This window comes from Manis javanica, chromosome 13, assembly GCF_040802235.1.
Source record: "Manis javanica isolate MJ-LG chromosome 13, MJ_LKY, whole genome shotgun sequence".
Classification (NCBI taxonomy): domain Eukaryota; kingdom Metazoa; phylum Chordata; class Mammalia; order Pholidota; family Manidae; genus Manis; species Manis javanica.
This window is the reverse complement of record NC_133168.1, coordinates 53,059,317-53,131,405: the sequence shown is the minus strand read 5'-3', so window position 1 is coordinate 53,131,405 and position 72,089 is coordinate 53,059,317. Positions and strand designations below refer to the sequence as shown.

At 37.8% G+C, this 72,089-nt stretch overlaps 1 non-coding gene and 1 pseudogene across 1 annotated transcript; one reads left to right on the top strand and one right to left on the bottom strand.

Annotated features, from left to right (window-relative positions):
- Positions 1-30,654: 30,654 nt before the first annotated feature.
- Positions 30,655-49,135, top strand: LOC108395555 (ferritin heavy chain pseudogene; annotated as a pseudogene).
- A 16,796-nt stretch (positions 49,136-65,931) lies between these two features.
- On the bottom strand, positions 65,932-66,072 carry LOC118967807 (U4 spliceosomal RNA). Its single transcript, XR_005055041.2, has one exon. It is a non-coding gene; the product is annotated as a U4 spliceosomal RNA (small nuclear RNA).
- Positions 66,073-72,089: the final 6,017 nt, after the last annotated feature.

Genomic DNA, 72,089 nt, shown 5'->3' with positions numbered 1-72,089 from the left:
ATGGTTGAACTAATTTACATTCCCACCAGCAGTGTAGGAGGGTTCCCCTTTCTCCACAGCCTCGCCAACATTTGTTGTTGTTTGTCTTTTGGATGGCAGCTATCCTTACTGGTGTGAGGTGATACCTCATTGTAGTTTTAATTTGCATTTCTCTGATAATTAGCGATGTGGAGCATCTTTTCATGTGTCTCTTGGCCATCTGTATTTCTTTTTTGGAGAACTGTCTGTTCAGTTCCTCTGCCCATTTTTTAATTGGGTTATTTGTTTTTTGTTTGTTGAGGCGTGTGAGCTCTTTATATATTCTGGACGTCAAGCCTTTATCAGATCTGTCATTTTCAAATATATTCTCCCATACTGTAGGGTTCCTTTTTGTTCTATTGATGGTGTCTTTCGCTGTACAGAAGCTTTTCAGCTTAATGTAGTCCCACTTGCTCATTTTTGCTGTTGTTTTCCTTGCCCGGGGAGATATGTTCAAGAAGAGATCACTCATGTTTATGTCTAAGAGGTTTTTGCCTATGTTTTTTTCCAAGAGTTTAATGGTTTCGTGACTTACATTCAGGTCTTTGATCCATTTTGAGTTTACCTTTGTATATGGGGTTAGACAATGGTCCAGTTTCATTCTCCTACATGTAGCTGTCCAGTTTTGCCAGCACCATCTGTTGAAGAGACTGTCATTTTGCCATTGTATGTCCATGGCTCCTTTATCAAATATTAATTGACCATATATGTTTGGGTTAATTTCTGGGGTCTCTAATCTGTTCCACTGGTCTGTGGCTCTGTTCTTGTGCCAGTACCAAATTGTCTTGATTACTATGGCTTTGTAGTAGAGCTTGAAGTTGGGGAGTGAGATCCCCCCTACTTTATTCTTCTTTTTCAGGATTGCTTTGGCTATTCGGGGTCTTTGGTGTTTCCATATGAATTTTTGAATTATTTGTTCGAATTCATTGAAGAATGTTGCTGGTAATTTGAGAGGGATTGTATCAAATTTGTATATTGCTTTCGGCAGGATGGCCATTTTGACGATATTAATTCTTCCTAGCCATGAGCATGGGATGAGTTTCCATTTATTAGTGTCCCCTTTAATTTCTCTTAAGAGTGACTTGTAGTTTTCAGAGTATAAGTCTTTCACTTCCTTGGTTAGGTTTATTCCTAGGTATTTTATTCTTTTTGATGCAATGGTGAATGGAATTGTTTTCCTGATTTCTCTTTCTATTGATTCGTTGTTAGTGTATAGGAAAGCTACAGATTTCTGTGTGTTGATTTTGTATCCTGCAACTTTGCTGTATTCCGATATCAGTTCTAGTAGTTTTGGAGTGGAGTCTTTAGGGTTTTTTATGTACAGTATCATATCATCTGCAAATAGTGACAGTTTAACTTCTTCTTTACCAATCTGGATTCCTTGTATTTCTTTGTTTTGTCTGATTGCCGTGGCTAGGACCTCCAGTACTATGTTAAATAACAGTGGGGAGAGTGGGCATCCCTGTCTGGTTCCCGATCTCAGTGGAAATGCTTTCAGCTTCTCGCTGTTCAGTATAATGCTGGCTGTGGGTTTATCATATATGGCCTTTATTATGTTGAGGTACTTGCCCTCTATTCCCATTTTGCTGAGAGTTTTTATCATGAATGGATGTTGAATTTTGTCAAATGCTTTTTCAGCATCTATGGAGATGATCATGTGGTTTTTGTCTTTCTTTTTGTTGATGTGGTGGATGATGTTGATGGATTTTCGAATGTTGTACCATCCTTGCATCCCTGGGATGAACCCCACTTGGTCATGGTGTATGATCCTTTTGATATACTGTTGAATTCTGTTTGCTAATATTTTATTGAGTATTTTTGCATCTACATTCATCAGGGATATTGGTCTGTAATTTTCTTTTTTGGTGGGGTCTTTTCCTGGTTTTGGTATTAGGGTGATGTTGGCTTCATAGAATGAGTTTGGGAGTATTCCCTCTTCTTCTATTTTGTGGAACACTTTAAGGAGAATGGGTATTATGTCTTCTCTGTGTGTCTGATAAAATTCCAAGGTAAATCCGTCCGGCCCCGGGGTTTTGTTCTTGGGTAGTTTTTTGATTACTGTTTCAATTTCTTTGCTTGTAATTGGTTTGTTTAACTTTTGTGTTTCTTCCTTGGTCAGTCTTGGGAGGTTGTATTTTTCTAGGAAGTTGTCCATTTCTTCTAGGTTTTCCAGCTTGTTGGCATATAGGTTTTCATAGTAGTCTTTAATAATTCTTTGTATTTCTGTGGAGTCTGTCGTGATTTTTCCATTCTGATTTCTGATTATGTTGATCTGTGTTGACTCTCTTTTTCTCTTAATACGTTTGGCTAGAGGCTTATCTATTTTGTTTATTTTCTCAAAGAACCAGCTCTTGGTTTCGTTGATTTTTGCTATTGTTTTATTCTTCTCAATTTTGTTTATTTCTTCTCTGATCTTTATTATGTCCCTCCTTCTGCTGACTTTAGGCCTCATTTGTTCTTCTTTTTCCAGTTTTAATAATTGTGATGTTAGACTATTCATTTGGGATTGTTCTTCCTTCTTCAAGTGTGCCTGGATTGCTATATACTTTCCTCTTAAGACTGCTTTCGCTGCATCCCACAGAAGTTGGGGCTTAGTGTTGTTGTTGTCATTTGTTTCTATATATTCCTTGATCTCTATTTTGATTTGTTCATTGATCCATTGATTATTTAGTAGCATGTTGTTAAGCCTCCATGTGTTTGTGAGCCTTTTTGTTTTCTTTGTAGAATTTATTTCTACTTTCATACCTTTGTGGTCTGAAAAATTGGTTGGTAGAATTTCAATATTGTGGAATTTACTGAGGCTCTTTTTGTGAGCTAGTATGTGGTCTATTCTGGAGAATGTTCCATGTGCACTTGAGAAGAATGTATATCCTGTTGCTTTTGGATGTAAAGTTCTATAGATGTCTATTAGGTCCATCAGATATTATTTTTTAAAATATGTTTTCTGTTCTTTTCTCCCTCTCTTCTCCTTCTGGGATACCCATTATCTCATGCTGGCTTTTCTAATGGAGTCAGGTAGTTACTGTAGGGTTTCTTCACTTTTTAAAAGTCTTAGTTCTCTCTCTTTTTCCACCCGAATCATTTCTACATTTCTATCCTCAAGCTCATTAATTCTCTCTTCCATGTAATTTGCTCTATTACCAGTACATCCTATATACTCATCTCACTTATTGAGTTCTTCAGCTGAATCATTTCTGCTTGTTTTTTTAGAATTCCAGTCTTTTTGGTAAAGTACTCCTGTTCATTAATTTTATTCCCAAGGTCATTAATCAGGCATACCTTGTTTTTATTGTGCTTCACTTTATTGAACTTTGCAAATGGTTCATATTTTACAAATTGAAGGTTTGTGGCAACCTTGCATCAAACAAGTTTACTGGCACCATTTTTTTCCAATAGTATTCACTCACTTTATGCCTCTGTGTCATATTTTGATAATTCTTGGGATATTTCAAAGTTTTCTTTATAGTTCTGTTGTGGTTATGTGACTAATGAATAAAACCCACTCAAAGCTCTGATGGTGATTAGCATTTTTGAGTAGTAAAGTTATTTTTAATTAAGGTATGCATGTTGGTTTTTAGACATAATGCTACTGCACACTTATTAGACTACAGTGTAGTATAAACATAACTCTTATATACACTGGGAAATAAAAAACTTCATTTGACTCATTTTATTGCAATACTCACTTTACTGCAGTGAGGTGGAACCTAACCCACATATCTCTAAGGTACACCTGTATTGCCTTTCTAAATCTTCTTGTAGCTCATTGAATTTCTTCATAACAGCTCACATTCTTTATCAGTTAGATCTCAGTATTCCAAGTCTTTAGTTTTGGTTGCTGGAAAACTGTTGTTTTCTTTTTGTGATGATGTATTACTGTGATATTATCATGGTGTTTTTTGAGATGTGCCTCTGCCACCTTATTTGAAATAGCCAACAACCTTCTTAGGCACAGTTTTGTTTACTTTGATTCTAACAGATCCATAGGCTGGTAGTTAGGAGCTTTCCTTCTGCCAGAAGATGGCGTTATAGCACAAGTTTGTGATTTCTCTTGGAGGTGGGTACTAAGCACTTTGGGCTTTGATCCCATGGTGGGTCCCAGAGGTCCACGGGGGTTCCTCTTGCCTTCCTGGAGCAGGCAGCAAGAAATGCTTTTTTTCAGTTCTCTTGTCTGTTTACATCCCTTTCCTTTCCCTCTCCCAAGCCATGGTGGTTTCTCGTTAGAGAGCAACTTGTTCCGCCAGCTGCCATGGACATGACTAGGCTGGCATCTTCCTCTCTGCCTTCAACTTCCATCCCTTCTCCACCAGAAAGTCACGTTGGCTTTCTGCCAGACCAGCCACTGCCCGCTCTGTCATCACCACCCCTTGTTGTCCCCAGTCCCAGCACCACTTCACCCATGCTTTCCTGCTTCTTCTGTGGTCCAGTCTATTCACTTTTGGGTGTATAGGTGGATGGATCTCTCTGGTGTTCTGGTATGCTGTGCAGAGGTGCTATTTTTCCCTCAGTTATGGATATCTAATTAGACGTAAATCAAAGAGGAGAGAAAAGAGGAATAACTCCTGCCACCATAATGCTGAGGTCACCCCTCCCTATCCCCCCAAATATGTCTTTTCAGATGCTCACTGAAGATGGCACAGCTCAGCACCAAGAATGGAAAAAATATCAAGATTTATATTCTTGAGTAGGAATTTAAATCAGCCACGCTGGACAAAATTTGAAGAATTATCATTAATGACTAGTTTCTAAAAAAGTTTATGTCAAATCAGTTATCCAGCTGACCTGGTATTTTTAAGCAGTTCATTAGCCCACAGTCCATTTGACGCTGTATCTTTCTCAGATTTGTCAATGTTTAGAAATAGCTCCTATTCTTGGTAAAGAAAAGATATAATTTGGAATCATAATATAAAGTCATTGAATTGAGATTAAAGCAAATGTGTATGCAGAACTTGAATTATTTTTCATATCATCATATCATCATCATCTGGCTATCTATGGTCAACTTAGTGCTTTTTTATGCCTTCTTGTATACTTCACATTGATTGGTTTATTTAACATTTATTAATTATTACTGTGTCAGACTTTGTGCAATCCACTACAGACACAATAATGAACAAGAGTAAAAATCTCTTCTATTTTTGACAGTGCCTATCTCCACTTTCAGGGTATAAGCTCCATATAAGGCTCTATGCATCTTTAAAAAAATTCCTACCACAGTGCTTAGTATAGAATCTGCAATCATAGATGCTTAATAACTATGTAAGTAGAAAATAAATTCACAGAAATAGCTTGGAAATCATCTCACCTAATAGCTTACTTGTATAGATGACAAAGCAGTAGGCAACTTAACATCCATAGTTAGTGATGCAGGCAGGGCTAAAATCCAAATCTCAACTTTAGGCTCAGCGCTTTTTACAATGTCATGCTCTCCCATTTCTAGGGAGATAGATCATTAACATAGAAAGTGTCCAGAAGAAAATCAAATCAGTGTCCTTTCAAAAACAATGCCATAAATGGATTAAAATACCTCCTCTTCATATAATTAATTAGAAAAGAATATACGGACTGTAACAGTGGTGAGTTAGGGACTGTAGGACAACGTTGAAGATAATGAGTAAGTGTGATTATGGTGTACAGTGTCTCCAAAGGTGAATGCAATTTTATTTCAAAGCCTATAGAGAAGCAGTGAAAAAACTAGTACAGAAATTTGAGAAAATCATAAAGAAATAAGAGATAGACAGTGTATGGATTGTATGCCTCAGGTAAAAATGGAATAGTTGAGAAGATAGAAGGGTCTGAAATAGGCTTTCTGAATATAATGTTTTCATTATAGAACTTGAAGTAGAAGCTTGAGGATATGTTACATTTTTATAAACAAATCTGTGGTGTATTTATGTCTACAGAATTTTGATTAACATATAATAAATATAATTTTTATTAGAGTAATACTTATTCAGAAGGTACATATTAATTTTATTAAGGAATAGATCAAATTAAGTTAAATATAACTAAATGTTTAAAATGAAGGAAAACAAGAGAGACAGTTATTCTAAACTTATAAATGGGGAGGTCAATATGACAATAACTTGGACTTCTAGTCTCCATAACATTTTTTCTCAGTTTTATGGATTGAATCCTCTTATCAACTCAATGAATACTATGGACTGAACTGTGAACTCTCAAAATTCACATTTTGAAGCCTTAACTCCTGATATGACTGTATTTAGAGATAGGGCTTTTAGGAGATAGTTAAGGTTAAATGAGGTCTTAATGCTGGGGTCCTAAACCAACAGGATTGGTGGCCTTATAAAAAGAGGAAGAGATCTCTTATTCTCTCTTTCTCTCCCCTATCCCATGTGTGCACAGAGGCCCTGTGAGTCCGCAGCAGGATGACCGCAGACTACAAAAGCCGAAAGAAGAGACCTCAGAACGAAGCCTATCTTGCTCTTATCATGAGCTTGGATTTCCCAGCCTCCAGAGTTATGAGAAATTAATTTCAGTTGTTTAAGCCACCAGTCTATGTATTTTGTGCGGGGAGCCCAAGCAAGCTAGGAATGAGTTAAGTGAGAATTTTGTTGATATCTACATTTAACAGATAAGAATAGGATACTTGATGTGCAAAGTGATATTTTTGATTTATATGGTTGCCAGTTTGGGGCATAAAAGCCGGTTGCACTATTTTAAGTTCAGTGTTCATTTTTTTAGTTCATCCCAAATAGAGTCATTTTGTAGTGACCTCATTCAGATACTTTACTCAGTATTTTAGGACATAGATTGATTTATAATATAGATCCTGCTTTAAATAGTGCCAGCATTAATCAACATACTAGAGAGATTTAGTAGCTAGAGAAAGCCACAGAAGCTGTCAGAAATCATTAAAAAAAAAAAAACCCCAACAAAAAGCACCACACAGATTTCAGCTGTTCACACCATCAGGGAACAGTTTGAAAATTGCCTAAAGCCACTGAGATCCTCACAATTGCTATCTGCTGATGCTACTTACCTGAGAGTCAGTAATGGTTTTGCCCCCTTTCAGCTTTTCAGACTCCATGCAAATGACATTTGTTGGCATGATCTGAACTACAGTCCTGCTGGCAAGAGACTCTGGAAGGTGTCCTTCTTGGCTTCTGCTCCACCCATACACAAGACAGAGGACAATGGGGAAAGCAGGCTTGTTGCTCCTGAAGAACATGTATCCAGCTCAGTTAAGAAACATGCCGATTGTCCTCTGTGCCTATTGTGGTCATGAACTGAGGAGAATTCAAAGACAACTAAATCAGAGGCAATGCCAGTGCTCCCAGATCCTCATAATCTAGATGATGCACAAGAATGCCATAAGCTGACAAGTGCTATAATGTCATATTCTAATTCTTTAACATTTGAATTTATATTTATACGTATATCATATATATACATATATTATATCATTACATTTACATTATGTATTATCATCTTCTCATGAGAAGACTCATTCTCAAACACAGGTCTTCTTAAAAGGAAAAGTGACTATAGTGTTTTATTTCCTTTCAAATTTCACTCTGGCCAGATTTTCATGCTCAGTTATTGCATAAACTATTTTCAGGAACATCTTTTCTGAAAGTGTCTTAACTATTAGCCTGAGTATTATGAATAGATTTAAACATAATCATATAATTTTATTATCTATACTAGCTGTTAGTATAACTCAGTGACAATTAGGCTAGATCAAAGACTGCATAGTTCACTTTAATCTTCAAACATTATTACTAAATTTATATGTAACGGTTTCAATTTACATTTGGTAGAATAACAACTCTTATTCCGAAAATTATCTTTTGACGATATAACAAGATTTACAAACATCTCTAACTACTTTGTTATCTTTAGAAAGTAGAAGCCTTTAGATATCTCATGTCCCCAAGAATCCTATTTTAATGTAATTATCCTATTATTTTAATAATAAATCACATTAAAAAATACCTCTTATATTTATAATTTACCACTACATTTTCATAGGACTCTGATTTTCTCATCTTTCCTTCATTAGAAAAAGAATGGAAAGAATGGTATTTTTAAATTGTATTCATGCAACTGAAATTATCACTAGTTTGATAGCAGGCATTAATTAATTAATTGTGTTAATATTGGTCAATATTCTATTCTTGTTTTACTTCAGTATGGAAGCTGATAAATAACTCATTCAACAAACGTATACTGAACATATTCTGTATGCCAGGAATTATAGTCAAGATTAGAAACATTTCAATTGCATCTACATTTAAACATTTATTATACTCCCTATCCATATGCTTATGAAAAGAGAATTTAAATAATCATTCTAATAATGCAAAAAATCATATAAAATTATTTGTAAAAGAGAGAATGAATTAAGTTTTGATAATATGTTACTAAAATTTTCAAATTGTAACTTGCTGAAGTTAATTTTAAGACCACACATAACTTCACTTATAATAAAATTCTATCCAATATTAGTATTCTTTCCAGTATATACATACATTTTGGAGATTCTGAGATTATAGTGCAAGAATAGTAAACTGAGGATAACATTTCACAGGGCACAGCTCAGTAGATCCTATTTTTCTCAATGTAGATCAGGATTTTTTATGATAATCTTAAATTGAGGGACTTGCAAATGTTATGCCTTTCTGTCCTCCACTAATACATTGTCCTTCAACATAAGCTTATAAAAACCATAAAAAGAAGCTCACCATGTTATAAACTATTGTACAGTAGACCCTTGAACAACATCGATTTGAACTGCATGGGGTCACTTATATGTAGATTTTTTTCAATAAGTATAAGGGAAAATTTTGTGGAGATTTGTAACAAATTGAAAAAACATTTTGTTTTCTCTAGCTTATTTTATTATGAGAATATATTACATAATTTCACATAACATAGAAAATATTTTATTTTTGACTGTTTAAGTTATTGGTAAGGCTCCTGGTCAACAGTAGGCTGTTAGTAAAGTTTTGAGGCATCAGAAGTTATACTTCAATTTTTGAGTTCATGGGGTCAGTGTCCCTAACTCCTGTGTTGTTCATTTGTCAGTTGTGTATTTAAGACCTAGAAGTTTCCTAAAGATAGGATGTATTTAACATATTTATTGCTGCTGCTGATAAAAACATCACAGTGGTTTTCTGTAATTTGTTTCAGTGTCATGTTGTTTCCATACAGTCAGAGAAAAATGATCAAAACTGTTGTATCTATGCTTTAAAAATGTGTCTTTGATTAAATCATCAACAATGACAATGAATTAGTAATAGTGGTAACAAAAGTCATATATAAACATTTGTTGAGTCCACACCATATTTCTAGTACTGTGCTTAGGTCCTTTACACCCAATACTTCAAATATACTACAGTCCTGAGAGAGAGGTTTTATTAGCCCCACTTTATAAAGAAGAGGAAACCAAAGTGAAGAAATATGAAGTACTTTCCCAAGATGACATTTCTTCAAACCTAAGTCTGACTTCACATGCCACATTTTTCCTATAACATGTGTATGAGTTAGGATTATATGAGCAGAAGTAAGTACAATATAACAGTTATTCAATTTCCAATTTCTTCACATAGCAGAAAATCAGAAATTACTTTTCTCTTTTAGTAGTTTAACTCTGCAAAATTGATATAATAAAATGTTATAGAATATATAATTACATTTCATATAAATACAGTTCTTACATTTTAAGAAGACCCATAGACTCAATTGCAAAACTAATGTCCCTTGAAATGTTATTTTCCAGCAAAACAAAACAAAACAAAATTCCAGAGAGGATTTTTGTTTTCTTCTAGTTCTTTGTTTCAAAAAGCGGTGGTAATGAGAAACAGCCAGATATTGGGTCATCTCCTGGGCTCCCTTTTCTTTCAGGTTATTTCTGCTGCTCTTCTGCTTTTTCATTTTTCTCCTTCCAAAAATATGTGTTTTTTTTCTTCTTGTAGCCAGGTGGGGTGGTTAGGCAGGCCACTGCCACTGCTGTCACTAAAGGCTTCATGAATGTTCATTCCAGTCAGACTCTCTGGCCAGATGGCATCAGTGATTTCCACTTTCTTCTGGGAAAATATCAACAGGTGCAGTTGAACTCTGATACTTTAAATTATAAATTATGAAACAAATTCAGGACAGAACTGAGGAAATGAATGGTGGTTTGTCCAGGATGACATAATGATGACAGAAAGGCTTATCTTGAGAACTTTGGAAGCACCATTTTCCTAGAGATTTGAAAAACAAAATTTTCCTCACAGCTAATTCAGAGCCACTCATTATCTAATCAACCATGAAGTGAATTCCATTGTCCTTACGAAAACAATTTTGGAACGATTTTAATGGAGGTTCTGATAACTCAAAAAAAGTTATGATCTTTCCCTAAACCTCCTCCCCATGGCTTTAGTGAATGGCCTCACTGCCCCACCAAGTTGTGCAAACAAAACTAGTCCTCACTGTCAACTCCATGATATGTTCCTCTCCTTCATCATCTCCATTGCATATCCATTTATCAACAAATGCTATGGATCTTGTCTCTGGAACTTTTACTAAATCTCCATTGCTTTTTCTATCTCCCCTTCAACCTTAGCCTAAAGCTACCATCATTTCTCAGCTGTACTACTTCCAAAATATTGTGAGGGACATATGCATATTTTTTTTAATTTAAAAAATTTTTATTTTGGTATCATTAATCTACAATTACATGAAGAACATTATGTTTACTAGGTTCCCCCCTTCACCAAGTCCCACCCCCCCATACCGCTTCACAGTCACTGTCCATCTGTGTAGTAAGATGCTGTAAAATCACTACTTGTCTTCTCTGTGTTGCACAGCCCTCCCTGTGCCCCCCACGCACTATACATGCTAATCATAATGCCCTCATTCTTTTTCCACACCCCTATCCCTCCCTTCCCACCCATCCTCCCCAGTTCCTTTCCCTTTTGTAACTGTTAGTCCATTCTTGGGTTCTGTAATTCTGCTGCTGTTTTGTTCCTTCAGCTTTCCTTTGTTCTTATACTCCACATATGAGTGAAATCACTTGGTACTTGTCTTTCTCCACCTGGCTTATTTCACTGAGCATAATACTGTTTAGCTCCATCCATGTTGTTGCGAATGGTAGGATCTGTCTTTTTCTTATGGCTGCATAATATTCCATGGTGTATATATACCACATCTTCTTTATCCATTCATATACTGATGCACATTTAGGTTGCTTCCATATCTTGGCTATTGTAAATAGTGCAGCGATAAACATAGGGATGCACCTGTCTTTTTCAAACTGGAGTGCTGCATCCTTAGGGTAAATTCCTAGAAGTGGCATTCCTGGGTCAAATGGTATTTCTATTTTGAGCATTCTGAGGAACCTCCATACTGCTTTTCACAATGGTTGAACTAATTTACATTCCCACCAGCCGTGTAGGAGGGTTCCCCTTTCTCCACAACCTCGCCAACATTTGTTCTTGTTTGTCTTTTCGATGATGGCGATCCTTACTGGTGTGAGGTGATATCTCATTGTGGTTTTAATTTGCATTTCTCTGATGACAAGCGATGTGGAGCATCTTTTCATGTGTCTGTTGGCCATCTGAATTTCTTCTTTAGAGAACCATCTATTCAACTCTTCTGCCCATTTTTTAATTGGATTATTTGCTTTTTGTTTGTTGAGGTGTGTGAGCTCTTTATATATTTTGGATGTCAATCCTTTATCGGATCTGTCATTTATGAATATAATCTCCCATACTGTAGGATACCTTTTTGTTCTATTGATGGTGTCCTTTGCTGTACAGAAGCTTTTTAGCTTGATATAGCCCCACTTTTCATTTTTGCCTTTGTTTCCCTTGCCTGGAGAGATATGTTCATGAAGAAGTCACTCATGTTTATGTCCATGAGATTTTTGCCTATGTTTTTTTCTAAGACTTTTATGGTTTCATGACTTACATTCAGGTCTTTGATCCATTTCGAATTTACTTTTGTGTATGGAGTTAGACAGTAATCTAGTCTCATTCTCTTACATGTAGCTGTCCAGTTTTGCCAGCACCATCTGTTGAAGAGACTGTCATTTCCCCATTGTATGACCATGGCTCCTTTATCATATTTTAATTGGCCATATATGTTTGGGTTAATGTCTGGAGTCTCTATTCTGTTCCACTGGTCTGTGGCTCTGTTCTTGTGCCAGTATCAAACTGTCTTGATTACTGTGGCTTTGTAGTAGAGCTTGAAGTTGGGAAGTGAGATCCCCCCTACTTTATTCTTTCTTCTCAGGTAGCTATGGCTATTCGGGGTTTTTGGTGGTTCCATATGAAATTTTGAACTATTTGTTCCAGTTCATTGAAGAATGCTTTTGGTAATTTGATAGGGATTGCATGGAATCTGTATATTGTTTTGGGCAGGATGGCCATTTTGATGATATTAATTCTTCCTAGCCAGGAGCGTGGGATGAGTTTGCATTTATTAGTGACCTCTTTAATCTGTCTTAAGAGAGTCTTGTAGTTTTCAGGGTATAGGTCTTTCACTTCCTTGGTTAGGTTTATTCCAAGGTATTTTATTCTTTTTGATGCTATTGTGAATGGAATTGTTTTCCTTATTTCTCTTTCTATTAGTTCATTGTTAGTGTATAGGAAAGCTACAGATATCTGTGTGTTAATTTTGTATCCTGCAACATTGCTGAATTCCGATATTAGTTCTAGTAGTTTTGCAGTGGAGTCTTTAGGGTTTTTTATGTACAATATCATGTCATCTGCAAATAGTGAAAGTTTGACTTCTTCTTTACCAATCTGGATTCCTTGTATTTCTTTGTTTTGTCTAATTGCCGTGGCTAGGACCTCCAGTACTATGTTAAATAACAGTGGGGAGAGTGGGCATCCCTGTCTTGCTTCCGATGTCAGAGGAAAAGGTTTAAGCCTCTCACTGTTCAGTATGAAGTTAGTTGTGGGTTTATCATGTATGGCCTTTTTGATGTTGAGGTACTTGCCCACTATGCCAATTTTCTTGAGAGTTTTTATTATGAATGGATGCTGAATTTTGTCAAATGCTTTTCAGCATCTATGGAGATGATCATGTAGTTTTTGTCCTTTTTTTTGTTGATGTGGTTGATGATGTTGATGGATTTTCGAATGTTGTACCATCCTTGCATCCCTGGGATGAATCCCACCTGGTCATGGTGAATGATCCTCTTGATGTATTTTTGATTTCGGTTTGCTAATATTGTTGAGTATTTTTGCATCTATGTTCATCAGGGATATTGGTCTGTAGTTTTCTTTTTTGGTGGAGTCTGCCTGGTTTTGGTATTAGGGTGATGTTGGCTTCATAGAATGAGTTTGGGAGTATTCCTTCCTCTTCTATGTTTTGGAAAACTTTAAGGAGAATGGGTGTTACGTCTTCTCTGTATGTCTGATAAAATTCTGAGGTAAATCCATCTGGCCCGGGGTTTTTTTTCTTGGGTAGTTTTTTGATTACTGATTAAATTTTGTTGCTGGTAATTGGTCTGTTTAGATTTTCTGTTTCTTTCTGGGTCAGTCTTGGAAGGTTGTATTTTTCTAGGAAGTTGTCCATTTCTCCTAGGTTTTCCAGCTTGTTAGCATATAGGTTTTCATAGTACTCTCTAATAATTCTTTGTATTTCTGTGGGGTCCGCTGTGATTTTTTCCTTTCTCGTTTCTGATTCTGTTGATATGTGTTGACTCTTTTTTTATTAATAAGTCTGGCTAGAGGCTTATCTATTTTGTTTATTTTCTTGAAGAACCACCACTTGGTTTCATTGATTTTTGCTATTGTTTTATTCTTCTCAATTTTGTTTATTTCTTCTCTAATCTTTATTATGTCCCTCCATCTGCTGACCTTAGGCCTAATTTGTTCTTCTTTTTCCAATTTCGATAATTGTGACATTAGACTATTCATTTGGGATTGTTCTTCTTTTTTTATTTTATTTTATTTTATTTTATTTTATTTAACTTTTTTCCAGTTTTATTGAGGAATAATTCACCTACATCACTGTGTAAGTTTAAGGAGTACAGCAAAATGGTTTGATTTACATATACTGTGAATTGATTGCCACAATAGTTACAGCTAACATCCACCTTCTCATATAGTACAATAAAAAGAAAAAAAAAGAAGAAAGGAATTAACAAAAAAAAATTTCTTATAATGAGAATACGATTTATTCTCTTAATAACTTTCCTATATATCATCCAACAATGTTAATTACAGTCATCCTGTTGTACATTTATTTCATCCTTAGTACTTCTTTATCTTATAATTGCAAGTTTATATCATTTTACCATCTTCTTCCATTTCCCTCTTCCCCCAACCCCAAGTTTGGGAACCACAAATCTGATCTCCTTTTCTGAGTTTTTTAAAAATAGATTACACATATAAGTGAGATCATACAATATTTGTCTTTCTCTGTCTTATTTCACTTAGCATAATGTCTTCATGTTTCATCCACATTGTCACAAATGGTAGGGTTTCCTCATTTTTTTTTTTGAGAGGGCATCTCTCATATTTATTCATCAAATGGTTGTTAACAACAATAAAATTCTCTATAGGGGACACAATTCACATTCATTAATCCACGCCGAGCCTAGTTCTCATCAGTCTCCAATCTGCTGAAGCATAACGAACAAGTTCTTACATGGTGAACAAATTCTTACATAGTGAATAAGTTCTTACATGGTGAACAGTACAAGGGCAGTCATCACAGAAACTTTTGGTTTTGATCACGCATCATGAACTATAAACAATCAGGTCAAATATGAATATTCGTTTGATTTTTATACTTGATTTATATGTGAATTCCACATTTCTCCCTTTATTATTATTATTATTATTATTATTAATAAAATGCTGAAGTGGTAGGTAGATGCAAGATAAAGGTAGAAAACATAGTTTAATGCTGTAAGAGAGCAAATGTAGATGATCAGGTGTGTGCCTATAGACTAAGTATTAATCCAAGCTAGACAAGGGCAACAAAACATCCACGGATGCAGAAGATTTCTCTCAAAACAGGGGGGGTGAGGTTCTAAGCCTCACCTCTGTTGATCCCCAATTTCTCACCTGATGGCCCCTGTGCCAGTCTTAGGTTGTTCCTCCCTTGAGGAATCTTACCCATCTCTGGCTAACCAGTCATCTTCCGGGGTCATACAGGGAAATGTAAAGTTGGTAAGTGAGAGAGAAGCCATATTGTTTGAAAAGGTTAGCTTTTTACTTCTTTGCAGATTTATACCCTGTGGCTTCTATGCCCAGCATTTGTCTTGAGGTATCTTTACCACTTGGAAGAATTACAATACTTGGTAAATTCAATATGAGGCACGAATTCTACTTAAGGGTTGTTATTAGGAAGGAAGAAGAAAAGCTATAGAAGTAGCAGGCAGAAGAAAACATGGGAAGATTGATTATTTCTTTGACATATCTTCTTGTAGAGTAACTTAAGCATGTATAGGTTTTAAACTACTAATTAAATTGCGCACACACATTAACATAATAGGAATACAGTTACATAACCAAAGCAGACCTACAATTACCAGCCATCTCCAGCGAAACCAAGAAAACCAGTTAGGCACCCCAGGCATTTGTGAAAACTCACCCATGATATGATGGACACTGTCCAACTGAACTTAATAGTTTGAGAAAAATCAGAGAAATTTAAACAACACATTCCTGGGAACTGTTCACATCCCATATGTTCTTTTAACAGGAGATAGTCTGTAGTCGCAAGATTTTGGAGTGCTGCAACTTGCACTTCTCCTAATTCTTGGTTGAGTTCCAACAATATAGATCCAGTCAAATTTGATGTTTTATTGTATGCACAGGCCCGCTTAGATATCTCCTTCTTCATTCCAATGGCAAGTCCAGGAACTGGTGGGATGAATGCAGCACAACTGCAACAGCGCCAGGATCTTTTTGAAGTTTTTTGATGATCATCTTCTGGAATGACTCTTCCAGAGAATGCTGATGTTGGAAGTTCTTCTTCATATCGTATCTTAGTTTGTTTTCTGGGTAGCCAAATTAGGTTTTGATCCTCTGTATAAACACAAACAGACCCTTTGCCCACACTTTGATATGCCCTGTATAGCATTGTGAAGAACTTATTGGAGGTCACTACACAGGAACTGCTTTTTTTTTTTTTTTAATAGAAAGGAATATTATCAGAAAAATGTACTTCCATAGCTGATCATCTGACACCCTTTAAATGATCAAAATTAGGGATATTTAAACCATACATTAATCATTGATTTACAGTTAGTTTTATCCTATCAGGGGGTAATCCCCCTTTCCTTTCTTTCTTTTTTGTTATATTTAATCTACAATTACATGAAGAATATTATGTTTACTAGGCTCTCCCCTATACCAGGTCCCCCCTATAAACATCTTTACAGTCACTGTCTATCAGCATAGCAAAATGTTGTAGAATCACTACTTGTCTTCTCTGTGTTGTACATCCCTCCCCTTTCTCCCACCCCCCCATTATGCATACTAATCATAATACCCCCATTATCCCTCCCTAGCCACCCATCCTCCCCAGTCCCTTTCCGTTTGGTACCTGTTAGTCCATTCTTGGGTTCTGTGATTCTGCTGCTGTTTTGTTCCTTCAGTTTTTCCTTTGTTCTTATACTCCACAGATGAGTGAAATCATTTGGTACTTGTCTTTCTCTGCCTGGCTTATTTCACTGAGCATAATACCCTCTAGCTCCATCCATGTTGTTGCAAATGGTAGGATTTGTTTTCTTCTTATGGCTGAATAATATTCCATTGTGTATATGTACCACATCTTCTTTATCCATTCATCTACTGATGGACACTTAGGTTGCTTCCAATTCTTGGCTATAGTAAATAATGCTGCGATAAACATAGGGGTGCATATGTCTTTTTCAAACTTGAGTGCTGCGTTCTTAGGGTAAATTCTTAGAGTGGAATTCCTGGGTCCAATGGTAAGTCTATTTTGAGCATTTTGAGGAACCTCCATACTGCTTTCCACAATGGTTGAACTAATTTACATTCCCACCAACAGTGTAGGAAGGTTCCCCTTTCTCCACAGCCTCGCCAACATTTGTTGTTGTTTCTGGTCTTTTGGATGGTAGCCTTCCTTACTGGTGTGAGGTGATACCTCATTGTGGTTTTAATTTGCATTTCTCTGATAATTAGCAATGTTGAGTATCTTTTCATGTGCCTGTTGGCCATCTGTATTTCTTTTTTGGAGAACTGTCTGTTCAGTTCCTCTGCCCATTTTTTGATTGGGTTATTTGTTTTTTTTTGTTGAGGTGGGTGAGCTCTTTATATATTTTGGATGTCAAGCCTTTATCGGATCTGTCATTTACAAATATGTTCTCCCATACTGTAGGGTACCTTTTTGTTCTATTGATGGTGTCTTTTGCTGTACAGAAGCTTTTCAGCTTAATATAGTCCCACTTGTTCATTTTTGCTGTTGTTTTCCTTGCCTGGGGAGATATGTTCAAGAAGAGGTACTAATGTTTATGTCTAAGAGGTTTTTGCCTATGTTTTTTTCTAAGACTTTTATGGTTTCATGACTTACATCCAGGTCTTTGATTCATTTTGAATTTACTTTTGTGCATGGGGTTAGACAATGGTCCAGTTTCATTCTCCTACATGTAGCTGTCCAGTTTTGCTAGCACCATCTGTTGAATAGACTGTCATTTCACCATTGTATGTCCATGGCTCCTTTATCGAATATTAGTTGACCATATATATTTGGGTTAATGTCTGGAGTCTTTAATCTGTTCCACTGGTCTGTGGCTCTGTTCTTGTGCCAGTACCAAATTGTCTTGATTACTGTGGCTTTTTAGTAGAGATTGAAGTTGGGGAGTGAGATCCCCCTACTTTATTCTTCTTAGGATTGCTTTGGCTATTTGGGGTCTTTGGTGTTTCCATATGAATTTTGGAACTATTTGTGCCAGTTTGTTGAAGAATGTTGCTGGTAATTTGATAGGGATTGTATCAAATCTGTATATTGCTTTGGGCAGGATGGCCATTTTGATGATATTAATTCTTCCTAGCCACGAACATGAGATGAGTTCCCATTTGTTAATGTCCCCTTTAATTTCTCCTAAGAGTGACTTGTAGTTTCAGGGTATAGGTATTTCACTTCTTTGTTTAGGTTTATTCCTAGGTATTTTATTCTTTTTGATGCAATGGTGAATGGAGTTGTTTTCCTGATTTCTCTTTCTATTGTTTCATTGTTGGTGTATAGGAAAGCCACAGATTTCTGTGTGTTAATTTTGTATCGTGCAACTTTGCTGTATTCCGATATCAGTTCTAGTAGTTTTGGAGTGGAGTCTTTGGGATTTTTTATGTACAATATCATGTCATCTGCAAATAGTGACAGTTTAACTTCTTGTTTACTAATCTGGATTCCTTGTATTTCTTTTTTTTGTCTGATTGCTGTGGCTAGGACATCCAGTACTATGTTAAATAACAGTGGGGAGAGTGGGCATCCCTGTCTTGCTCCTGATCTCAGAGGAAAGGCTTTCAGCTTCTTGCTGTTCAGTATAATGTTGGCTGTGGGTTTATCATACATGGCCTTTATTATGTTGAGCTTCTTGCCCTCTATACCCATTTTGCTGTGAGTTTTTGTCATGAATGGATATTGAATTTTGTCAAATGCTTTTTCAGCATCTGTGGAGATGATCATGTGGTTTTTGTCTTTCTTTTTGTTGATGTGGTGGATGATGTTGATGGATTTTCGAATGTTGTACCATCCTTGCATCCCTGGGATGAATCCCACTTGGTCATGGTGTACGATCTTTTTGGTGTATTTTTGAATTTGGTTTGCTAATATTTTGTTGAGTATTTTTTGCATCTATGTTCATCAGGGATATTGGTCTGGAGTTTTCTTTTTTGGTGGGGTCTTTGCCTGGTTTTGGTATTAGGGTGATGTTGTCTTCATAGAATGAGTTTGGGAGTATTCCCTCCTCTTCTATTTTTTGGAAAACTTTAAGGAGAATGGGTATTATGTTTTCTCTGTGTGTCTGATAAAATTCCGAGGTAAATCCGTCCAGCCCGGAGGTTTTCTTCTTAGGTAGTTTTTTGATTACTGTTTCAATTTCTTTGCTTGTAATTGGTTTGTTTAACTTTTGTGTTTCTTCCTTGGTCAGTCTTGGAATGTTGTATTTTTCTAGGAAGTTGTCCATTTCTTCTAGGTTTTCCATCTTGTTGGCATATAGGTTTTCATAGTAGTCTTTAGTAATTTTATTTGTGTGTAGTCTGTCGTGATTTTTCCGTTCTCATTTCTGATTCTGTTAATGTGTGTTGACTCTCTTTTCCTCTTAATAAGTGTGGCTAGAGGCTTATCTATTTTGTTTATTTTCTCAAAGAACCAGCTCTTGGTTTCATTGATTTTTGCTCTTGTTTTATTCTTCTCAATTTTGTTTATTTCTTCTCTGATCTTTATTATGTCCCTCCTTCTGCTTACTTTAGGCCTCATTTGTTCTTCTTTTTCCAGTTTCGATAATTGTGATGTTAGACTATTCATTTGTGATTGTTCTTCCTTCTTCAAGTGTGCCTGGATTGCTATATACTTTCCTCTTAAGACTGCTTTTGCTGCATCCCACAGAAGTTGGGGCTTTGTGTTGTTGTCATTTGTTTCCATATATTCCTTGATCTCTATTTTAATTTGTTCGTTGATCCATTGATTATTTATGAGCATGTTGTTAAGCCTCCATGTGTTTGTGAGCCTTTTTGTTTTCTTTGTAGAATTTATTTCTAGTTTTATACCTTTGTGGTCTGAGAAATTGGTTGGTAGAATATCAATGTTTTGGAATTTACTGAGGCTCTTTTTGTGGGCTAGTATGTGGTCTATTCTGGAGAATGTTCCATGTGCACTTGAGAAGAATGTGTATCCTGTTGCTTTTGGATGTAGAGTTCTATAGATGTCTATTAGGGCCATCTGTTCTGGTGTGTTGTTCAGTGCCTCCGTGTCCTTACTTATTTTCTACCAGGTGGATCTATCCTTTGGGGTGAGTGGTGTGTTGAAGTCTCCTAAAATGAATGCATTGCAGTCTATTTCCCCCTTTAGTTCTGTTAGTATTTGTTTCACTTATGCTGGTGCTCCTGTGTTGGGTGCATATATATTTATAATGGTTATATCCTCTTGTGGGACTGAGCCCTTTATCATTATGTAGTGTCCTTCTTTATCTCTTGTTACTTTCTTTGTTTTGAAGTCTATTTTGTATGATATTAGTACTGCAATCACTCCTTTCTTCTCACTGTTGTTTGCCTGAAATATGTTTTTCCATCCCTTGACTTTTAGTCTGTGCATCTCTTTGGGTTTGAGGTGAGTTTCTTGTAAGCAGCACATAGATGGGTTTTGCTTTTTTATCCATTCTATTACTCTGTGTCTTTTGATTGGTGCATTAAGTCCATTTACATTTAGGGTAGCTATTGGGAGATATGTACTTATTGCCATTGCAGGGTTTAAATTCGTGGTTACCAAAGGTTCAAGGGTAGCCTCTTTAGTATCTTACTACCTAACTTAGCTTGCTTATTGAGCTGTTATATACACTGTCTGAAGATTCTTTTCTTCTCTCCTTTCTTATTCCTCCTCCTCCATTCTTCATATGTTGGTGTTTTGTTCTGTGCTCTTTTTAGGAGTGCTCCCATCTACAGCAGTCCCTGTAAGATGCCGTGTAGAGGTAGTTTGTGAGAAGCAAATTCCTTCAGCTTTTACTTGTCTGGGAATTGTTTAATCCCTCTTTCATATTTAAATGATAGTCGTGCTGGATACAGTATCCTTGGTTCAAGGCCCTTCTGTTTCATTGCATTAAATATATCATACCATTCTCTTCTGTTCTGTAGGGTTTCTGTTGAGAAGTCTGATGATAGCCTGATGAGTTTTCCTTTATAGGTGACCTTTTCCTCTCTAGCTGCCTTTAAAACTCTTTCCTTGTCCTTGATCTTTGCCATTTTAATTATTATGTGTCTTGGTGTTCTCCTCCTTGGGTCCTTTCTGTTGGGGGTATTTCCGTGGTCTGTTCATTTCCTCCCCCAGTTTGGGGAAGTTTTCAGCAATTATTTCTTCAAAGACACTTTCTATCCATTTTTCTCTCTCTTCTTCTTCTGGTACACCTATAATATGGATATTGTTCCTTTTGGATTGGTCACATAGTTCTCTTAGTATTGTTTCATTCCTGGAGATCCTTTTATCTCTCTCTCTGTCAGCTTCTATATGTTCCTGTTCTCTGATTTCTATTCCTTCAATGGCCTCTTGCATCTTATCCATTCTGCTTATAAATCCTTCCAGAGTTTGTTTCACTTCTGTAGTCTCCTTCCTGGCATCTGTGATCTCCCTCTGGACTTCATCCCATTGCTCTTGCATATTTCTCTGCATCTCTTTCAGCAGGTTTATGATTTTTATTTTGAATTCTTTTTCAGGAAGACTGGTTAGTTCTGTCTCCTTCTATGGTGTTGTCTCTGTGATCTTGGTTTGTCTGTAATTTTGCCTTTTCATGGTGATAGAAATAGTTTGCAGAGCTGGGACGAGTGATGGCTGAAAGAACTTCCCTTCTTGTTGGTTTGTGGCCTTCCTCTCCTGGGAGAAGAGCGACCTCTAGTGGCTTGTGCTGGGCAGCTACATGCAGACAGGGCTTCTGCTTCCTGCCCGGCTGCTATGGAGTTTATCTCCACTGTTGCTGTGGGCATGGCCTGGCTCAGTCTGCTGCTCCAAAATGGTGGAGCCGCGTTGGAGGGGGAGCGGCTGGGAGGCTATTTATCTCCGTAAGGGGCCTCTGTGCTCCTTGCTGCCCAGGGGGTTAGAGTGCCCAGAGATCCCCAGATTCCCTGCCTCTGGACTTAGTGTCCCGCCCTGCCCCTTTAAGACTTCCAAAAAGCACTCACCAAAGCAAAACAACAGCAACAACAACAACAACAAAATTAAATAAATAATTAAAATTTAAAAAAAGCCCCTCACTTTTCTTTGTCTCTGTCCTTAGGCACTGTCCTCAGGCACCCGCTCCCCGGTCTTGCTGCCCTGTTTCCCTAGGATTGGGGTCCCTGTCCCTTTAAGCTTTCCAAAAAGCCCTCTCCAAAAAAAAAAGAAAAGAAAGAAAAAAAAATGAGCTGGAGGGAGGGGCGCTTGGGTCCCGCTGGGCCAGGGCTTGTATCTTACTCCCCTTGCAAGGCGCTGGGTTCTCGCAGGTGTGGATGTGGCCTGGATGTTGTCCTGTGTCCTCTGGTCTCTATTCTAGAAAGAGTTGTTTCTGTTATATTTTCATAGATATATGTGGTTTTGGGAGGAGATTTCTGCTGCTCTACTCACACCACCATCTTGGCTCCCAGATGTTCTTCCTTCTTTAAACATGCCTGGATTGCTATATACTTTCCTCTTAAGACTGCTTTTGCTGCATCCCACAGAATTTGGGGCTTTGTGTTGTTGTCATTTGTTTCCATATATTGCTGGATCTCCTTTTTAATTTGGTCATTGATCCATTGATTATTTAGGAGCATGTTGTTAAGCCTCCATGTGTTTGTGAGCCTTTTTGCTTTCTTTGTACAATTTATTTCTAGTTTTATACCTTTGTGGTCTGAAAAGTTGGTTGGTAGGATTTCAGTCTTTTGGAATTTACTGAGTCTCTTTCTGTGGCCTAGTATGTAGTCTATTCTGGAGAATGTTCCATGTGCACTTGAAAAGAATGTGTATCCTGTTGCTTTTGGATGTAGAGTTCTGTAGATGTCTATTATGTCCATCTGTTCTAGTGTGTTGTTCAGTGCCTCTGTGTCCTTACTTATTTTCTGTCTGGTGGATCTATCCTTTGGAGTGAGTGGTGTGTTAAAGTCTCCCAAATTGAATGCATTGCATTCCATTTCCTCCTTTAATTCTGTTAATATTTGTTTCAGATATATTGGTACTCCTGTGTTGGGTGCATATATGTTTATAATGGTTATATCCTCTAGCTGGACTGAGCCCTTTATCATTATGCAATGTCCTTCTTTATCTCTTGTTACTTTCTTTATTTTGAAGTGTATTTTGTCTGATACTAGTACGGCAACACCTGCTTTTTTCTCTCTGTTGTTTGCAAGAAATATCTTTTTCCATCCCTTGACTTTTAATCTGTGCATGTCTTTGGGTTTGAGGTGAGTCTCTTGTAAACAGCATATAGATGGGTCTTGCTTTTTTATCCATTCTATTACTCTGTGTCTTTTGATTGGTGAATTCAGTACATTTATATTTAGGGTGATTATTGAAAGGTATGTACTTATTGCCATTGCAGGCTTTAGATTCGTGGTTACCAAAGGTTTAAGGTTAGCTTGTTTCCTACCTAACTGTCTAACTTAATTCGCTTATTGAGCTATTATAAACACAGTCTGTTGATTATTTCTCTCCCTTCTTATTCCTCCTCCTCCATTCTGTGTTTTGTTCTGTGCTCTTTTTAGGAGTGCTCCCATCTAGAGCAGTCCCTCTAAGATACCCTGTAGAGGTGGTTTGTGGGAGGCAAATTCCCTCAACTTTGTTTGTCTGGGAATTGTTTAATCCCTCCTTCATATTTAAATGATAACCATGCTGGATACAGTACCCTTGGTTCAAGGCCCTTCTGTTTCATTGCATTAAATATATCATGCCCTTCTCTTCTGGCCTCTAAGGTTTCTGTTGAGAAGTCTGATGATAGCCTGATGGGTTTTCCTTTGTAGGTAACCTTTTTTCTCTCTCTGACTGCCTTTAATACTCTATCCTTGATCTTTGCCATTTTAATTATTATGTGTCTTGGTGTTGTCCTCCTTGGGTCTTTTCTGTTGGGAGTTCTGTACACTTCCACGGTCTGATCAATTATTTCCTCCCCCAGTTTGCAGAAGTTTTCAGCAATTATTTCTTCAAATATACTTTCTATCCCTTTTTCTCTCTCTTCTTCTTCTGGTACCCTTATAATGCGGATATTGTTCCTTTTGGATTTTTCACACAGTTCTCTTAATATTGTTGCATTCCTGGAGATCCTTTTATCTCTCTCTGCGTCAGCTTCTATGCATTCCTGTTCTCTGGTTTCTATTCCATCAATGGCCTCTTGCATCTTATCCATTCTACTTATAAATCCTTCCAGAGTTTGTTTCACTTCTGTAATCTCCCTCCGGATGTCTGTAATCTCTCTCCGGACTTCATCCCTTAGCTCTTGCATATTTCTCTGCATCTCTTTCAGCATGTTTATGATTTTTATTTTGAATTCTTTTTCAGGGAGACGGTTAGGTCTGTCTCTGCAGCTCCTCTCTCTGGTGTTGTCTGAACTATCTTGGACTGGACTAAATTTTTTTGCCTTTTCATGGTGATAGCAGTGGCTGTATGCAGGTTGTGGGTGTGTCAGCTTGGAGAAGAGAGTCCTTTCCTGCTTGCTGGATGTCTTGCCCTTCTCCACTGCCTTTGTCGGTTACCTGCACTCCTGGAGCAGCCACCGGGTTAGTCCCCTAAGCTTCTGTGGGCAGGGTCTCCATCAGAGCAGCACGGAGCCCTATGGTGAGTGGCAGGTATGCCAGATGCAGTCCTCCATGATAGCGGCACCCCTGTTGGTCAGCTGTGTGCCAGCAGCGGCCTTTGGATCTGGCCCTGGGAAGCTGTGCATTAGGCTGGGATTCCAGTTGGCTGCTGAGAGTGTGTCTGCTCCCTCTGGCTCCACTGCAGGTTCACACGGAGCTCTCCCTTGTGGGCCTCTACTGGGATCCTCTGGCTCCACTGCCACCGGTGCATGCGAGCTGCACCTGGGCTGTTCAGTCGCTGCTGCTGTGGGCTTGCATAAGCCTCTCCTGGTCCTGTCTGGCGTTGTTGGTGCACGCCATCTGCTGCTGGTCCCTTCCAGTGCCTCCACCCCTGGTGCACGCTGCCACTCTCCCGCTACTGGGCTGGTGTGTCGGGGTCCGTGCCAGTTGGAGGAACAACTGGCAGGCTGCTTAGTGCCATGAGGGGCTTCAGAACTGAGCTGCCTCCCTGGGGTTTAGGGCACCTAAGGTTCCCTGAGATTCCCAGCTGCTGGCTAAGTGTGCTGGGACAACTTTGTCCAGCTATGAGGTCCTTGTCTCTTTAAGACTTGCAGAAAGCACTCGCTTTTCTTTTGTCTTAGGGGCACCAGTTGAGTTTTGCTTTTCCATTTCTCTAATATTCAGCACCCCATGCACCTTGTGTCTGCATTACAGGTGTGGTTCCTAGAGCTGGTTGTTTAGCAATCTGGGGCTTTCACTCCCTCCCTGTTCTGACTCCTTTCTTCCCGCCAGGTGCTGGGGTGGGGAAGCATTCAGGTCCCACCTGGCCGTGGCTTGTATTTTACCCCCTTCGTGTGATGCTGAGTTCTCACAGATGTAGATGTATCCTGGCTGTTGTACTGCATCCATTGGTGTCTCTTTTAGGAATAGTTGTATTTATTGCATTTTCATAAATATATATGTTTTGGGGAAGACATTTACTCTGAACTACTCATGCCGCCATCTTCCTGTGATCCCCTGACTTATGCATACTTACTATTATCTCATACACAAATCACCACTGCTCTAAAATTGATCTTTACAGAGTAAAGATATGGGCATATGTACTCCTTTCTCATACTATGGTTTACCATCAATTTAAAACACTGGTTCTCAACAGGGTGAAAAATGGTCCTTTAGAGAGTATTTTGAAAATATGGGTGGAAATATTTATAGCCCGTAGCTGATTGTATTTTCCAAAACTGCCCACAACATTATCCCTCATTCCATATATTCTTCTTATAACGTGACTTTGACACTCATCTCACCAAAAAGTGGAATGTAGGTTCCATTGTCTTGAATCTAAGTGAGCTGATGACTTCAGAATAAGTGATGTTAGGTAACTTCACAGGTTAGGTCATAAAAGGTGATGTGGCACCCACTTTGCTTCCTTGCAGTGCTCCTGGAGCCCAGCCGCCATGTAGTGAGGAAGCCTAAGCAGCCACACAGTCAGGTCACTTCAGTGTGTCCTGCCCAGTAGTCCCAGTTGAAGCATCACCTTAGAGCCAAATCAATGACGAGGTGTGAGTAAATGAGCTTTCCAATGATTCCAGCCCCTGGCCATTTAGTCACTCTTAGCTGTCAAATCTTTCTGAGGCCTCAGATATTGTGGCATTGATATGCTGTCACTGCTTTGTTCATTCTGAATCCTTAACATGGAATTTGTAAGAGTAGTAAAATGGCTGTTATTTTAGCTACTAAATTTCAGGTTGTAGTCACCGGGGCACTGACTGAACAATAATATATTGGATTCAATGTAATTTTTTTTATAAATTGCTTTTATTTAGTTTCTATTTCAATAAGAGCATTATTGTTTAAAATAATTATTTATTAAGCAGCTGTATTACTCAGGCTTGTCCAGAGAAACAGAACCTATAGGATATATAACTATATAAACCCATTTATCTATAGCTATATGTGTACCTGTCTAGGAGGCTTTATTTTAAGGAATTGATTCACATGATTATAGGGGCAGGTAAGTCTGAAATTGGCAGGGCAGACCCAGGGGAGAACTGGTAGTGTGAAGTTAGTGTAGAGTTAGCTGTACACCTCACCTTTTCGTTTTAGGCTTTCAACTAATCAGATGTGGCTCACCCATACTATGGAGGCTAATCTGCTTTTCTCCAAATCTTCTGTAATCTCATCTAAAAAAGGATAAAGACCCTGCAAGCTGGAGAGTGTCAGGAGGACCTCTGCTTTTCTCTCTCTTGGCCGTGCCCCAAGGCCAGCCACAGGTGTGCAATTTATTCAGTCCTGGCAGCAGTTGCCAGACATGTAAATCCCCAAGAGAACACCCTTCTCTGAATAAAAGAAACCAGGAGAAGAATTCCTAGTTCTGATTATAATGGTTATATGAAAAGGGAAAGGAGCTAGAATAGTCAAAACAGTTTTGAAAAAGAAGAAACAAATGCAAGAACTCAGAATTCCTGATTTTTTTCTCTCTGTTGAGCAACAGTAATCAAGGCAGTGTGGTATTTGTGAAAGGATAAACACCTCACTCAGTGGGGCAGAATAAAGAGTTCAGAAATAACCCACCTAATTATTTTTACTGTATATAGATTTAAAATATTTTAAAACCAAAATTAATAAAATGGTTGTATATCAGCAATTTTATGTGGTGAAATCTAATACAGTAAATATTAATTTATCCAAATATTACATCACTATGTTGGGAGATTATACACAGGAGAAATGTCTGTGACAGTAAGAGTTAAATCCTGATCATCCATTATAGGTAGTCGATAGATCATTCCCAATATTTGAACTTAATGCTTTTAGATATTAAAACATTTAAAGATCATTTTAAAGCATGCCATTGAGTGATATGGAGATGTAAACAGAAGAAATGGTGAATTGAAAGTGGTTGTTTCCGTGCAGTGGGATTCTGAGGCAGGGAGACAGACAAGAATTGTTGACTGATAATGTATTACATAATGACTCGGAATTGTAACTGATTTAAGATCAGTGAGATTATAAAGGGTGGGAACTATTTTGGGTCAGAGAAAGAGTGAGGGCAAAGACTAGTTCCATCAAAGCAGGAGCTCCTAACTTGGAGATAATGGTGGTCTGGCGGGGCCAAGGGGCTGTAACTGAAATGAGCTAGAGCAGGGGGCTGTGGTCAGGAGCAGTGGGATGGTGGTTGGGCCAACAATGAATTTCAGGCTGGGAGGTTTAGACTTTGATTTCTGGAGGTTTGGAGCCTAGAGAGGTGAGTAGTTGCTGACTCTACCTATGTGACCTGGGGCATCCCTTATTCTCAATGTCATCACTGTACAAACAAATACATCATCTTTAAGGGTCACATCTGATTCTACGATAAAACTAAAGTTCAGGGTGATAAACCTGTGGCAATGGGAAGGGAGAGACACAAGTAGGTAGTCTAATTTGGAAGCATTACAATGACTCCTTTTACAGGCCCAAGAGAATATACTAGGTATTTATTTTGTGGAAGAAATCAAAGATAGCAGTAAGGCATATGAAAAAGGTTCTCAAATTCTGTGGTCTGAGGACTCCTTTTAAAAATTTCAAAAAATTTGAGGGTTCCAAAGAGCTTTTGTTTATTTAGGTGATATTGATCAATATTTACTGTATTAGAATAAAACACAAATGTACACAATCCCACACAACTTTGCATTCTATTTCTGAGAGTCCTAAGGCTCTCGTTGTGGCCCATTCATAGATTATGGGTTGAGAACCTTTAATATATAAAAGTTGGGGATTAGCATAGATGTATAAGGCAAATATAATTTTGCCTGAATAATTTGGATTGGGTCTAGAAAACAAACTACAAAACTTTGGTTTTATGTTGCTAAGCTAAAACATTCTTCGGTATAAATCATGTTACTGGACCAGATGACCTTTAAAATCCCTTCAAATTTAAGATTATATTATTCTATGATTCATCCTTATTGGCTAGACTGTTCTCATTTCATTGCTCTGTTGCACCACCACCCTTACTTCACTGGAATTATGTCCAATTGGCTTCATGTTTATTCCCCAGAAACTAGTCAAAAATTTATCTTCCAACTTTCTTTGCTTAATTTGGAAAATGTCTAGTGGATTAAAAAGTGTATTTCCAGGGAATAAAAAGTAATGGCAAATAGTTTACGTATTATACACATACATATTTCTAATGACAAAGAACAAGAGAGGAAGTGTTTTTGGCCAAAACATTATATTTTTACAATTCAGATATTTTTTTTTTAGTCATCACATTCCATCATTCTTTCTTGCACTACTTTTCCAAAAGATTTCCATTAAAAAAAAGACATCTAAGCCTACATATCAAATGAGCAAGGTCTTCTCTGCTTGTGAAGGGCTATCATGCCTTAAATCAGCATGCATGCACAGATATTTTCAGAAATGCAAAGAGAAATTTGTGACCTTGAACATGTCATATATCTTTCAGGAGTTTAGAAAAATTTGGAGGCAGACAGCTCACCAAACTTCAAATTTGTGTTTATGTAACATGAAATAGTCAGCTGATTCTTAGGAAATGCAGTCCTAAATATGGATTTTCCAAATATAGAAATGTTTGATATTAGAAAAGAAAAGGTTCAGACTTTATTTTAAAATTTCAAGGTTTATTATAGAGACAGAATCCAAATCTCTGAAGACTATGAGAGGTAGAATTTGTAGGTTTACTGGGAAGAAAATTAAATTCATATAAATGAATAACAAACTTGATTCTTTGCCTGAATTTTCTCAAAATGAGATTTAGTGTAGCCTCAAGCTTAAGTCAACTTAACTGGCATAGTGTTGTCTTACCAATTGCTTTTCTTTCTTGTCCTGCTACCTACCTAGCTTGACATTCTTGCCCTGTAAAATTCCTGATGACGTGCCCCAGTGTAACCTGAGCTGGCGTACTAGCCTACTCCTGTTAACCCAGTGGGGATCAGGGCTTTAGCAAGTCAATGCCTTGTTTCTGAGGGCAACATACATACTCTGAAGTCACTAAGGAGAGAGTCAAAGCCTATCTTCTGGCCTCTCCCTTTCTACACACATCACATCCCCTTCCCACAAAAAGCAAGCCTGAGTGCTGCATTCAGGTGGTGGGACCAGGCTGAGGAGGAACCAGCACAGAGCTGTCATCCCGACCTGAGCAGACACCTGCCTTACGCCTTTTCTATTACTGGTGTCAGAGTAAGGAAGGCGGGGAATCACTGTCTTTCTTCTACAATGTAGGGAGTTCTGGGATGTCCGTGGGAGAAGTAGGTGTTCTCTCTCCAACACGATCATCCATCCTCTCTCCTCTGAAGGTGTTGCGGTGCTCCACTCCCAAGCAATGGCTGTATTGACAGGTGTGAGTCAAGCACACTGAAAGAGAAAGGAGCGATGCACTCACAGTGCAAGGCTGATAGCTGGGAGCATCTTTCCCAACCTGTATGGTATTGGTTAGTTCATCCTTTTGCATTAGGGAAGGTTCCTTCTCCCTCCCAGAATAAATATACCAAGTGTTGAAAGAATACGGATCCAGGGAACACATAGATTGCTGGTGAAGTAGGACAATCATTTTGGAAAAACAATTTGGCACATGAGCTGAAACATGCAAACAATTTTCAAGCCCATTCTGAGGAGATGACACTAGACGAGGTGTAGCAGGAATGTTCCAGGCAAAAATGTTCAGAGTAGCTCTGTTCAGACTTCCAAAAAGCAGGAAACAACCCAAATATCAACAGGAGTACAAAAAATACTGGTCTAGTCATACAAAGGTCTAATATACATCAGGAAAATCAATGACCCCTATTACCCAAGTGAAAAAAAGGTGAAAAAAAAGGGCATGTTCCAGAAAACTGTGTATGGTGCGAAATCATTTTTACAAAACTCAGTAACTAAACATTATGCTGTTTAAGCAGTCAGACATATGTGATCAGATCATTTTAAAAAGCAAGGGAATGGCAAACCTAACATTCTAGAAACTGGTTAGCTTGGGGCAGGATGGGGGAGGCCGTGGTGTGAGAATGGAAAGAATACCTAAGCAGCAGCCCATTGTTGGTAATGCTGCAATTCTTGGATTGCAGGTATCAATTAAAAAGAGAAAGGAGAAGGAAAGAACTTAGGGTTATCTTCTTCATTTTTCTCTGCTCCTAATCAGGGAAAAATAGATAAATAGCTGAGAGGCCCAGGAAAAGTCTGAGTGTAGGAGAAGTTGCATTTGGGTCTCTCTTGAAACTCTTGTCTTCAACACAATGGCTTCTTCACAGACGTGTCCATGGTAAAGCTCACTATCAACTCCAAGCATGAAGCCTACATCCAACAGCACATGGGAGGCTTTTTGGCTGCCATAAGCTGCCCCCAGAGAATCCACTCATTCTGTGTGCTTGTTGACTGTGTCATAGCTCAGCTTGAGTCTCAACAAGATAAGCTCTTCAAGGCAGAACACTTCCAGCTGTTGCGGTCAGACAGCAGCAGCAGGTTCTTATCTGAGGACAGCAGGGCCATGTGGCACACCGCAGCAGGGCCGGTGTCGAGGGAAGCATGTGGTCTCTGTACACAGTAGCAAGGTCCAAGAGACAGCAATTAGCACCAGGAGAATGAAGATGAACGGGACATATACATAACCTTCATAAAGATGTCACAGGGAAAACGACTCACAAACCATATGGATCCATGCCGAGAATCTCCCAGGGATGGCCCTTTATATTAACCAATCCAAGTGATGGCTTCTTAAAAGAGATGTCTTTTCACTGCTCTGTCTTTCTGGCCAGCCCTGCCGAGGGCAGCAAAAGAACAGGCTGCCCGTGTGATGTTGGACGACACATGACGAGCACTTCAGTCTCGACGTTTTGTGGCTTTCTCCACTCCGAGTTTCTGGGTGATTTGTTTCATCTGCATATACTAATTAGTTAATTCATGTAGTTAATTAAGTGGGCTGCCTCCTTTTGTAGCATTTTCTCTTTTACTTTCAGTGATGTTGTTCTGAGTCTATCGGTATTTCAGATACGTTCTCATTCATTTTCAAAAGACCAATGCTGAGTGTTCTTCATCCTTAGCAGAGAAATCCATCCTCATTAGCTGATGTAAGCAGAAAGATTGTTTTCAAAAGGATTGTTTTTGTCACAACATCACTGAGATGGCTACAGAATCAGTCCCAAGAAACAGGAAGGCACTCAGAAAAAAAACCGAGCAAAACTGTAGCCCAAATGCAGCCACAGGGATGGTTTATGAGTCAGTTCTGATGCTGCTGGCAGCCACGGGACTGTGGGGTCCTGGGCTGCACTCCTGCTGCCTTACATCCCCATCCTGGGGAGGTGGGGGTGGGGTGGCCAATATCACAGCCAGGATAAAGTTGTTCTTTGAGACATGACTCCTGATTCAGAGCCCAGAGATCATTATTCAACTGATACACTGAGCTCCTAAAATGTGCCTGACACCACTCTTGGTGCTTGAGATATATCACCGAAGGAACAAATAAATGCCCCATCCTCTCAGAGCTTCTGTTCTTACGGAGCTGGGGCTGAGAGGGTCACCAGGGGACAGGAGACAGACCATAAGCAATAGATGAAGTGAAGGAGTAAATTATGTAAAATGATAGTAGGTGAAAGTGCTTCAGGAGAAAAAGAATAAGGGGGATAAGGACGAGGTTGGGAGTGGGGCTTGCAGGTGGCAATGTTCAAATGGTGTGTTCAGGGAATTTTCATGGAAACAGTGAAAATCTTCATTCCAGCAAAGAATTTAGGAGCTTAGAGAAGTCTTGTGGCCACTGTGGAGACACAATCCAGCATGTGAAGCAAGAATTTCAGAAGCACAGTCAAGTGGTTTGTGGGGTTGGAGATGGTAGGAGAGGTGGATGGTAGGGGTGTGTTGAGCTTCACTGGGAATAAGAGCAGGAGATGAAGGGTTAACTGGGATCCGAGAGCTTTTTGTGGTGATTGATATAAACAGGAATAAAGGGCTAATCGGGAATATTCCATGGGTGAATTCAAGGCAGAGACTGTCCATTAGGAGATTGGGAGGGGTGGGTGCTGGCAGCTGTCTATCAATAGAGGTAAGTGAATCTAGCATAGCTGGGTCTTACTCTCAAGTTGTAGGTATTCTTTGAACCCTGAAAATGGTCGTGGAAGGCCTGGAGTGAGAAGTGGTCAGAGGCTCACTGCACTTATTGGAGGAGATACTAGGTGTTTGGAGGATTAAGACCTGTTAAGGGAGTTGCTGTAGATGGAATGTTTGTATTCCCCAATATTTATATGTTAAATTTCAATGTCCAGTGTGATGGTATTTGGAGGTGGGGGCCTTTGGGAGGTGATGAGGTTATGAGGATGGAGCCCTCATAAATGGCATTAGTGCCTTTGACAAACAGGGTCAGAGAGATGGCTGTTCATGAATAGGAGATGAGCTCTCTTCAGATACTGAATCTGCCAGTACCATGATCTTGGACTTTCCAGCCTCCATAACTGAATGTTTGTTGTTGATAAGGCACCCAGTTTATCGTATTTTGTTATAGAAGGAGTTGAGATTTTTGAAGAAGCTAGTGGTTACTTCCAGGGTGTGGGTCCCTCTTGACTCATGGTGGGTAGAAAGTCTAGCTGATCTTTGTGGATCTTCTGACTGGCCACATCCGGATCAGGTGCCTAGCCCTATTCACAGAATTATCTGACCCACAGCACAGAAAATCCTCAAACATTGCATGGGGATTTAGAGGTTAGACCATAGAAAATGAGGGAAGATGAATCATTATCTATTCATTCATCAACAGACACTTAGGTTATTTCCATGTCTTTGGTATTGTAAATAATGCTTCAGTGAATAGGGGGTACAGATATCTTTTCAAAATAGTTATTTTGTTTTCTTCAGAAAAATATGCAGAAGTGGAATAGTGGAATCATATGATAGTTCTATTTTTAATATACTTCTCGGAATTCTATACTGCTTTCCTTAGTGGTTGCACCAATTTATATTCCTGCCATCAGTGCACAAGTGTTCCTTTTTCTCCACATCCTCCCTAAAACTTGTTATTTCTTAACTTTTTTGACAATGAAGTGTGAGGTGGTGTCTCATCGTGGTTTTCATTTGCATTTTCCTGATGATCAGTGATACTGAGCGCCTTTCCATCTACCTGCTGGCCATCTGAATGTCTTCTTTGGAAAAATGTCTATTCAGATCATCTGCTCATTTTTTAATTAGATTTTGTTTTTGCTATTGAGTATGAGTTCTTCATTTATTTTTGGACATTAACTTTTATCAGTCTATGGTTTGCAACAATTTTCTCTCATTCGATGTATAATCTTTTCATCTTGTTGATGTTTTCCTGTCCTGTGCAGAAGCTTTGTAGTTTGACACATTCTTGCTTTTGTTTATTTTTGCTTTTGGTATCAATTACAAAAAAAAGGAGGAAGGCTTACCACCTGTTTTCTTCTAGGAGTTTTATGATCTCAGGTCTTACTCCTAATCCATTTGAAGTTCATCTCTGTGTAAGGTGAAGGCAGTGATCCAGTTTCATTCTTTTGCATGTGGCTGTCCAGTTTTCCCAACACCACTTATTGAAGAAACTGTCCTTTCCCCTTTGTATCGTCTTAACTCCTTTTTTGTAAATTAATTGGCCATACTATTTTATCTTTTAATTCAAGAGCAGAGACAGCACTAGGTCATGCAGCAGCTCAAATCAACAGAATTGGTTTACTGCTCTTCTGTGTTTTTTCCTTCTGAGGACGAACTCATTTCTGAAAGAATTTATCACCTTCTTACAACTTAGTGCCAAATAATTATGTTCATAAATATTTATTTATCTTTTATTTTGCTACAAAAACACACATTTGCAGTTGCTTGATGGATATCATCACATGGAAGTCTAGTTATTACAAGTTTCTATCTAAAACCCAATTAATATTTTCTGCCTATCTATGATGCTGTTCTACACTATTGATTATGTGATTCTAATTGAAAAGGATGAACAAATAGTGGCAAGTATATTGAATGCTTAGTAAAAGTGATGAATGGCAAGGGAGAGGGAATAATCTTCTAAGAATTTTAGAGGCATATCATATTAATGAATATTTTATGGGCCTAATGGTCTGGGGGCATACTAGAACAATCCTTCTAAAGGGTTACAGCCCTTCTCACCAAGTAAGAAGCTCAGTGCTTTCTGGGAATCTGGAGTTTGAGGTAGTATATACTACACTTTGGAATAATGCTCTGATTCACTCATCAGGTGTCTCAAAGGGCTTCCAGTTTTGAATTGCACCCAGAATAAGAAAGTTCTGTACCAGATCCAGATTCAGTGAGAGCTGCTTGGCACTGGGACCATTTGTCTCAAGATCCGAGATAGCTAAAAGTAACCATGGTGGGGAGGTATGCAGGGTGGAATGTCTACCACGTTCTACCAGAGGAGTCACAGCTTAGGTCCCCAGCATTGTAGAGCAAGGTCATTCCTGCTCTAGCAGAGAACTAACATTTTGCTGTTTAAAAGTAGTTCCTGATGTGCTCTTGTACTCTTGAAGAGCTAGACTGTCTGACTGTGGGACGCCAGTGGCTGTGATACAGAGAAGAGCTGGTGGAAACATTGGGTGTGGCACAATCCCTTGAGAGACCAGTTATTCAGTGGCTGGTCTATTACATCAGACCCCTTCCTTCCTGGAGGGGACAGTGATGCCACCCAAAATCTACAGTGGGCATGGATTTTCCTTACCTATCTGTGGTGTGTCTGCTAGCACCACCATCTGAGGATTACAAAATGCCAATCCACTGTTATGGTATCCTATATCATAGCTACTCATGTTGTGACAATACATTTGATTGCCCCAGCCTATAAATGTTATTGCTCAGAAGCAGCTCAGCTAAGACATTAGCAAGTGGGTTGTCATAGTCTAGGATGTGGTATGCTTGCTTATCCGTGTCTGATATTTGGTATCAAGTCATCAGAATAACTGGGTCCAGGAACCAAAGAGCAGAAGTAGTAGAGAACCCTGTCACCATCACAGTGACCCTCTTCTGGAATTTATATTTCTAATCTACCAGATCAAAAGTCTCAGTTCTCAGGAAGGAAACACTTTCCCTAGAGGACACAGTAAAGATTACTCTGAACTTTAATCTCCACTTGCCACCTGGTCACTTTGGGTTCTTCATGTCAATAAAGAAAGGAGTAATTTAAAGTAATTGACTCTAATTTCCCTGAATATCTAGGATTGCTAGCACATACTGGGAACAGAGAGGGATCTTTCTAGCCCATAAGGTATCTCTGGGATGTCTCCATGTGACTGTGTTCGAGGATAGTGGTAGGTGGAGGGAGCTGTAGCAACCACAGCTTTAAAAGGGAAAGGCATTAAGAGCTCAGACTATTTGCAGAAAAAATCTGGTCACTTTCCAGACAAGCAACATAGACAAGCTGGAACACTGGCAAAGAGTGAGAGAACTCCAGAATGGGTAGGACAGGAGTGAGATGGTAAATATCTCTTTCAGTCTCAGAAAAAAAATGTGCCATCAGAGAATGTAGCTTGTTGCACTAAGCCACTTGTATTGAGTCCTTAAAGATATAGCAATTGGTCATGATCTAGAAAGGAACTTGGTGCTGAATCTGACTTAATGGGATAAATTAATAGAGGACACAAGAGGATTTAAAAGGCACAAAGGATGGACTACATCATACACTTTTTGTGTGCCACTTCATATCCTCTCTGCAGATCTCCACTAGCTTTGCTCAGGTGCTTCTTGACAACACCTCCATTACCTGTGCCACATGATCCTCACGTCCTGCCACAGAATAGCTGTGATGCTGCAACATGCAATGCTTGAGTGAACGCACTTGGCCTTCATGAATGCACAAACCAGAACTGCAGGGGAGTTAGTATCTGTGGGACCACCTGTGACTCAGAGGGGGAATGGAGGCAAGTAGTATTTCTCTTTTTGCCCCCTGGTTGGACAATCTTAGACATATTCCATGAGGCTCCTGAGAAGGTCCTTGCAGGATAAAGCAGCAGCCCTGCTAGTGATTGTCAATTTAATATGCACCCTTAGATTAGCTTTCCCTTCCTCCATCTCCTACTACCCTCCAACCCCCAACACATTCTCCTTCCTTTCTCCTTGGGATCGTTCCCCAAACAAACTATGTGCATGCAAGGCTTTGTCTCAGAGTCTCCAGTTTGAGAAGTCTAGGTTAGGATAGATTAGAGACTGGAGTTGGAGAATAAAATTGATAAAAATTTTATTTCATATTCCCCAAAGGGATTGTAAGAAATGTCATAGGCTTGGCTATCATGTATTTATGTGAACTTCTAGACATGAAGCTAAAGAAGTTTAGCTGTCTGAAAGATATGGTCATTACCATCCCGATCACTAAGAATAAGGGGGTTCTAATGGTCTACATCAACTCAGTTCCCTCTTCAGAAAGCCCTCAAGAAATTGTTTTTGTAGTTGCATTACATAAGAAACTGTATCTATGGCCAAACTAAATTCTGCATTTACCTTACCAATGTTATAAGACAGTTTCTCCTGTAATTGAGAAACATAATATCAATAAATCAATTTGAGTGTTTTGACATTAAAACCTTGTCTTTATGTCGTTGGATCTGAAAGTGATAGCACATCATTTACAATGCAGTCTGAACCAAGAATGCCCTCTTATAAAAGTCTTCAGTTTGTTTCTCTTCTGTAGAACAATATCCTATAAACTGCAGAGAATTCATTGTTAAAATATGGACACTGTCTTTGATGATTTTAACAATACTATGTAATAAAGTAACTTTGGTCCAAATGCAAGAGAAAACTCTATACTCTCCTTTTACTTCCATCTTTCTCATGAAAAAAGGATCTGTATTAACTTAGGAAATCATCAACTTCAAATGATGAAGGAGATGATTGTTTAGGTACCAATAATTCCCAAATCTATCTCAAATATGTCAGCATTTGATAAGGATGAAGAATGATGAAGCTATTAATAATTCTGCTTTACTGTTACCAAAAACTTTTAAACCATGACAGTATGTCTGGGCTTAATTTAAATCCATCTAACAGAAAGATAGTGCTTTAAAAATAATTCGAAAATGCAATTGAAAAAAATTTAGACTTTGTAATCTCTCTACACCCTATCTGGGCTTGTGCTTTAATGCAAAACCGTAAAGAGGTCTCTCTGGTTCCCTTTCCTTCACCCACCTACAAAAGATGTGAAGACCCAAGCTATGTATTATCTCATCTTTACCATACAAACTCAGTTCCAAGAAATTGCTTCACTTAAAAATGCAATTTAGTTTAATGTGATGAGGTGTTAAAGTCTTTTTTTTTTCAGTTACAAAAATGTTAATCAAATTTCTATCTGGAGAAGTAACTGATAAAAATGATAGATCAATTAGAATTGGCCTGAAACATTTTTAAATGAAAGGGAAAGAAGTTTTCAAAGTATGGGAGGATGAAAACATGAAAAATTATATAAATTCTGTAAGAGAAAATTGATTCCTCTCATACATGATAATTGCAAAAATTTAATGTGAGCTTTGAATATTCAGTTAACCGAGTAAGCAGTCACACATAAGCCAACAATATTTAATAGATGAAAATCAAAGTAATGATTTTTATATTAGCTCTATGTGTAAGAGGCAATCCAAAAGATATTGGTATTCTTGGAAAATATTGATAGTTTACAGAAAACAGAATGAGTAATATATATTAAAACTATGCATGAAATCAACACCATATATGGTCATTGCACTTGAAAAGAAAATAAGAAAATTTAAACACCATTAATAACTTTTTAAAACATACAAACAGCATGAACATTAAAATAAGCAATATTTAAGTCGAGATATTTGTGAACACTTTGCTATATTTGATATATTTTTGAGCATTTTCCTATGCAAATACTTTTACTACATATGAATTCAGTCACAAACCATACATATTATTTTTAAAATGTCATTTAAATGACAGCATACTGTATATATTCTTTTGGCAGCTTCTTTTATTCAGCATTATGTTCTTGACATTTTCCATATTGAATCTAGTTTTAATGGCTGTGAAGTTTCCATTGCAAGTTGTTTTAGTTTAGTGTGGCTTGTTGGTTTATTTTTTAACAATCAATGCTAGAGTGAACATCCCAGGACCTGTCTTTTTATGCACAGGTACTAGAACAGCTGGGTTATAGGATATATTTCTTTAATTTTATAAGGAATACAGAGGCAGTGCATCATACAATAGGTAAGTTGTTTGTGGGAGTTCTCTTGACTCTGTCATTTGCTGTGTGTAACCTTATCCTCTTTGACTGTTTTCCTAATCCCTAAAATGATGATGGTAGTAGTGACTGCCTATGACAGACTGCTTATTGTATTCCAATATCTGTTCTCCCCTTTGTCCATAAAACAGTTTCAGGTGCACACAATTGTAGCATAACAAATGTAGCATAAAGGCTACATTTTTCATCATTCTTCCAGCTAGATGTGGTCGGGTGACTATATTCTCGAAAATGGGATGTGAATGGAAGTCAGGTACACCCCTGCCTGTGTTGTTTTGCCTTTTGCCCTTTCCTGCCATCTAGAAGCTGTATGACACAGAGCAGCTTTATTCCTAGAGATGGAATCTCTATGTCGAACCTGGTGGAGGTGCCCTGCTAGTCATCACTGCTGGACTGTTACAGAGATGACAAATCAACTTATTTCTTATATAACCACTGGGTTTTTATTAGTCTCCTTTTTACAGTAATACAGTTTATACCCTAAGAACGCACAATTTGTAACAGTCATATTAAATGATAACTCTTAGAACAGTGCTCAGTAAGTATCTTTTTTTTTTAATCTTTAGAATTGCAAAATTGCTCTCTGAGGATTTACACTAATTTATAAACTTACCAGCAATGCTTAAATCTTCACACTTATTGCATTTTTTATATTTTGGCCATCTAATGGATGTAAACTTCTTTTTATTGTTTATTTTCTTATTAAACTCTTTAAAAATGAGAACAATATTTAGAACAATGCACAAATCATCAATATACAACTTATGGAATATTTATAAAGTGAGTGAACCTGTAACAGCACCCAGAACACCAAAGCTGCTCATGTTTCTTCTCAGTTATTACCACCATTCTGCCCCAAAGTAACCACTATCCTGAATTTTGATCACATAAATGGTTATGGGCTAGACTGCTCTGCAGCTCTGTACACCCTGCCTCCAAATTCATATGTTGAAGTCCTAACCCCCAGTACATCAGAATGTGAGTGTATTTGGAGATAGGGTCTTTAAAAAAGGTAATTAAGTTAAACGAAGTCATGTGGGTGAGCCCTGATGCAACATGACAGGTGTTCTTTTAAAAGATGACTAGGACACAGACATGTACAGAGGGGAAACCATGTCAAGACTTAGGGAGAAGATGACCATCTTTAAGCCAAGGAAAGAGGTGTTAGAAGGAACCAACCCTGCTGACACTTTGATCTTGGGCTTGTACCCTCCAGAATTGTGAGAAAATAAATAAGTCGCCAAGTCTGTGGGGCTTAGTTGTGGCAGCCCTAAAAAGTGAATACAGTAGATTATAGTGCTGCCCAGGATGATTTAGTATTAGAGTCAATATTAGATTCAGAATCATTTGTCTTTGATTCTTTCACTCAGCTTCATGTTTTATTGAGATTACTGTGTTGTTGAAAGTAATAATGGTTTGCTTATCTTGTTACCTGGTGGCATTGCATTATGTGTGTATATAACAATTTATTTATCCATTTAATGTTGATAACCTTTTGAGTCATGCCCAGTGTCAGGCTATTATGAATAGGATTGCTCTGGAGATTTTTGTACATCTTTTGGCAAACATATCTTTTCATTTCTCTTGGGTATTGACCTAGGAATGGAATCATGGCATCATGTGTATAGATATGTTCAATGTTAGCAGATTCAGCCAAAACTTTTCTAAGGTACTCACACAAATCTCTGCTCTCAATAGCAGTATATTCCAGTTGATTCACATTCTTATTAGTAAGAAATATTTTCTGTATTTTTCATTTTTGCCATTTTGGTGTGTAATAATGGTATTTAATTGTTATCTTAATTTGTATTTTCCTAATTATTAATGAGATAGAGCACTTGGTTTATGGACTAACGTATGGACAACTTTCATAACTACTCCAAGTAAACTTAAAAAGAATATATATTCCTTAAAAGCTAGTGCAGTGTCATATATTATTTCAATTCAGTATCTGGTTATTCATGTTGTGAAATCTTCCATATCCATATCAATTTCTGCAATAAAATGCCCTAATAATTTTGGATTTGTCAATTTTTACTTAAGATTCTGTCAATTATTGATTCATATATTTTGAGGATTTATAAATTTTTATGTGCCTGATAGATTGGAACTTTTACCATTATTATGAAATGAAATGGTTCTTTTTATCTCTAATAGTAATTCTTCAAGTAAAGCCTACTTTTTCTAATGTTAGTACAGTTATATCAACTTTCTCCTGCTTAATATTTGCATATGTGCCATTTCCCATTTTTTTCTCTTTAAAATTTGCTTTCAACATTTCTACAAACTTACATTTAAGATGTACTTCTTATATGTCATGAGTGGATGACTTTAAAAGATTCAATTTGACAATCTTTTTCTTGATCACAGTGTTCAGACAGCTTACATTTAATTAAATAACAAATATGTCTGTGTTTAAATCTATTGCTTTACTATTTATTTTCTATTTGTTCTTTTGTCCTGTCTTTTCTTCTTTTAGATTATCAAGTATTTTTTTATTATTCCATACTTAACTCTCTATTACCTTGCCACTCATTATTTACTATTCTTTTACTGATTACTCTAAAAATTAAGATATGAATCCTTGATTTATTATATTTTAACATAAACGAATTCTTCTACTACTTCCCCAGTATAATATTTTATGTGCATATATATTTTCCCATCTTACGTTGTTACGAGTTCTACTTCTTCAAATATTTTAAAACACACATTGTATTAGACAATATATTGGGCATTGGAAATTCTGAAGAACTTCTTAGTCTCTTAGTTACTAGTTTTTGTTTGGCTTTTAGCTTCTTGGCTAAAAGTACAAATTGGCAAATGTTTCACAGCACAAGCAAGAGTGAATATTATGCTTACCTCTCTGTTCTATCTTTCTCTTTGGAATCTTGGCTCTTCAAGTCCCAACTAATTTGATTGTTCTCTGAAGTCTTACGACAGATTTTTTAAATTTTCTAGATTTTTTTTTAATGTTAAAAGATTCAGTCTCATGTAAGTTAGTCAGCTATAACCAGTGAGTCCTTTGCCCACTTTTTATTAGGTTGTCTCTTGGTTTATAACACATGAAGAACTCCAGATACTATTTGGGAAAAAGGAGATTTTAATATGTCTGCAATAATTTTCTCTAGTCTGTGACTTGTCTTAATTTTTTTATATTATCTCTTGTCACACAGAAATTTAAAATTTTAATAGATAAATTTTAAACATTTTTTCCTCTATAGTTTGTAGTTTTTGCATCTGGTTTAATAAATTCTTCTGTATCCTGATGTCATAAAGATATACTCTTAGGTTTTCTTCCCAAAATTTTGCAGTTTTAATTTTCATATTGAGGTCTTTAATTTACCAGGAATTTACTTGTTCTGTGTTGTGTTATGTAGGGAAAGCCAAATGTTCTAGCACCATGTTTCAAAATGCAATGCAATCATGTCCCAAATATTTGGTGATGCCACTGTCAGTGTTTACCTTTTAAAATTAATTTCCTTTAAAAATTTTTTTGTATTATGGTATTACTTTTTTATGGTCACATAACTTCTTAAGGACTGTGATCATACCTTTGGTTCTTTGACTCTCCCAAATGCCTTAACTTTCAGAAAAAGTAAATACAGGAAAATATTTTTAATAGATGTATTGATCTAGATTGATTGATGTTATATATGATAAAAAATTTAGCACTTTCTACCCATCACAAAATATACACTCATGATTTTTATCAGGTCTCCCAAAAATTTTCAACATGCAACAGAACACTAACTTTTGGTGACTTTACAATAAAGCTCTGGAAAAACAATATTAGTATTAGCAAACATTTATTTATTGCTGATTACGTGCTTGGCAATGTTCTGAGAACTTTTTATATGTTAACTCATTTATAAAAATCTATGAGTCAGGTTTCTATTATTATCAACATTTTTCAAATGAGAAAACTTAGACACATTGTAGTGAATTTTCAGTTAATAAAAGTAGGTAATGAAGAACCACTTTATTTAAATCCACTTTATTTTCATTTATAAAATAAATGAAATATTGCTACTTATATAATTTTTATGTGGACATTGAATTATAAATATATTACTAAATAAATCTATATTTTCTGTGATGTTTATGCACATTTATATTTTAATTTATGAATGCTGTTAAAATCATCATCAATAATAATTTATTGAAAGCTTCCCAGGTTTGTGACGTTGTATAGGTGTTAAAATGAACTGTAATTTGCTTGAATCTATGTAAAACATTTTGTATGTCTGACTTTCACTAGTCTTTCCTTGATAATGGCTGCATTTCAATGGATAATGCACTTTATGTGCTGGTCTGGTGGTTAAAAACACATTTCACATAAATGCAGTAAAGAGCATTTAATGAACTGAGCTCTATGCATGTGAAAGCCAACAGCAATATTAGAAATGGTGTTTATTTTATAGCCCAGAAACTGCATTTTAAATGCTAGTATATGTTTATATGACAGTTCTATTAAATATAAAAGGTTCCCATTACAAGGGAAGTCCTTTACATAGGCTTTTAATATGGTCTAAATAGCATACCCAGCCCTGCAACTCCTCATGTGAGACATTTTTAGAACCTTATTTATGTTAAAGCCATAACAAACTAGCAACTAGAAAACTATAATGGGCACAAACGGCTAATAAAAATGAGATTGTTGAAAATACTTCTTAATAGCAACTTAGGAAGAATCCTGATAAAACAATGTCAAGTCTTGGTGTCTCTGGAACCCTGCCACCCCAATAATCACAGACCACAGGTACTCCCCTTTCCCATCTTCTTTGGTTTCTTGCTGGAAACTAAATAGCCAAAGTACTTTAAGATTGGTGTTTGCCCTTCTTTTCATTCTAGTGCCTACTAAAACAGAGGTGCTTTGGAAAAACTCCTAGGATGATTCTTTCTTCCTGCACTGGTTATTTACTGGGTGACTCCTCTGGAAAACTAGAGCAGTTCTCTGAAACTGGATGAAGTGGGAAGACTGCCAGCATGTGTGTATATGTGAATCTGTATGTGTGTAAATGCGTGCATGTGTGTTATATATGTAAGGCCTGGACACTTGAAATCTGGATCATTTCTCAGCTGCACTGCTATGTTTAGACAAGCTGGCTAAAATGAACAGGTCAAATCCTTTATTTATAGAGTAAAAACTATTTGATCTGGGGCAGATATCAGCTCTACAGTCAAACATGTGGGCCAAAGTCATTTTTATTGCTACATCTTACAGAATTCTGAAATGCTTCATGAGGCCATCCATGTGAGCAAAGGAAAATTTCCCACACAAGGGCAGGCCAATCAAGTGTGAAATGTTGCTTGAATCACCAAAAAGCCAGTATGTGTTTATGTAAGCGAGAGCTTAAAGCAATGGAGGAAGAAAGACATTAATTTCCAACGTGGTGGGAAACTACCATTGGGTTTTGCTTACCCAGGCCCTGGTAGTCCACTGCTAGGGCAGTAAGCTGAGGCAGACACCAAAACGATGCTGTCTCTTCCTATACTTGGAGATGCTGGAACCTGGGGTATAAAGTTTGAAAAGGACTCACATATTATACCTATTTTTGCCATGACAAATGGTCCAAAACACATCAACATTTGGAGTTGGATACCACATTGGAGGTCAGTGACATTTGCCTCTCATCAGTGTGGAAAATTGCCTCTCCATACCTGTGATAAAGGCCCTTCAGTCTTTGAACTCTTAGTATTGGGAAGCTCATGACCTTAAAATTAATTCAGCCTCGCTTGTAAGCAAATTCTTTGCAAGATAGTTTCCACTCCATGTATGCTTAATTTATGTAAGCATGTCACCCCAAAATGAAAATGGCCACCCCAAAACAGCTGGCTCATCTTATAAGCTTCCCACTGCCATCCTTGGAATTTCCCTTTATGACAGGGAAAAATTATTAAGGTATAAATATATGTGTGTGTGCATTTTAATGTATTTTCAGCCTGTGTCATCTTGCTCAGTTCCTGAGTCTTTGTTGTGAAGGAGAGACCTGGAGGAAGCCAGACGGCTATAGATCGGTTCACATCGGAAAGGCAAGGAACCTTTTGTGGTGAACTGGGAAGGATCTGGAAACAGGATACAGTGGCATAAACAGTTTTAGGAAAGAGTTTGTGAGAAGAGAAATTTCCAGTTGATAATTAATGTTTCATTCTTTGTTTTCACACAAACATATATAAACAAGAGTAAAATGAGATCATATCTACTCATTAATCTGTAGTTCGCCTTTTCCCACTTGCTATGGACAGCTCTCCATAGGTTTTCCCTCTAATTTATTTTTTATAATAGTGCAAAGATTCCATCTCACAGATTTTATAAAATCTATTTAATTAGCAATTGATGAAAACTCAAATTATTTCCAATAATTTTCCCCTATAAACAATGTTTCAACAAATACTCTTGTAAAATAATGATTCCCAAATGTTGGAATATTGGGTCAAAATTTATATAGAGTTAGTATTTTAATAATATGTGCAGGTTCTTTCCTTGAAATTCTTTCTAAACCAATGTAAAAGAGTAGTAACTTCTTGTTTCAATTGCCCTGGATATCATCAACCTTTTTAATTTTGGTCATCATTTTCACACTTCAGGTTGAATTTCCCTTTTTGTTCTTTTGCACTTCTTTGAAGATGTCTTACCTATTTATATCAAGTGCTTATTTTTCTATTGGGTTATTTAATTAATTTATAGATTTTTAAAATATCTTTTATATTTGTTGAAGTATCCTCTTCCTTCCTCCCTCCTACCCTCTTTCTTTCTCTCCATCTGTTTTTTCTTTATTCCCTTTTCGTCCTTTCTTCCTCTCTCTTCCTTCCTCCCTCCTTCCCTTTGTCTCCTTCCTTCCTTCTTCACCCTTCCTTCCCTCCTTCCCTTCTTCCTTCCCTCCTTCCTTCCCTCCCTCCTTCCCTCGTTCCATCCCTCCTTCCTTCCCTCCTTCCTTCCTTCCCTCCTTCCCTCCTTTCTTCCTTCCCTCCTTCCTTCCCTCCTTCCTTCCTTCCTTCCCTTCTTCCTTCCCTCCTTCCTTCCCTCCCTCCTTCCTTCCCTCCTTCCCTCCTTCCTTCCCTTCCTCCTTCCCTCCCTCCTTTCCTCCCTCCTTCCCTCCTTTCTTCCTTCCCTCCTTCCTTCCCTCCTTCCCTCCTTCCTTCCCTTCTTCCTTCCCTCCTTCCTCCCCTCCCTCCTTCCTTCCCCTCCTTCCTTCCTTCCCTCCTTCCCTCCTTCCTTCCCTTCCTCCTTCCCTCCCTCCTTTCCTCCCTCCTTTCCTCCCTCCTTCCTTCCCTCCCTCCTTCCTTCCCTCCTTCCTTCCATCCTTCCCTCCCTCCTACCTTCCCTCCTTCCTTCCCTCCTTCCTTCCTACCCTCCTTCCCTCCCTCCCTCCTTCTCTCCCTCCTACCTTCGTTCCTTCCTTCCCTCCTTCCTTCCTTCCTTCCCTCCTTCCTTCCTTCCCTCCTTCCTTCCCTCCTTCCTTCTCTCCTTCCCTCCTTCCTTCCTTCCCTCCTTCTTCCCTCCTTCCTTCCCTCATTCTGTCCCTCCTTCCTTCTCACCTTCCCTCCTTCCTTCCTTCACTCCTTCCCTCCTTCCTTCCCTCTTTCCTTCCCTTCTTCCCTCCTTCCCTCCTTCCTTCCCTCCTTCCCTCCTTCCTTCCTTCCCTCCTTCCCTCCTTCCTTCCCTCCTTTCTTCCTTCCCTCCTTCCCTCCCTCCTTCCCTCCCTCTTTCCTTCCCTCCCTCCCTCCTTCCCTCCCTCCTTCCCTCCCTCCTTCCTTCCCTCCCTCCTTCCCTCCTTCCTTCCCTCCCTCCTTCTCTCCCTCCCTCCTTCCTTCCCTCCCTCCCTCCTTCCCTCCTTCCCTCCCTCCTTCCCTCCCTCCTTCCCTCCTTCCATCCCTCCTTCCTTCCCTCCTTCCCTCCTTCCTTCCTTCCCTCCCTCCCTCCTTCCCTCCTTCCCTCCCTCCCTCCTTCCCTCCTTTCGTCCCTCCCTCCTTCCCTCCCTCCTTCCCTCCCTCTTTCCCTCCCTCCTTCCCTCCCTCCCCCCTTCCTTCCCTCCTTCCTTCCTTCCCTCCTTTCCTCCCTCCTTCTTTCCCTCCCTCCCTCCTTCCCTCCTTCCCTCCCTCCCTCCTTCCCTCCTTCCTTCCTTCCCTCCTTCCCTCCTTCCTTCCCTCCTTCCTTCCCTCCTTCCCTCCTTCTTTCCCTCCTTCCCTCCCTCCCTCCTTCCTTCCCTCCTTCCCTCCGTCCTTCCTTCCTTCCCTCCCTCCCTCCTTCCTTCCTTCCTTCCTTCCTTCCTTCCTTCCTTCCTTCCTTCCTTCCTTCCTTCCTTCCTTCCTTTCTTTCTTTCTTACTTTCCTTTCGTTTAACTCTTCATTTTATTACTATTGTGTCATTTCACTAGTCTGCTCTTCAGAGTTCCAGCGTTCTACCACACACTGGTGTGATTAGTCACATAAGGCTTGCTTGGTCCACTTTGGTTTATTATTACTCCAACTCAACACAAACAGGAAGTTCTTTCTAAAAGTTATGCAAAATATAAAAAAATATTTTTTAATATAAAGAATTATTTAATTCTATAGCCTAGAATATATCCAGCAGTTGATCAATTGTTCTAACCTATGATGTTTTCTATCTGTATAGGAGCACAGTTTAGGCTAATCTCTGGTGTTTCTTTATAACCTCTCATGACTTGAAAAATTTTTCTGTCTGTACTGTAAAGATAATGTCTCTAAATTATTCCAGGGTTCTAAACTTTGTATGTTTGGATGTGGAATATGATAAAGTTGAAGAAATTAAAATGTTCTCATATTTTCTTATTCTCTACATCAGACTTTCATTCTCTCTTAACCAAGTTGGTTCTTCCTATTTAGAGACTTTCCTTGATAGGGATCTTGTAGCAATACCATTCCAGAATGTGGGATAGCAAGACACTGATATATGGATAATATAAATTTGTTTGTATGCTTCCACTTCTATCTAAATTTGATTTCTGATTAAAAGTGCTGGCATCATGCTTTGGGGTAAATGTTAGATTTTGACTTTTGTAGGTTTTAAAACCTCTGAGTCTGCCAGTATAGTTAAAACAACTTTGAAAACAAAGAATAAAGTTAGAGGATTAACACTATGTGATTTTAAAACATGTTATAAAGCTATAGAAATTATGACAGTGAGATATTAGTAGAGAGAGAGTAATGGAACAATGGAAAAAAAAAAGTTTAGAAAATGAGCTACCAAAATGGACAACTGGTTTAAAATGAAGGCACAAAATGTAATTCAATGTTGAAACAGTAGTCTTTTCAACAAAAGGGGCTTAGACAATTGAATATCTATATGCAAAAAGATGAACAGATAAACCAAACTTGATCCAACCTTCACAGTATATGCAAAAATTTACTCAAAATATAGATTATAAACCTAAATGTAAGACCTACAACTATACAATTTCTAGAAGAAAATATAGGAGAAAATCTTTATGAACTTGCATTAGGCAAAGATTTTTTTAGATGCCATACTGAAAGCACAGTCCATAAAATAAAGAAAAGACAATAAATTGAACTTTGTAAATATTAAAACTGCTCTTTGAAAAATCACTGTTAAGGAATGAAAAGAAAAACCAAGACTGGGAGAAAATCTGCCAAAATGCATCTGATAAAAGTCTAGTATTTGCAACACATAAAGAACTCTCAAACTCAATAATATGAAAACAAAAAATCTAGTTTTTTAATAGGCAAATGTTTTGAACCAACCCTTTAAGGAAATATGTGAATGACAAATAAGCACAAGAAAATATGTTCAATGATGTTAAGAAGATGCAAGTTAAAACCACAGTGCAGTGGGGCAGAGGCTCTTTGCAGGGAGCTGCTGTGGTTTCCTGTTTGAACAGTCCTTCCACGGAACCCAACTCTTCTCCCATCCCAAACCCCATCCCAGCTAACCAGCCACTCAAAGCCAGCCCTCCAATACCTCCTCAGATATCATTTGGACAATCACCAGCCCCCTGCTGCCTGCCATGATGACCAGCCCCTTTGCAGGTGCCCCAGAGATGCCACCAGAACTCAGAGCTCACCACCAACTGCAATCAACAGGGAGCTCTGTGCTTCCTACGTCCATCTGTTCATGTTTTACTACTTTGACCATGATGACATGACTTCAAAGATCTTGGCCAAATGTTTTTCTTCACCAATCTCATAAGGGGACGGAACATACTGGAAACCGATGGAGCTGCAGAACCAAGAAGGTAGCCAAATCTTTTATCAAGATATCAAGAAATCACACTATGACCACTTGGGGAGTGAGTTGAATGCAATGGAATGGATGTTATACTTCAAAAAGAAGGGAATGAGCCACTTCTGGAACTGCACCACCTGGCCATTGACCAAAACAGATCCCTACTTGTGTGGTTTCATTGAGACTTACTACCTGAATGAGCAGGTGAAACCCATTAAAAATCGGGTGACCACTGTAACCAACTCGAGTAAGACGGGGGCCCTGGAACCTGGCATTGCAGAGCTTATCTTTGACAAACACATCCTGGGAGAGAGCGACAATAATCACTAAGCATTATGTTGGCTTCCCCATAGCCATGGGCCTGAATTCTTTGGTGACCAAGGCAACACATGCATTTGAGCTGACCTTTACCTTTTCTGTAAATTGTACCACAACATCAACTTAAATTCTTTCATTTGTACCATTCTTCTGAATAAAGTAATTTGGTACCTGCCTCCCCCCAGAAAAACCTACAAAGGGATAACACTGCCTTGTACACCTACTAGAATGGCTAAGAATTTAAAAGCTGACCATACCAGTGTCAGTGAGGAAGTGGAACTCTCGTGGACTGTTTGTGGGGATGTAATTGGTTCAACAACTAAGGAAAACAGGCAATTTCTGAAAAAGTGAAACACACACCTGTCATATGACCTAGCACTTCCACTAAATATTTACCTAAGGGAAATGAAAGCACATGTCTATATAAAGACGTGTACACAAATGCTCATAGGAACTTTATTTACAAGAGTCAAGAAGTGAAAACAATTCAAATTTCCATCAATAGGTGAATGCTTAAGTTAAGTGTGGTACACCTTTCCAATGGAACGTTACTTGGTAATGAAAGTAGATGAAATATTAATACATGCTACAATATGAAGGAATCTCAAAATAATTATACTGAGTGAAAGAAGTCAGAAACAAAAAAGACGATTCCTGTACGGTTCTGTTTTTATAAACTAAAAAAAAAGCGAACTAATGTATTGTGACAATGAGCAGATCAGAGGTTGCCTGGAGAAAGGAAGCTGGGCATCATTTAAGGAGGGATAATGAAGTGGTACAAAGAAACTTTCAAGGGTGATGAACATGTTCATTATCTTGCAGGGGCGGTTCAAATTCTGCACATTAAAACTGTCCAGTTTATATATGTCAACTATACCTCAATAAAGCTGTTCCAAAAACTACTCTGAGTGGCATAAATTTATTGCAGGCTTAGCTTTAAATGCACCTTTGAAATAAGGCTTTAAAGTGCTGGGTTGAGTCACTGTAGGCAGCAGTGACTGCCACCCTCGTTTGCTTGGGCTCCAGCCATCAGCCCTTTAGGCATCTTGCTTCTCTCTCTAGATTTTAGGCCCAAGGTTCAAGGTCATGAGGGTCACTCTTGCTATTAGCTTGCTCTTTGACTGCTCATCTTTTTCACCCTGAGATATTTTTGTCAGGACTTAGATTCTCAATGAGGTCTTTAAAGAAATGATATATGTAAAACTGGTAAACAGCCCTCTCTCATTATTTCCTTAGAAAAATCATTCTGGTTCTTAAAGTATGTAACATTGTTTTTTTTATGTTGTTTATTTCATTATCATCAAATAAGAATATTAAATGCTTTCCACTTGACATTTTAGAAGTGAGAGAATGGTAGAATAAGTTAACATTCTTTCTCAAGAAAATTGTACAGTGAGAGAGACTTTACTAACTTGGCCAAGCAAATTGGAAAGTGGGAGGGCTGGCCCAGGGATCCCATCTGGTTTTTGACTAAATTTCAGAGCACAGTCAAGCTGCCTTGAGTTACAAGGCTGTTTGCTCCTTCTGTGGAAAGCATGCACTAATTTCATGGGTTTTAAGGACCAAAAATCCATGGATTACAAGATGAAGACATTTCTCTGTGAAAATCTGGCCTGCTTCAGTTTCTGTGTTAATCACTGCGTGTCTATTCCTTTATGGGGCCCCTTCCTTTATCTCTTTCTGCAGGACTGTGTGTGGTCTCTTTGCCTGTTTCTCCTCGCTGTCCTTTGACTCTCTTAACTGTATCATGAAGTTAAATTTTTAAATATTATTTTATCTATTGAATGGGATGTATGAGTTACCTTCCTTAAAAGCAGAGGGGTGGTGTATTATATGCCTTTCAACAACCACCCGAATTAAAATGAAATAAACAAATTCTAGTTGCTTTATGCTTTTTACTTATATGGACTTTAATTTTCTTTTTTCTGGGCTAGTGGCACTAGCCCGTCCTGCTCCCTGCTAGATGTAAGGCTATTGTCAAGGAACGATTTAGTGAATTACTGTAACTCAGACACTTACTTGCAGGTGCTGTCAAAAAGTACATTACCATGGAGTTGACAGTGTATTTACTGTTTTTCTCTTTAAGATTTTTTTTGTTGCCATTTTTGATTGCTCCTAAAAAATGATCATTAGAATGAAACTAATAAAGTATATATATATATTTTAAAACTTGCTTATTTAACAAAATTGTTGTAATCTATAAATAACTTGGCAAAATTCATTTTGGTGATGAAATCAGTAGCGATCAATGAGAAACATCGATTTTCTTATATTCACTTTGGCCACTTTTCTCAGGTTTAGATGAGAGGGAAATTGTAACCATATCATTTTCATTGAAAGAACATCAAAGAAACTGGTTTTAGATAATTCAGTTTCAGACAATATAATCCCCTGAACTTCTAAGAAAGTCAACTTCATAAACTATTGCTAATCATCTGTGAGTCTGGTATTCTACCAAATAAAACAAGAGCCATGAATAATGGTTTTTATCAACAATTAAAGTATAATATGAAATAATAATACAGCAAAGCAAACGAGAGAAAGATTACAAAAGAGTTTTGGAAACTTTAAGAAAAAATATTCTAAATTGATTTAGTCAATTCTGCAAGGAAATTATTTTAAAAAACCTGCTTAAAATCTTATGCTTCTGATTCTATTTTACATTTGATTATTTTAATCACAGAGAATAAACAATACAGGACAGGGAAAGCTCTCTTGAAATACAAGTTGGAGAGAGCTTCTTTTCAGTTCCTTTCTTGTATCATCATCTCTTTCCAACTCTGCTTTTACTCTGACTTCCTGATAAAGAGCAGTTATAAAATTTCCAGAATTACACCCACCTGCAGCAGCAAGATTTAAAAATGGGAGTATTTCCAGAAGGAGAGTTCAGCCACATTTCCACTGACCTCTGGGGATATAAAACAGCCTTTTAGTGACACAGAAAGGGAATTCTCTTTAACAGTGGACAAACATTTAGAAGGAGCTCTTAACTGCATCCTCTCTCTAACCCATGGGCTTTGTTGTCCATGCGAAAAAGCAATGTTCTTTTGAGCAACTAACACTCTTCTGTGTACAGACCAAGTGCTGATAGATCAAATTTGGAGCAAGAAGCAGCCATTGGAAGGAGCAGAAATCACAAGGGTAGTTCAAGTTAGAACAGATGTTGGCTGTAGGGAAAAATGAACTGCCAGGATCCTCACCTGACCCTAATCTATTTCCCACTGCACACACACAATGATGTAATTGGCTTACTGCATAGTCACATGCTTACACATGTGTTGGCAATGAGCCATTATTGTCTGTGTTGCTATATAAAGAGCTCTACCCAGTGTTCTCCCCAGCTGGCGGAACAGAGGCTGAGGGGAGTTGCAGACTTGACGTATGCAGACATGATTGTAGTACTCAACCTGCCATGTGAGAACAAAGCTTGGTATAAATGCCTTTATGCCCAATGTACTGTTGTTGTTATTTGGTCTCACCAAATACAGAGTGAACTTGCCTAGAGCCGAGAGCCTCCAGAGAGACATTGGTCTTGCTTGTTTCCATAATGTCAGTGAACACAGACTTTCTTAGAAAGGCACAGCCAGCAGGCATAGCATAGCTTCACCTGAGGGTAGCTGTGGGATCTTCAGGTGAGACTCATTCCCCAGGCCTGTCTGGGAAGGGGATCTGGGAGCTACAGCTTTCTCTGGGATTCTTCAAGACAATGTGGCAACAGAGGCTGGTGTACACCTCTTCTTTTGTTGCCTAAAGTCAGTGCTGGACTTTAGACTCTTGGTTTGGGATTCAGGTCCAGAATTCTTTACTGTGTTGTCTCATTTGCCTTTAAAGTTAAGGAAGCAGCCCCACCATCTGTGCTGCCCAAATCCCAATACAGGCCCTGGTTAATCCCATCCCTGAGAATGGTCTGAGCTCAAAGATATTTGCCATGTCAAATGGGCACCAATGTTGGAAAAGGCAGGGTTCAGATTAGGGTTCAGGAGTAAGAACTGATTTCCACCAGTGGATAATGTGGAGGATAAAGATGGCTGGGGCTGAGGAAATCATGGCATTCATTGGGTGATAAGAACTTATCAGAATGTGTTCAGGCTTAAAAGACCATCCAGGATTAAAGAAGGAAAGAGGACTCAAAGTTATGGTCCCTAAAATTACAGTAGTCCCCCCATATCTGCAAGAGATACTTTTCAAGATCCCCCAGAGGATTCTTGAACCACAGATCATACTGAACCTAAATATACTATGCTTTTTCCCTGTACATATATACCTATAATAAAGTTTAATTTATATATTAGGCACAGTAAGAGATTAACAACAGTAACTAATAATAAAATAGAACAATTATAATAATATATAGTAACAAAAATTATGTGAATGTGGTCTCTCTCTCTTAAAATATCTAATTGTGCTGTACTCACCCTTCTTCATGTGATGAGGTGAGATGATAAAATGCCAACATGGTGAGAAGTAAAGTAAATGATGTACGCACTGTGATGAAGTGTTAGGGTTACTATTAGCCTTCTGAGGAGTTGCCAGAAAGAGACTCATCTGCTCTCAGACCACATGTGACTGTGGGTAACTGAAATCGGTGAAAGCAAAGCTGGGGATAAGAAAGGAATTACTGTGTATCAGTAATAGTCATCAGTTAAAAGCCTTCTGCATTCCATACCAGGTAAAGAGTAGGTGCATAAGCATTCATTCTAAATGAGTACTAACAACCAAATTAGGTAAACAGGCATTCAGCCTCAGTAAATATTTATAGGGAAGCTACTTTGTGCTGAGTTAAATGCTTCATTATGGGAATATAGCTGAGAATGAATCATATGATCCTTACTCTATAGGAGCCTACATACCATCTAAGCACTCTCTTCATGTTATACATGGTGAAACCAAGCCTCAGAAATTTACATAACTTGCCCAAGGACACATAGCTTGTAAATAGTAGAAATGGGGGAATTCAAACTCTAACTCAAATATCTTTCATTTTAAGCTCTGTATTAGCAACTTAAAACTTTTCCCATTATGCATATTATATTTTGGATCCTCTATAACATGCTCTCCAAGTCTGGGCTGTGTCACTGATTAAATAGACTTTAGTTTTTCCTCTCAGTCAACTCTAGGAAAATGCACCTGGGAGAAAGTGAGTGTTACAGGAATGATCAAGAATCTGCTCTAATTTAATAAATCTGTCAAAAACATCATTAATTTAATTAGCACCATAACAAATCCCACATCTGAATGATGGACACCAGTTACTCCACAGTCAGTGAGCTGTTTGACTAAGCCACAGGTCTGCTAGACTATCCTATGCTCTGCCTCATGAGTCACGCAGGGAGCAGAAAGGAGAATGCACTACTACTGGCTCCAGACAAGGTCTCTTTATCTTACAGTTATAGAGCTGTTTGGCAGTCTGACAACCTCCTTCCTTCTACCTCTGGAGACTTAGAGACAAGGTTTGCTGGAACCCATTTGGTGTGTCTCTCTTTGCAGAGCCCTGGAGAAGCCTCATATTCGCTGACTGAGGGGACATTTCAGAATGGAAGGTCCAGGTGTAACCCATGTAAATCATTAAGGCCTCCTCCACTGAACACAGTAGTCCTGGGGCAGAGTCACATGTATAGGATCATAGGATTCTTATCTCAGGAGATAGGACTGGACATTTTGAGTTTGGTTGTATTTTCCTAGGAAGATACCTATCAGCTAATCTTTATTCTAGAGCCATAGTTGTCACTCACCACACCAATACTTTATTTAGAAAAAATATTGAACTCTCTCCCAAATGATATAGAGGAAATGTCTTCTTACATAACAATGTATGGGGAGTAAATTGTTACATATGCATGTATTTATTCATTTATGCTAACAGAAGTAGTCACAGTATAAATTAAACCAAGATGACTCTTTTTAGGTAGGAAATGTTCTATCAGTCAGGTATTGGTAAAGGAGCAAGAAATCAAAGTAGGTCTGATGCAGATAATTAGGTGTTTATAAGATCAATGGAAAAACTAGAGGAGCAGAAGTCTGGGCTGCAAGACATTTACATTAAAAGTCATGCCATTGAGACTTCTGCTACCCTACCCCACACCCAGAAATCTGGAGGTAGATAGGGCAACATAGAGTCTGGTCCCTGCAAACACAAAGCTCATGGTCAGCCAGCAAGGCCACAGAAAGAGGGCCTGCCCTGCCCTTCCACCTTCTAAATCTCATGGGAATGCTTCTCATTGGCAGAAGCTAAATCACATCCAGGATGAAGAATCAGCTGCCCGGTTGCAAGAGAGTTTCAGAAATGTAGTGTATACCCTTCCAAATCTGAAGGAGGTAGGGATTGATATGGAGGGCCAGTAGACACTATTTAGTATACATGTTATATTATATTAAAAATAAACAAAACCTTACTGTGTTACTCTCCATCAGAATAATATTCTTGGCAAAGCTAATGCATTCCCAGTAGATGAAAGACTTCCACACCCAGAAGGTATAGTCACTACCTATAGATAATTATGTTATATAAAAATGAATTTGTTTTCTTTTGGTAAATTTAAGCCTGTTCTTCATAAGAAATGACATCATTACATCATTTTAAATTCTCACCTTTATGATCCTTATGGAGGAAGTATTTTGAAATATCTTTGCATATAGATAGCTTGGAAGTTTTGATTGAAATGAGCTAATAATTGAACCAAATCATTTAAATTTCCATTGATAAAATCTTAGGCTTAGTTTTATAATCAGTCTAATATATGTTGTGTTGATTAATTATGCTTGTGTTAATTTTTATTTTATGATTAAAGTAAACAATGCCAATAGAGCTAATAAATTCATGAATTAAATTTTCCTGTGGTTCAATTTTCTTTTCCTTTCCCTGTGACTAGATTTGATATCTAAAATTTATTAGAAGGTGATTTTCTAGTTTGACGCACAAGAAAGACTAAAGTGTTGAATCCTGTTACTTGAATACTATCTAAGAAATGTTTGTGATCTCCAGCTTCTCCAGGACAGAAATTCTGAGGCAACACTTGTGTGCAGGTGGCTAACTTGTCAGTGCTCTTGAAAGGAACACCCCTGAGGGCGAGGGATGCAACTTGGGCAGAAGTTGGGGTGAACTACGATTCAGTTGTTCCAGAGGCCTCAGCGGGTCCTCTGGAGTTGAGATGGCCCTTTAGAATTGTCCTGAGTCAGGGTGGGGAGGTTGACCCTTTGTATACCGGCCTTGACCATGCTGGATGCAGGCTATGCCCTGCCAAGAGGTGTCTCCTCGGTCGAGGCAGCTCCCTCCTGCAAAGGGCAATGCGCAGAGAGGAACTCATCTATGAACTGGAAGAATGAGTGCCTGAGCCCTTAGGGGGCATCTGGCTGGGAAACCAGACATTCATCACGCCTCCCACACCTATTTGCAGAGCCCTGGAGACCTATTTCCCGCCCCACTTTATTTAGGGAAAACATTATTTGCTTGGATACACTGATACATTTTGAAACAACCTATAGTATACTAACTATCTTGTTGAATTTTAAGTTCTGGAAAACACTCTGGTTAGTTTGTACCAATAAGGAAAAAATAGGTGTTTGTGGGGTATGTATAGAAAGAATATAGTGTTTTTCTATGTCAGAAGATAGTTTGAGTTTATTTTAGTGTCTTTTAGAAATTTAATTTTAATTCTGTTATATGAATTGCTACTATTGTGAATGTTCTCTTATTACTCTGGCATAATAGATGGGTGGCCTATGTTCTAGGCAAATGTAGATATCCTATGTGAAAATAGGTTTTAGTAATCTGATGTATCACAATGTTAGAAAAAATACATCTTAGATTTTTGAGAAGCATCCAGTTTTATTTGTATTATTAATCCAACACTTCAGAACTTGAAATAAACAAGCTTCAACTTTAATGAAATTCAAGGATAAAACTGGCTGACTAGTTAAAATTAAAGAAAAGGATGCATAATTTCTAGTTACGTTTAAGATAACATATTAGGAGTCAAGTAGTATACAAAGCAGTGCAAACAAGAAGATCAACATGAAACAGAGGTGTAAAGTTGATATCGTCGAATATCAAATGGAAATCATGAAGCACAATCCTTAAAGGAAATTACCTCAGAATGATAATATATGTGGCCATACAATTATGGAAACATGTGCAAGTAAATGTTACTTTATTGGCATAGTAGCCAGGTGATTAATATGAATCAATCTGTTACAGGAAAGGAAAATTTTACTACTAGCAATCAGCAAAGATATAAAAATCAAAGGGCGTTTTAAATAGATAGAGGCACATAAAGAGAACCTTTCAGATGAAGAAATAAGCAGCAGAGACTGAGAAATAAAACCCGTGTGGAAAAGTCAGTCACAACTGAAGATAAATCTGATCATGATTAATATATTAGCCACCATAGCAATGACAACTATTTTCTAGAGGATATTAATGTACTCATATTTGCTGGTGTTCATTTAGATCTTACTTCTTTTGCCAATTTAATTTCCTTGAAATATGTCTTTTCTGCAGAGTGATTGGTATTAATTGATTCTCGCAAAGTTCGTGGGAAGTGGTTTTCTCCTTTCTTTGGGATGTGTTTAAATCATCTGAAATTTTTCTAATCGGATGTGCATTTGGTTGCTGAGCAAGCTACAGGCTCACCAGTGATGTAATTACCTGAGGCTGTAACAGTGATTCTAACAATGGCCCTAAGGTGTTATGGAGTGCTTATGTTTCATCTGAAAGTCAGGAACCCAGAACACCAGTGATTTTTCTTGACTCTGGAATATATTTTGCCCAAGATTCTTATCAACAAGAAGTGAAAAAAAACAAGAACACTGGAATCACCTCGCAAAATTAGCCCTGGGAATCAGAAGAATATCCATTAGAGAGATCAATTTTATGTCTCATGGGCTTTTTATTAGTTGTCTGTGTTCTTCCAGTCACTCAAATGAGACTCACTGCCTAGAATCAAGCTCTACCATAACGGGTGACAATGAAGCATTATCACTAAAGAGACCTGCCTTCCCAATGAACACCTACCCGTGATTTCTTAAGGTTGAACATTCAGTCCAGTTGAGCTGATAGCTCCCTTGCCCAGCACACCATGGTTCCTTCATCAGTAGCCCCATTGGCCAACCTCTGATTCTAGCTGCATCTGTTCCACACAATTCCACGTGCTCTCAAGCTCAGCTCAGGTGACACGCACCTACCTCCACGCACATGCTCTCTGCTTCTGGCCTTCCTGAACTCAAGTGTAGCCCACAAGTATGAGGGCGTTTTAATGTCTGGAGGCAATCCTAAGCAGAGGAGGGATAGGAACCAGTGGGTAAAGACCCCATCTTCCTCCCAGCCATTAGGGGGACTATTCTGGGAGGCATTCTGCACACTTCCCAGGCAGCTCTTGAGGAATGGAGCCTGTTACCCAAAGCAGCACCTCAGTGATGCCCCTTTAGGTTCCCTTTTCCTCCTTTCCTGCCTCACTTCCCTGTGCCTCACTCCTCCCAGGACCTACTCCCAAGTAAGAGTTCTCACCTGCAGCCAAGTTCTAGTCTCAGCTTTTCTCTTGGGTGGACTCTTCCAATAAACACACTCTTCTGATTATTATTATGATTATCATTAAACTATTCATCTCACCTCAAAAGTGAGTCATCTCAATCCTCCCTGCTTAAATTTGGCAAATGTTCAGTTTGTATGCATACTTGGGCCTGTTTTTGGACACTGTTTCATTCCACTGATGTATTTATATATTGTTGAGAATTGCATTTGCATTACATTAGTATATATTAAAATGTGTTTTCCTTTAATTTCTCCTCCTTTTCAAGATATCTGTGACTCTTCTCAGTGATTTATTTTTCATAAAATATTTAAGTTAATTTTAATCAATTCTAAGATAAACCATATTGTAATGGCAGTAAATGATTTTTGGAATTGCATCAGATACACATATTAATTTGGGAAGACAGCATTTCAAATATTATGTGAATGAAAATTCAGAGAGCAGATATATTTTTCTGAGTGTCTTTAGTCCATTTGGGCTGCTGCAACAACATACAGACTGCTTGGCTTATAAACAACAGAGATTTATTTCTCACTGTTCTGGAGGCTGGAAGTCCAAGATCAAAGCGCCATCAGGTTTTCTGTCTGATGAGGACCCACTTTCTGGTTCATAGGTGGCCCTCTTCCTCCTATAGCCTCCCCTGGTAGAAGAGGCTAGGGAGCTCCCTGGTGCCTCTTTGATAAGGGCACTAATCATCTCCTAAAGACTCCACCTCCCCAAACCGTCACATTTTAATATGTGACTTTCAGGGAGACACAAACATTCAAGTTTTCATGTATTACTATTACATAATTTCTTTGTCTATTTTCTGTGCTTTTCTTGTATAATATAGTCCTAAATATTTTTTCATTTGGGTTATTAGTTGATATGTGTTTTGCAATTTGGATCTTAAACTGGATGCTAATATAAAGAAAGACTGTGATTTTTTCCCCTTTATCTGGCTATTTTACTACAATTTCGTGCAGTCTTCTGTGTATCCTGGGCATGTGATACTGTCATAGGTGTGCATAGCTAACTCTGCCTCCTCTTCAGTATTGGCTCTCGCTGCTTGTTTTCTCATTGCATTTGTTAGAGCTTCCCAAATGTTGTTAATACTAGTGGTATTAGTGGGTATCTTGTATTCTGATTGTTAATGGAAATTATTTCAGTATTTAACTACTTCATACACTGGAGTTTTGGTAAGTAGTGTTTACCCTAATAAGCAGATATCTTCTACTTCCGTTTACATAGAGATTTTATGATGAGGTTTAACAAAATCTCAGGACTTGTGGGAGTGGAATGGATTGGAGGGGAATTTTCATGGGTGTAAGTAGAGTGAAGGGAGCCATAAAGTAGAAGAGCTTGATGGAAATAAAAGAGAGAAATTATTTAGCAAGGCTGTGGATGGGGAGAATTGCATATGAAGTTTTCAGGTGGAGAGAGATTGGCCTGAGGAGGTAGAACCCCTCCTCCCGCAGAGCAGAAGAAGGGGTAGACAAGGTGCTAGAAGACCCAGAGAGAGAAACTCTGACAGGACACAGAAAGTTCATCTTTCTTTGTGAGCTATCTCCTCCTCTTTCCTGTAAGACACGTGGTGTGAACTAAAATGGAAAGGCAAACAGGGTTTCTCCTCTGTCTGATGTGAATGATAGGGCTGCCCCAGAAGTTGTATGACTCAGAACGGTGAACATGGACTGTGAAAAAGCTTAAAGGGATAAAGAAAAAGTGAGAATGAGTTCAAGGAGGCTGATGGAAAGAAAGAGGCTCATCAGAGAGAATGATATCAAGATTTGATATAAATTGGGGTGTCCTATGGGTTAAAGGTGATTGTAACAATTTAGTAGGGTCATTCTGAGTGGAATTAAAATCTGAGGAGCCATTAACATGGAAGCTGAAGTAAGTCTAAATTGATGGGAGAGATGTTGAAAGGAAGGAACATAAGTAAGCCAGAGGCTGTTGCTCAGGAAGCTGAGATCTGAGGATGAAGTGACCAGTGTGGGCACAGGTAGTATACTGGGCAATAAACTTAAGTAAGTGTCAAGAGCGGCCTGCGCTAAGGGAGTGGGGAGGGAAGGATACTGGGGGGACACTGTGGGGTTGGAATGAGGATCCTGTGAGCTGAAAAATGCACAGGTAGATAGTAGGGTATTACTGGTCAAGGGGGACAAATGTTCAGGAGGATCTGGAGATGCGCGAGGTACGCGAAGATGAGAAGAAACAGGGATTAGAGAATCGCGAGTTAGTTTGGAATCACATGATATTTGTATGGCAGAGAGTTTGGTGGTTATACCGTATCTTATCAATGGAGGGCTGTGTAGAACGTCCAGATGAAAGACTCCATTAGAATTTTGTGGTGGGTGGCTTTTCCAACTGTAGTTATAGTTACTTAAAAGATTCTTTTACTTATCCTGTGTGTGTGTGTGTGTGTGTGTAGGGTTGCCAAATTTAGTAAATAAGAGACAGGCCACTCAGCTAAATTTAAATTTCAGAAAACAAAGTATAAATATACCTAATTTATATTCAGCATCTGCTATGTGAGTGGCTGGTTCTTTATTGTTTCACATCCATTCTAAAATGACAGAAAGCCTCTACAGGTAAATGATATTATTCACAGATTGTAGGTAAGGGGGCTAAGAAATCAGAAAGGAGAAGACAAAGGAATGAACTGCTACTGAGCATCTGCTTTGTACCTGGCATGGTGTCAAGGACTTTAGAAACATCATCTCATTTAATTCTCACCACATACCTAAAATTAGTTATCATGAGAGGTAAGAGTTATAACACACATTTTACAGATGAAGACAGATGCTTAGAAAAGTTAAGAAACTTGTTCAAGAACACATAGAGCTAATGAGTGGGAGAAGAAGAATTCAAAGGCCATGTAGCTCCAAAGCCCAGTCTGTCCCATTTCACAATAGTTCTGCAAGGAGATCAGTTAGCATTTCCAAGTTCACTCAGCTAGTAGGTGGGGGATAGAGGATTCAGTGTAGGTAGGTCAGACTCCTAATCTGATGAAAATTAGTGTTTAATGGTGTTGATTAGACCACTCAAAGAACTTTGATGTCTATGGAGGTCTAAAACAGAACCACAGCTCTTGTCATTAATAAGTTCTGATAATTTGCATGTATGTGAGCGTGATTTGGGGAATATTCTTAGCAAGCTGCCTTAAAGAGATGTTAAGAAGTCTTGAAGTTTAGTCTATCATTAGTTTGCTCCTTCCCCAAGCCTTAGTTCTTATAGTCAGTTGGGTAAACCTAGGGTTTAGAATATAATTATTTTATTCTCAGAACATGATAGAAGTCATGTAACTAATGCAGACTTAGGGTTCTGATGGATTTCTTAAGCCGCAGAACTTGGTGTTGAGATATAAAGAGAGAGTGTCAGGTACTTTTCTCAGAGGATAGAGTAGGGGGTAAGTGGGAGCCATTTTGGAGAGCAAAAGATTGCAAGAGACTTGGCTCCTAGTTTTAGCGTTGGGACAGATACATGGTGTGACGTTAGGCAGACTGCTTAAGCATTCTGAGCTGTCAGTTTCTTCATCTAGATAGGAACTGGGAGGGCCATGCCTTTATTTTCATCTACCTCTAGCATTCTGTGATATTGTGACTTAGTGATGCTTTCTGCATTTTGATTGGACCTGTGAAGAAGCAGAGTCTTGTGTAATGGACCCACAGCTGTTACGGAATTCCTATAGAAAGCAGAGTCAGAGCAGCCACGGAAAAAAATGGTATAGCAGGCAAGACTGCCCTTTGGGTGTCTTTCTTCTCCTAACAATGTCCTCCTGGCCTCAAGCACAAAACACCGACATGTGTCTTGCCTGATTTTAACATTCCCCCCAGTCTGCTCCTTTCTAGGCAGCTTTGCATCCACAGATTCCTAATGAACTCTTGCTTGCTTCTTATATTGCCTCCAAACCTGCATGTTTTTAGCCTTGTCGTGGGCCTCACACAGAGGTAGTATGCATGGTGGTTCTACCTTTGGGGTAAAACTATCTGGGTTTTAATCTTGGCCTGGGTGTTAATCAGTCTCTCCACTGTAAGACACTGGGAGAATTAATTCACATTTCTGAGCTCCAGCTTTCTCATCTGTAAAATTGGGGAGATGATAGTGCTTAACCTCATTAGCTTGTCGTGTAAAATAAATGCATTAATGTAGAAAATTTTAGAACAGTGCCTGGCATATGATCGATGAGCAATATATATTTTATAAAATGACTATATGCCTCTGGGTGACTAATTAGTCCTACTATATTCATGGATGTCTAAATCTATATATGTTTCCTATTTCCAAATGCATTGTGTGTGCTTTCCCTTTTTTGTATATTAGTGAAGGGCACGCAATTCCAGCACTATGGCGCACCACTGAGACAGATGTTTTGGTAAGTACCCTTTCAGCAGTCCTCAAATCACACCCGATAAGCTCCCTCTGGTTCCATGAATGTACAGTGAACACTACTGAGCAGAAGACTGTCCACATTTGCCAGCATTCCTGATGGGAGTAATCAAGAGTTACTGCAAGAACCACCAGAGCTACATTTCTCATTTTTCCTTTTAAATGGTGCTGGGGGGACAGCTTGATGTGTTTTCACACACACACACACACACACACACACACACACACACACACACACACACACACACACACACACTAATAGAGTCTTTACTAGGCTCTGTTGGAAAGAACTATAAATGCATCATAAAGCATCTATAAAGCAAACTTTTCCCTCTACATCAATACTCAATATTTCTCTATCACTTAATGCTTCCATTGACTTGAAAGAGGGTAAAAGACTGTAGGTTGGTGCAATTTTTTGTTTTGAAATAATATTCTATGTTTCAGAAGTTTATTATATAACTATACAAGGAAATTTTTATGCAAGTGTGAGCAGAAAGCCTGAATTTCTTTTTCAACTGTCATACATTTCCCTTTTTCTGAAATTCTTAGGACAACGCTTTTTTTCTAGTTAGGATCAGAAAATCATGGGGAATGCAAATAAACTAAGAAACTATACAGAAAACAAAGAAGAATCAATCTTTACCAATGCCCTGCTTTGCTCCCTTTACTGAATGAGTTTGACATTCAGAAATCTGTAAAACATTTGGCATAACACATATGAGAATCTTTCTGCATGAACAGGCTTTTTCTACTGAGTTCATTTGGAACCTTTAAACATCATTACCCACTGAGTGCCAAGTCCCAGTGTGAATAGTTAAACTGGGGCATCTAATGGTTTGGTTGAATAACCAGTGGGACTTTTTATTATAAAATTCAGTCTGGCCAGGGATTAGTTTCAAGAGAAATCATGTCCTTTGTTGATTAGGATTTTTTTTTAATAAAAATGTTACAGTAAATATTTTGAAAAGCAAAATAGGAAAATGACATGTGAAACTTTTCTGTCTGGACCAGAATAAGATTCAGATCCTACAGCAGAGCTTAAAAACCAAATATGCAATTGAAGTTACCAAAAACAGCTGCAATGTGCAGTGCATTTGGACTAACAATCAGAGTCTTCTGGTATTGTTTTTCCTTATAAGATTAGTTTTTTTATATTCTCCTCTTTACCAAATGCAAAGTGTCTTGGCCACTAAAGATTGTTTTGTGAACTGAATGAATGATTAGAATAACCTCTGTGAACCTCCAGTGGGCTATTAACCATGCACATAGCCACATCCCTTCTACTATAGGAAAAATCTTCTCAGGTTACTCATACATATTCATGAGGTATTTCTTCTTTGGCTCTTTTTTTTTTGACATATTTGCATCCTTTACTTACTTTACTTAGTATAAGTAGATAAAGGAACTGTATCCATCAAGGAACATTTAAACAACTTCACAAAAGAAAAAGCACAAGGTAAGATATCTGTATTTGAAAAGAGACATTAAAATATAAACTTCAAGAAGCATGGGGGAGAAAACAGTATGTTTCCCATTTCTTTTCCAAAACAAAGGAAGTAAGAAATTCTTTCATGGTTTTTATTTGTTTTTCAAATCACATTGTCCTCAACTTTTAAAATAATAATCTTCCTTGACAGTCATTTAATAATTGTGAGTGATCTATGACTTTATTATAAAGTACTCATCTAATGATCTATTTCCTTTACCCCAGAGGCCAAGTACAAAGCTGGGGAATTATCTTGGTGATACTTTTAATAACTTCCTGTGGGATCACAAACCCCGACTGAAGCGGACTCTCCAAAGGAGTTAATCATGTAATTTCACAGATTAGACACCACAGGGTTACTAATGAGAAACTTCAGTTTAGTGATAAACTTTTTTTTTCCATGAATATTTTGAGAGGCCTGTAACCTTTGGCTGACACCCAGCAAGGCTATTAGTTTAACCATGGGATGCACTACCAAATGCACGAGAGTCAGCAGAACTTCTTTTCTGGAAAGTTGATGGCAAGAATAGTTTTGTTAAAGAGACTTCAGAAACAGATGGAATGGGCAAGTGTGGGGGTGGAAGACAAGCATAAAAAAAAAGTATCAACTTCCGTTGGCTGGCATTAACTTCAGCTTCTAGTACCTTTTCAACCATATGCTCAAGATGGAAACTGCAGCTCACATTGAAATGTCATGCTGCCCTCTGTTCCATAAACATGTATCATCCATCACTAAATATTTAGATCTAAATTGTTGGAGCTGAGTTCTGTGCCAGGGGTAGGGGGATTAATTCCTTTCAAGGTCCTCACATGATGGATTTTCCACTGAAGTAAACATCCGAGAAGAGCTCACACTAAAGCCATAAAATATATAAATAAAGTTTAAAGTTTAATTAAGTCAACATTATTTAAAGTGGTTGTCATATTTTATGGTGAACTTTTCATGTTTATTTTGTATGACTCCTTATAAATAGCCCCTCCTGACCAGACAAAAAGCACAGCTAGATTAAAGTTGAGGACTCTAAATTTAGGGCTGGAAGAAGAATATTCCTGAGTTAGGGATAATGCAAACTTTTCCCACTAGGTTTTTGATTAAAAAACTAGCCTGTTATCTAGACACTGTGTCAATATCCTATACAGACACAACATTTGAAAATCCTTCAGGGTTTATCAATTAGACCATGGGGAGATAATATACTTACATAGATAGGAGCACAGGATAGCAAATAAAGGAGAAAAAAAACAAGTGATAAAACAACTTTATTTTATTTTTTAGTTCCTATATTAATAGAAAGCATAAAAAGGAAAATAACTGATTCCAATTAAGTTTATATTGGCTTAGTACCTTCTTAAAGTAATTATTCTTGAGATAAATCATTTGAATATACATAACTTCCCCCGTAATGATTTTCCCCTTAATATATATATGTATATATATTTTTATTGCCAATGCCGACTGTATTTCAAGTCGTCATGGCGGGGTATCGGAAAAAGTTTTCAATTAGCAATAATGGCACCTTGGATAAACCTCATTGGCTATGATACTGCCATTGCCCAAAGCTCTCCCCTTAATATTAAATAGGGAAATTGATTGTACACTCTTTAATGTTTGATGGATATAGTATTAAAGGAGAAGGAGCAGGTGAAGGACAGAGACCACCTAAAGTGCATTCCTTACTGCAAAGTTGCGGTTCGGTATGAACATCCTCTTTTAAAAAAGCTCCTTCAATATTACAGTGAGAGCTCTAGTTCTTTCTACACAAAGAATCCCTGTCTAAAGACGTATTTAAGCCTATAAGGAAACTTTGAGTTGAAATAAAACTCTAGCACTATTGTTGAACTGTGATATTTTGTGAGAAGAAAACCAAAGTTGAGAGCAATTCATCGTCCCAGTTCCCATAGCTAACTGGTGGCAAAGTAGGTCTAGAACACATGCCTTACGAAGCCCTTCTGTCTGCTTTCCCACCCAGAATACTGATACAATAATGTGGCTCTCTGAAGAAGAAATGCACAGCAGGTATAACTGATGGCCTGTGAGGGGATGAAGAGTGTAAAAGTACCTTCAGCGGTTTGTTGGCTGCGTATTGTCAGAAACCAGGTGATTTGACACAAAGTGCTAATTTGTTTCCTCATGAGTAAAAAGCAGCTACTGAGAGGATTAGAGATTCTATTTGTCAAGTGCATCCTGTGTATGCATAGTGAGTGAACTCCCCATCGTTGGTGTCAGTTACCATTGGTTTCAAGCCCGCATTTTAAAAGTTATGTGTTAAAGCAAAGCATATTTCCAAATGACCAAGCTACACATATGGTTGAGGGTGATTTTACCTTTTGTCCTAAGTTGAGGCTTACATTTACTTTTTGAGAAGCCCTTGTCTTTCACATATATATATATGTAAAATTACGTAGATAGATTTCTTTCCTGGAATAAAAAATATATATCAAATTAAAAATATATGGTATCATACCACTTAAGCATTTTATTAAAAATAAAAATAATAATAATAATAGGAGAAATGTGGGATCAACATATAAATCAAGTACAAAAATCAAACGAATATTCATATTTGACCTGATTGTTTATAGGTCATAATGCATGATCAAAACCGAAAGTTTCTGTGATGAATGCCCTTGTACTGTTCACCATGTAAGAATTTATTCACTGTGCAAGAATTCGTTCACCATGTAAGAACTTGTTTGTTATGCTTCCGAAGATTGGAGACTGACGAGAATTAGGCTTGAGATGGATTAATGATTGTACATTGAGCATTGACCCCCCTATACTGAATTTTATTGTTGTTAACAACCATTTGATCAATAAATATGAGAGATGCCCTCTCAAAAAAAAAAAAAGATATTGTAGTAGCTCTAAAAATATTTATTAATGTCCATGTGCAATAAATGGTAACTGATTTAGCAAAAAAAAATATATATATATATGTGGTATCAAAATGGCTTATTATCACTTGAATGGAGAGGTTGAGATCTTAATGAACTGTAAAACATTACTGAAATTTGACAAACAAAACACAAAATTCATTTCATTCTTTTCTGCTGAGACAATCTCTTGACATGATCACATTAAGCATCTTTAAATGAGATGATTGATTAATAAGCAAACATTCACTTACATGTGTATATTTTAGCCAATCCCTCAAAGAAGATTAAAGAAAAAAAAAACTACCAGTAACGATATAAAAACTAAGACCATGTCAAGGACCTAAATCACTACTTAAACTCTGCTCTCTTTTGATTTTACTAGGTTTTTCTCAAGTCCAGCATCATTTTTATCTGAATTTTTGGATCCAGAACATTTTCTCTCCATATATCTACATAGTTTTCTTTGTCACAAATAAGGAAACGATTGCATTTTCTACCTGAATATGCAATAGTCTGCTAAATTGCACCTCTGGAAATTACTGGTTTCATGGAATAAACCTATGTTAAAGGAAAAAGAGACAGAAATGAAATTATACTTTTACACAAAAAGAGAACTTCTGATTAAGATTGTTAACTACAAAACACAAAATAATTATGCGAAATGCAGTCAATTTTGTGGGAACTCATATGCACAATAATCACCATAATTGAACCATTCACTGTTTTAATATCTAAAAGATCTATGTAAAGATCTACTTAAAATTCACTAAAGCAAAATGCTGAAACATAACTACTACTCACCTGATGGACGTTATGGTGTTTACCTCATCTAAAAACTATTTTATTGGATAATTCTAATGGTTAAAAATTCTTTATTAATTTGCACATTCTAAAATCATGTTCTAACTTTTCTGTAATTAACCTTTGTACAAATTTCATGTTTTAACATTTGTACAAACTTATATATGTTGAGACTAAGAAAATTATTACTATTTCTTTCTTTCTTAGAAGTGTTGAAGATATCAAATCAGATAGGGTAAATTTGTGTATATTTAGTATTTTCAATGTATCTGATGACCAAACTGTACAGATATTTTAATGACTATGGGGGAAAAACACTATCCACAGACTTCTTCTTTTTCCAGCATATTGCTCACTAAGAAAACCTTTCCTTGAGTCACACCTAACCTCATGCAACTAGCCTTTCAGGAGTGCAATTTCTGAGGCTCCTGAACTGGCAACCCGGAAGGAACACTGGATGTTAAGTTAATTTCATTAATGTGCTCTCTGGATTAAGTACATGTGCAGCTGGTATTCCAAACTACTTTTCCCACCCCTCTCTGAGTTTTTATTCACCATGTAGTAGAGCTAGAGTGAGTGCTTAAGGTGGGACAGATGAGAACCTTTCCAGACAAAGCTCAATGGTAGTAAATCTTGGATTTTTAACAAGGAAACTTCAGCAAGCAGAATGAATGTCCGTGCAGAAGCAAAGACTTTTAGAACAAAACAAGTAGATGATGAAGGAGACATACTCTTTAGCTTAGCTATTGATTTTCCAATACATTTATTATTAACACAAGAATTTGTTCCACAAATATTTGTTGAGTACCTTTTCTATAGTATCGACTACCTCCTGCGCAGCTAGTGAGATTTAATGAAAAGGAGGTTTTCTACACCTTCATTCTGGAATGAAAAAATTCCTTTAGAATTCTTTTTAGTTCTTGTGATTAAAACCAAGTATGTGCATGTACACATACACACACACATGTAAGAGAACATGTATGTGTGTATGAATACATATATGTATATAATACGTATAAATATATGTATATAAATAAATATGCACGTTTAGTCTTAATATAACATTTATATTAATTATGTTTATATAAATATTTGCAATCTACTCAAACACATATTCCTTGGCTTTTGGCATTATTATATCAGGTAACAGAAAAGAGGGGAGAATGAAATTAAAATCACAAAGCCTAATCAATCCAGAAATGTCATTGACATCACAAGTTGACAAATTCTAACTAAAGATAAGGTTTTCATTTTAGATCTGGCTAAATGAACAAAGGTAGTAAGAGACTGTCGTTCTTCCCTTTAACTGGAACAAATCATGAAGAAAGCCCAAGGAAGTCTGAAAATTAATATAAATAAGAATGTCATTTGATTTACATCACAAGACTAGTGACTTAATAGTCTACTCTCAAGTAATATGGAAGTTATTCATTCCATATATGTTCCTTTCAAATTATAAATCATGAAATTTTTTCCTCATTAAAATGTAAATATCAGTGGAAAGCCGCTATGCTTTACTGATAAAATACTTTTTAGCTTAGTTATGTTTTGACATTACTTTCACATTTATTATATAACCTCTATTTAACTTTACTATTAATAAACTCATACCCCAAGTGATAAAGACCAAGGCCTTCCTCTATGTGGCATGTTGAAAGCTTGGTGATGTCCTAAGATTACATGTTGTTTAAATGTAAAACAAGCAAATGCATTTGGATAAGATACAAGTTGATGATATCAAGGTGGACACTTTGTCTTTTAAGGATCTTGAAACAGGAAGGCCTTCTTTTAGAATGTGAAACCATAGGATGAAAAATAAAGAAAGTAACTTGAGGTAATAAGTCATTAATATTGTGAAAGTGGAGAAGATGACATCAAAAACAAGGAGTTTAACTAAAGAAAGTATATGCATTCAACTTGAGACAGGCATGATCGATTTATACTTTCAACACTAACTCTAAAAATGAAAGGAAAAAAAAAGACTGCAGTGAGGGATCTGAATGAGAGAAATACAATTTCAAATTTTAGTAGTTAGTATGACACTACAATATGGTTGGTGTGACTTGATTATGAAACATCCCAGTAAAGCTATATTGGTTCTTGGAAAACATCCCTTTTCAGAGCCAGCTGCCCATTAGCAATAGAAACGATGTCACCAGAACATATAATCATTAAACACATAAAATTCATAAAAGCACATGAAAAAGAGATGTAAAGTTAAACTGGGGAGAGTTTATTTGTGCAAAGAACATGTGCCATAGTTATTTATTGAATCGATTTTATTGTAATTAGCGGTTTCCTGGATATAATTATTGTCGTCCCAAGGCTGAACACCACTGGGTACTCCTGCTTGGCAAGCTATGGAATTCTCTCTCCTTCTTCAATGACCCTGAGTAGGAGGTTTATTGTCTCTATTTCACAGAGAAGGAAAGTGATGCTCAGAGTGATTAAGTGACTTTCCCACAGTCACACAGTAAGTGGCAAAACTGATATAAACTCAGACTGGTCTGATACATAATCAGGCTTGGCCATTCACATTATGATGTGAACACTATAAAAATATAATATAAAACATGGTTTAAAAGGCAATAGTGGGTTTATTTCAATTGTATCTCCATCTCTCCCCACCCCAAAACCAAACTAAACTTTAGCTTAAACTGTAAAACCAATCATCTGCACATAAGAATTCAACAAAAAGGCACCATGGCAGAAGTATTGATACGAGGATTTTGAAGGAAGAGGTGTGGTAGGTTGCAAAAGATGGCCACAGATTCTTTTCATTCCTGTTTGCATGCCCCTTGCAAAGCAGCTTTGCAGATATTTCCATCAAGAAGTAAAGTCCACTTCTCCATTCCTTGAAGCTGGTCTTGAATAACCTGCATTGGCCAGTGGACTTGGTAAATGTTATAAATGCAGAGTTTGCTTCCACCAGGGCAATGACGATTCCAGTTTATCTGGCAGGAGAAGCCACTTGGGGGAGGACCCAGGTGACCTCTCCAGCAGCCCACTCATTGCAAGGCTCTGAGTGAAGCCTCCTATCCACCAAGATGCCCCTGACGGCAGGGATCCCCGGTGGGACCAGAAGAAGAATTGCCCAGTTGTGGGCCAAATTCCTGACCCACAGAACCATGAGCTAATAAATGTTGGGTTTTTTTCAGGCCACAGACTTTCATGGTGATTGTTAACATAGCAGATGCTACCTTAAGCTAATTTATTTTAAAGTTCATGGAACTCTGAGTCATTTTCCCTGGGAACGAGTTTGCATTGAACAATTTTTTGTCATGTCCAATCTCATGCTGTGATCAAGAAATACATTTGGTAGATGGCTTGGTTGCTATGGAATATTTTATTTCTCTGAAGAAAGTGAACTAATTCTTTAGTAATGAAACCCGAGAGGCTGGCTTCATTCGCATCCTGCTTCTGGAACTGAGAGGCTTGACTCAGAGACTGTTTTCAAAAGGGTTTCCCCAGCCCATGAAATGGAGAGCAGACATGAGGGCCACATTACAACTTGAGGCCCTGACTCTTTTACCTTTGTGAGCAGCTTGCCCCATAAAAGAGCATTAATTGTTATAGTTAATGTCTCCATTGGCATAAAGATGAGTATGTTAATATTACATATTTAAATGTTTCCTTCAATTCAAAGGTCCATTTCTTTGCTTCTGATTTCAAAAGACACTAAAGCATCTTTGTGGGTCCCTATAAATATTATGGCCCTGGGCATGGTCCCTGGCTTGCCTAAAGAACAAGTGGATGTAGCTGAATATTGGAAAGAATAAACTTACTTTCTTCTTCCTTCTAGTTCTTCAGAATTGCCAAGATTAAGAAGACATGGGTGAGTGTATTATGTGTGTATGTGTGAATATTGGCCTCCTTTTATGACTAAAGAAGGTAAGCTACC